Consider the following 72,089-nt stretch of genomic DNA (forward strand, 5'->3'; position numbering starts at 1 on the left):
AAAAGAGAAGAAGACACTTTCTAAAGAAAAATAAAATTAAAATTCACCTTAGCAAATTAGCTTTCCTCAGCCCCTGCAATGTCATTCACTGCATGCTCCCTCTTGACAAACAGGCTGCAGGGCTTGTCACCAAAGTGGGCATTGATGGGAAAAAAGCAAGTTAGAATTATAAAATTCTATAAATTCCATGCTGGTTAGACCTTTCCATTCCCCATTATTCCTCTCTGGCTCTTCTTTGTTGCAGAGAGACAAGAGGCTCAGGAAGGGCACATGGCATGTGGAGCTGCAGAATGAGCAGGGAGTGGGAGGCCTCCCCTCCTGCATTGCATGGAGTTCAGAGACCTCTTTACATACAATTGCAAGAGTACTGTAATCCAAAATCTGTCAAATAATTGATCAAAAATGTCCCATAATTACTCTCCAACTATGGGTAGCCCTGTGTGGAGCAGATTCCCTCAGAGATGGGAGCTAAAAGGGCTCATGCTGGCATCTGTCTTGGAGGTAAATGTGCTCTCTTTATGGGATAAGATTATGGTTGTGTGGCTGCAGTTCTCTGCCCTGCCATCAGCCTAGGTCTGTATCACACATATCATCACTAAACAGATACAAAAGAATGTTAGGAAATGGAGGATTAAATTGCAGGGGATACAATAATACAGATTCAGCACCTGTGTTTCATCTTACTGTAGTTTAAAAGATTTAACAACAGCTCATACTTAAGCCTGAATTCCTAGTTCCATTACTGTTTTAATACAAAAAATACCTGAATAATTTCTTATACAATCTTGAGTTTTCCCATGTCTCTGCCAACATGACATAGCACAGAGTTATTTCAAAGTAAGACATGTTCAGGGCTGAGAGAGAAGCAAACAGCCTCTTGGAAGAAAGAGTACCAGGGACAAAAAACATGCATCCAGCTGAGCACTGGAGGAATGGAAGATATTTGAGGCTAGAAATAAAACAGTTATAAAAAATAGACTATTATAAGAAAAAATTATCTAAATCTAAAGTAACTTTCGATCTCATGATTGTCTTCTCCTACAATAACAAAACAGCACTAAAAATTCCCACCTCTGAATAATTACATGAGCTGATGTGCTGTCAATTAAATCAAAATGTTCTAAATGTCCAGGTAGGTGAGCGTGCTGTCCTCAACCCTTGATAGCAGCTGCCTCTTGCTGCTGCTAACACCAGCCAGGCTGGATCCAGTTGGGCTGAGTGTGGAGAGAAGACATCTGTGGTAAGGATGCCAGACTGCTAGGCTATGGCAGAGCAGAGTTGGTTTCCTGCAGCTCCCTCTTCAATTCCTTCCACACCTGACAGTGTGAGCAGTTTCTCTGTATTTGCTCCACAAAAGCTGAGCAGCAGTGACAGACACATGTCACTTTTCTGCCATTCCAATGCTACCCTGGTGTAGAAGGCTGAAGCAGACACACTGCAACACATTTATATTAGGATGCAGCAAATTAATTTTGCAAAATTCAGGGGACCTGTCATTGTGGCTCTTGTAAAATTATAAATGAAAATGTGATGGATTACAGGCATGGATGTGATGAGGTACAGGCTTTATGCAAGTGAATGTACATTAACTTTATGTGCATTAATATTTACCTAACAGCACTTATCACTGGATATACAGACTGTCTTCAGTTGTTCACAGAAGATTACAGGAGGATATAAAAATCTACCAGCTACTGATTATCATAAAAATAAACTATAATTTCTAGAAATTCTCAAGGTGAACCAAAGAGTGTGTGTCTTTCTCAAGTAAGACACTTAGAGAGTGGTCACAACAAAAATGCAATTTGTGGGCCCATTTAGTATTTGAACTCAGGCTAAGTGCAAAGGAGCAAATAGATTTATATATACAAGGTATAAAATGTGGATGAAATTGAAAGTAAGGGCACAGAAAGCATGCCAGAAAAAGATGGAGAAGAATTATTGGGGTATTACATTTTATTCTCCTGTTTTCTTCAAAATTGTGCTATAAAGGACTGCTTCAAAAATATAGAGTAAAAACAATCAATGTGATAGTATATATAACGGAATGTTTATAGTTAGTTTATCAAGGTATAAGAGAGAAAATAGCCTCCTATCAGCTTTGAAATACCCCCTTTCACTTTCAATATCAATATTCATTATTAAAATCCCTGCTTCCCAAATGAATTCCCAAATTCAGTCTGTTCTGATATCCTTATATTTGTTTGATCTGTCAATTCTCTCTGCATTAATCCATTTTTATGGGCTGACAAAGCATTAAAATTGGTAAGAAAGCTGTTTTCAGGGAGTTTCACAGTGTCAAAACTGACATGAACAGTGAGGGATGCTACAACTTATGGTCACAGTATGCCTGGGGGCTCAAGGTTGTAGCTGATGCTTCCTCCCCCTGAGCAGGTGGCAGATAAACAGACTACAAAGATTTTTAACCCAAAGTTCATCAAGTAGCAGTTCTATACTTGTGGGTCCACCAGCTCCTCCTCTTCCACCACAAAAGTTTCCATAATCATGCCTGTCTGAGACAGGATGTTGTAAAATCACTGCTTCACGAGCAGCATATTCATGTAACTGATGCTCTTTTCTTGCTCTGGCTGGTTGCTCTTTGTCTTCTAAACACTGCCACAAAAATCACCTCTACCCACATATGCTCCAGCATTCACCTCTACAGAAGTGCTCATGCTGGCTGTCCAGTGCCCCAGAGATGACTGCCAGCTGGCTGATAAAAACCAGGGCTTTAACAGCTGCCCCTGCTTCTTTCCCTTTTTTTCCCAGTAATCTCATTCCCTGTTCAATATGCATTCACCAGCCTGCACAGAAATAGTGAACACATGGTTTGCAAACTTACTCAAAACAAATAAATAATAATTTCTCCTTCCTTTATTTAGAAACCCAAGCTAACACTGCTAGAAGTTTTTCTTGTTGTTGTTTTGGTTTTTTTTTTTGCTGTCATTGAGCACAATTATTCTGACATTTACTTTTCAGGTCTTTGGCATTAAGACAGCCCAAGTAATACATTCCTTTCTGTTATAGGTAAGTTGGAAAACTCACCTTTACAAGTCTGCCACAAGCCAGAGCATTAGCAAACAGCACTGTGAGTGGTGTTTCAATGGCACAGGCTGGAAACACTGCTGTGCTGCAGCTCCTCAGGTCACATCCTGAAAAGTACTTTCATGGAGAATGACTATTTTAGTGATGCTGGGGACTGTGAAGAGTGCAAAACATCAGTGTGTGATGCACAGAATGAGCTGGAGGAAAATTGAATATGCATTTATGTAAGCAGTTGTAAAAGTAACCATTTTATGCAAATAAATGCAAACTATGCAGCAGGGGCAGAATATGACAGAAATTAAGAAGGAGAGAGGGAGTGTAAAGATCTCAGACTAGAAAAGCTTGAGAACTGTATAACAGAGCACAGAGCTGGTGGCCTTCAGTGTGTGTGTGGCTCAGCCTGGGAGGGCAGCTGGTGCTCTGACACAGCAGCTGCCCTTGCTAAGGACCAGCTGCCTGCAGGTGAAAGAGGAAAAGTAAACAGTGTTAGGAACATTGGTACTTCCACTGACGCTCGTGTGACAGCTAACACTGGGAATGTGTGAAAGGCAATGGGCTCACAAAGCAAACACTTGAGTATGGCCAACTGGAACGCACACCGTGGTACCTGAATATGACTGTACATTTATCTTTTATCCTTGGTAGGGCACGTCTGCCTTCATACTCAGTGAATAACCTGGGAAAATGCAGGGGTGATGCAAATAATTTTTACTTGCCTCTCCTGAAAAAACTGTATAGTCAGCTCAATCTTTGCTCTCCAGCAGACTAGTAATTCAAGATTTAGGAGACAGTCATAGAGTCATGGAATGGCATGGGTTGGAAGGGACCTTCAAGATCATCTAGTTCCAACCTCCTTGCCACGGGCAGGGACACCTAGACCAGGTTGCTCAAAGCCCCATCCAACCTGGCCTTGACTATTTCCAGGGTTGGGACATCAACAACTTTCCTGGGCAACCTATGCCAGTGTCTCACCACTTTCACAGTAAAGAATTTCTTACTAATATATACTGTAAATCTGCCTTACTTCAGCTTATCCTATGCCTTTATGCCCTTGCATAAAGGGCATCATCTTCACCAGGAATAAAACCCAATTATTTGGCATTGTCAAAAGCAAAAATTGTTCATCAGAGTTGAGATCACCTGTACAACCTGAAACCACCTCTAAGTCACTTCAAGAGACAGACTATGCTTAAAAACTGTCCTTGTGTCTATAGCCTATTTCATCTATAGGCTAATAAACCTATAGAAAGTTATCCTTAGAACAGAAAGGTTGCAATAAATAGGTAGAAATGGATCATCCCACAAGCAGTGGGGCCAGACCCTGATGGTACTTCACACTTACTATTTTTAATTCCTTCTCTCACAGATACTGGAATGATCAGTCTTGCTGGTAGGAGGTAGCCAGCATTTGTGTTCCATTGCATGTCCATCTTTTTAGGGGGTTGGTTTTTTTTGTTTGTTTGTTTGCTTACATTTACCATTTATTTAAGAACTAACCAAGACATAGGAGCACAGGTGAAGGTTTTCAAGTTCACCTGGTTTTCAAGTTCACATGGTGCTGCAATCTTGTTTTGCTGCTGTGTGTACAGGAACCCTTTCTGAGTGCAAATCACTTCTCAGTTCTCTTCTTTCACTTCACATATTTGGATTATCTTTTGTGAAAGAGATTCCTAGAAGTTTATACAAATACTGAAAACCTGGGGTGTAAAAACTAAATCATGCTATTACTGTTAGCAGAGTTACCCATCTCTGGTACACCTTCAAACAGTACTATAACCAAAGGTGATATTTCATTCAAGATATGTCTCATAAGAAAGATTAAAACACTGTTACAGAAACAAATATCACAAAAAAAAGAGAGACTCCAGGGAAATCCTTCATCATGGAATCCTTCCTACAGGGAGTTAAGATGTGTCTGGGTATTTACTTCAGTTCATTAAATGTGTTTCCAGTAATTATTACTGGAAAGATCCAAAGACAGTTCTACTAATATAAAAGAGGGGATAAGAATATTTGCATAGACATTTGTTTCCCTTTTACACAATGGCATTAGCCCTTCTCACAGTGCAAAAGAGGGCCCAGAGTGCCTAAAATGGTTCGAAGAATGGGGACCAGCCACTCAGCATAAGAGTGCATAATGTACCAGGCAGGGTTTGTGTGAGAAGTTAAACATTCTCTACCTTTCCAATCAGTCTTGGGCCTGGAAGAAAGTGCAGCAGCCTCTTATTTCAGCTTTTAAAGCAAAATGTGAGAACTCGTGACTTCCTCTTCAGTATAATTACACAGACATCAAAGCTATGAAGAAAAAGTCCTGCATTTATGTGTTATCAGCACTACAGTCTGCACCAATTTCCTTCTAAAGGTTCATCTGCAAAATCAGATCCATCACTGTGGACAAGAGCCAAGCTGTGTGTGAAGTCCAGCTTGGGGAAAACCTGCAGGCTGAACCAGACCAGGATCCCAAATACTGCCTGGCCACAACAGGCACTGATTTTAATCAGGTGTACAGAGGGTGTCACATGATGAGGACTTTCAGACCAGGACATTACCCATGCTCACAGCTGAAGTTAGCACCAGCTGGCATCAGTCTGACTGTGGAGCATGTGAATGAAGAAATTCACTCTTGAGAAAACTCAGGGCAGGCATATGCCTGTGCCAATGAGGCAAAGTGGGATGCAGTGTCCTGAGGACTAGCAGAAAGCAAAGGACAGCTCACCATCACAGTGACAAAATGCTGGATCAACAGATAATCCACAATTTTTTCCATCTAGTGTCTCCTTCTAAAGTGGCCTGAGCAATGGATTGAGTGGATGGGTGGAGATCCAGAGAGGCACAGCAGCTGCTCCCAGTAAGGTAAGTGGGCATGGAAAGGTAAATCCGACATTGGAAAGTAGCTCCAAGGCCTGATTGCCTCTCTTGTCTGAATTATAAAAGGAATGAAGAAGGGTTTGAAACAAACTGAAATACAGATTCTTGCTACACTTATGTATTTGCTTAATCCATTCAAATATCCTGCATAACATAGGTTATGTCATTCTTTAGCAGAAAAAATGTGAACTATTTCATTTGGTCAACAGGAGAGGAAAAGGGATTTATATTGAGCTTTCCTGGGCCTCAAATTGCTGAGGTACTGAAAAAATCTGAATGTATCTTGAGAATAGATTATATTACATCTCTTGATCCATGAATTATTAATATTTCATTGAAGATTTAATGCAGATCAGAAGTGTTTAATGCAGATCAAAAGGATTTAATATAAATCCTGGAGGTGTTCAAGGACAGGTTGGATGTGGCCCTGAGCAACCAGATTTAGTGCCATCCCTGCCCATGACAGGGAGGGTAAAACTAGGTGGTCTTTAAGGTCCCTTCCAACCCAAACCATTCTTTGATTCTGTGATTCTAAAACAAAAATTCACAATGTAGAAATGGGACAATTTAGTGTAAGTATGCGATACAAACTGTATATGACCTTTCCAGAGCTATTAAAAAGAAAAAGTGCACATTGCACTATAGTGCACATTGCACTATAGTGTACAATCAAGTGATAGATAATGCCATGTAACCACAAAGCCTCAGGGAACCACTGATTATGATTGCCAGTGTCCACATCCCCAAAACCAGGAGACTTTTTAATTATACATCTTTGTATTAAGCATGCAATTGTCTTCCCACTGCACTCAAAGGAGAATTTGCCCATAGTCTATGGGGAGCTGGCTGACCTTCATTTTTTCCAGCTGCTAAACTGCATTAATGGATTTAAAAACACACAGAAGAGACAGTTTTAAAAATACTTGTCAGTAAACAACAGCAGCCCTGCCACAAAGACATTATGCAACCAAGAGTGCAAGCCACAATATAGTTTCTGTATTAACAGGAGGCCAATACAGTTAAGTGCCCCAAAAGCACCAAACAAAGTGGAAAGTTTAGTTAGCTAGCCTTGGTTATCCACAATTGCTGTCCATTCTTCCTTTTGTTCACACCCTAGTCAAATTGTCATATTTCCTCTCTGTCCACACTGGTACAGACAAACCTTCTTTGCAGCAGCTCAATTATCTGAACTTTTTGATAATTGCCAACCTGGACTCACACCCTCTGCTCTTACAGGTCAGCTAATTTTTTTCTATGGACAACTGATACAAATATTTATTTTGCACACTGGTTTTCCCTATTTATTTCAGCTTTCTCATGGAAGTAGTCACAATATTTCCTCCCCTGCAGAGCCAGTCTCTGTATTTATGAAACCCCTGGAGTAAGGCTTGCTATCAACATAATTTCTTCCCTAATGTTTCCAGCTTAAACTGAATTAAGCACAAATATACCTCAAACCTCTTTCCCTACAGTTACCCAGGATACATGACTTTGACTGGAGAATCATCCCACCTCTCTCCAAAATAGAGAGCTGCTTTAGACTCCATTAGGGTCCGTCATCATTAATTGCTCTGCTGTCTCCTCTTCTGCGGGTGAAGGTCAAGAGATTGACAAAAATTTGAGGCTCCACCAAAACTACTCCAAAGTCCCATTTGTGCATTCTCATGCAAAATGCTCCAATGTCATCCCTTGCATATTTAGCTACCAAAGCTGAAATGCCTGGAAATTATGCTAAAGGAAGCTCCTTCAGGGTTCTGAGTCACAGAAACCCTCTAGGAATTATTACTAGTTTATGACTGTGGCCAGTCCACCGAGGTAATTTACCCTAGCTGCAACATCAAAGCAACAATAGTACCTCAAGAAACATATGATTTTAGCACTAGAGATCTTTGTTCAAGCTCCTGAGCAATCTCTCAGTTCAAAATCACCCACCAGAAGCATGGAGACCAGCAAATAAGAGAACAGGGAATGAATATGAGCATTTAAGTAAGAATCCTTCATGACAAGACTGACCACAACTGGAGTTGATGACCCAGAAAGGTTGTGGCAATTCCACCCTGAAGAGTATAAAAATTTGGCTCAACAAGGTCCTGGAGTACCTGATCCTGCTTTGAGGAGAAGTCTGAACCAGACAACATCCAGAGATCCATTCCAGCCCTCATTTTGCTGTGATTCTCTATTCTCATGTGTGCTATTGTGCCTGGAATGGAGCCTACCTGGATAGCAGCAGATGTGCCACAGTAAGATCCAACAGGACTCTCACTCTTGGAAAACCACTTCTAGTTAGATACGAGGAGAGAATACCATGAGCAGCACAGGAAGACACTTGAATTCCTAAAAGACTTTTGTTTCCAGTCCCAAATACAATGTAGCATTGAAGCTGTTGAATATAACAACTTCTGCAATTTGTTGTAAGTCTGAGAGAAGAGCTTTGAAGCAAACTATTTCTGTCTCAAGAGAGAGGCAGTAATAACCAGCTTGTTTTATTTGATGTTCAGGAGGGATACAGAAGGTATTAATGGTCTGTGAGACTCAAGTGAGAGACATCTACTTCATATCTATGGAGGGTTTTTTTACATTCAATCATAGGACAGTGTTAAGTCTACAGCTATAACATGACAGCATGTCAGGTGTGATGCTCTCTTCTTGCAAGCACTGACAACCTTTAATTAAACAAGTATTTAAAGTACTTTTGGTGTTTCATTTCATTAGGTTCATGTATGTGTTCTCCTGGAGGCTTCCTTTCCTGCCTCTTTTATATAATCATCCCGTAAACTATGACACAATGTTGAATAATAATGTGCAATGTTGAGTTCACACAAATCAGCAGAGGAATGTATAATTTTTGTGGGTCATTATAATTTAGTAATTGTCAGGAGCCATTTTTTGTGCTGAAAGTAAGCATTGTAACAACTTTCAAGATTAAAAATCTTTGAAGTGAAAACACTGAAAAAGTTTCTAAAGACAATCAATTTGATAAAGAGCAGAGCTAATGAAACTTAAATTTGGGGGTTCTCTGTCTTTTCTTTGTGGATTCTGATGTCTGATAAATGGTGAACCTCTCAGCATTTCTATATACAAGGGGACCTGTTCTCCTAAGTCTCGGAGGAATTTAAGAGCTAAGAGGTTTTCCTAAATTTTGTTAAGGATGTTGAAATTGAGGAAGTTCAAAGCTTGCTATGCATAGTCTGAACCAAACACATGCACACAAAATAGGACTACACAGATCTAATTTCCTTCAGAAATCTAGGTATAAAAAACCAGGTTATGAAAATAAAACACACCTTTGGAAGGAAGATGGAAAATTACACTTTGTCTAAGAGCCTGATAAGCAAACTGGGAAGAAGGGAATGGGGAATTTACAGCATCCCTTGGGGTTTCCATTACCTGGAATGACTTTGTTGCATCCCAATTTGTTTTTGCTTAGTTTTGAAACAATTAAGGCTCTTGAAGACCTACTAAGAAATGCAGTCATCAGAGAATTTATTGTATGCCATAAGTGCTATTGAGTATGTATCAAGATAACAATAGAAAAAGTATCTCTTACCATGACAGGCATTCATGGAATGCAGAAATAAATAAGACAGCACATTATCAGCAATTACAAATACACAAATGTGCCATGTCTCACTGTGATACAAAGGGTCGGGGATCAATAGAGGTCATAAAAATTCTTGTCGATTTTGTCAATTTAGCGGTGGATGATAAAGAAAATAAAAAGAATAATTTGGAGTGGGGTAATAGATACATTTATATAACTGCATATCTAGCATGTCACACCAAAATGTAACATTACATCTCTATTTTACTCTCCACAATAAATTAGAATTTCACTTTCTGAAAAGTTATGTTTTTTACAGAAATAAGTGTGAGTAGCACACACACACAAAAAAAAAAAAAAGTGGAAAAATAAGTTTATGTGATGAAATACAGTTTTAAGGAATGTGAATCAGGGCAATAGCTCATTTTTCTTGCCATTACTTTTACACATTAGTCACTGCCACAAGATTTCCATCCCCACAAATTACATCCCCCCAAATCAGTACACTGAATCACTAATCTTTCTGATTAGTTGCTTTTATTTAGCTGCCCCATAATCATTTGATTTTCTCCATTCAAGTAAAAACCGGGTCTGTGATCCATCTGTTAAGTTATAGTCTATAAGTTCCCATCTGTCATCCATGGACCAGTGATAGTCCCCGGAGCACTCTCTGTCTGTAGAGAGTTGGCTGCTCTTCTGGTGCTGCCATCCCCTCATCTCCAGCTGTTAAATCACATTAAAAGATGGGTTTAAAAATGAAGAAGTAAAAAAAGTGAGTAACATTACTTTTCCCTGTAAACAGTTGTTTTAACTGCCAAAGGGTTGCTATTGAGTTGTGAATAACATAGGGGAAAACCTCAGAGAGAATCTCTGCCTTTCTCAGGGAGAGCCTCGTGCTCCCAGATCCCTGCAGCAAGGGCTGTGAGGTGCTTCTCCAGAAACTCAGGGCCCACATTCAAGGGTCACTCCATTAACTGGTCACTGCTGATTGCTTCCACAGAAATATCTAGCCCTTTAGGGAAGAAAGAGCTGGTTTCCCTTGAATAGGCTGGATCATTTGCTTCCCCCTCAGCTGTTCATGTGGTCCTGCACCCAAAGCACCAGCCCAGACCACAGCTGAGCAGTCTTGTGACAACTCTCCCATTTCCACAGTTTACAGCCTGGGGTACAAAACATCATTTTTGTTTACGTCAATCTGTTAAACTGATGTTGTTCAGTAATTGCTACAGATTACACTCCTGGAAATGAGGAACTAGTGGTGCATTTCAGTCATTCCAGCTCACTCTGACCCCACATACAAGGTGACTTTGCCAAGTACTACTCCTCATTCTGTCTGACAGGCCACGGTGTGGCCACAGCAGTAGTGGTTTCTGTCCCCTCATCCCCCTAACCCCACCTGCCCAAGGCTCCAATCCCACCCACACCACAGCTGAACGTGCTCTCCAGCCCCCTCGCTCACAGCCCAGTGTGTGAGTCACTGTGCCATCAGTTATGGTTTATTTTAAAATAGCTCAGGCTTTTGCATGCCCAATCCCCAACAGATGATCTGACAGGGAAACTTCTTCAGCTATCACACTGTAATCTGACTGAGATCCTGAAAGCAATAATACAGTCCCATACTGTCTCACAGATATTTAAATCCATCCTGTTCTTCAGCCACCACCCTCCAGGCTCTGCACAAAATATTGCCACTACAGATCAGACTGGGAACTGAGGATGCAAGAATATCTTAACCAGTCAATATTTAATTTCACCTAAGAGTACCTGAAGGAAAGATGGGTGTGGCAGTGGATCTGTTGTCAGTGATATTTCTCATTCCAATATGTGCCAAAATACCTTAAATAGTTCCTGTGCACCATGCCAAAGAAATATAGGCAAGAGCTGCTGGCAAAGGCAAGATTTAGGTTTGTGGAGTTGGTACATGATGTTTGTTCTCCTCTGCACAAGAGAGACTGACACACATGGGTAACCACCTGCAGCCTGCTGCCTGCCTGAATCCATTTGGTACAGCAAATGCATTTCTGTGGCCAACAGCACACCACAGAGTAGTGCTGCTGACATCCATCATGACTTCTAACAGCCCAGCACCAACTTACTGCGGGGTCTGGTGGGAGCATCCTTACACAAACAGCTGGGACAGGCTTCAGTCCATGCATGTGGGTTAACACAGAGCTCTGCTGCCAGTCCTCACAGCAGCAACATGTCTAGAAACAGGCTATGGGAATACTCTGAGACAAAGTAAAATATCCCTTACTTAACTACTCCCAAAAGTGCTATTTCAAACCTGACCTTCTCATTCTTGGAGTACACAGGCATCCATTTACTACCTAGTAAAACCAGGCCTACTGACTATATTTGAATTACAATATAAGTGAATATGAATATGGTTGCAGGCATACACAGCAGTATCTTCCTGGGGTCCATTCTGCCAGGCTCAAGGTCACTTCAAATTCAGCATGTGTTTTAGCACTTTATACAGATTAATTCTGTATTTATAGGAGCCCAGAATATTCCACAAACTAAATATGTTGAGGAATTGACAGCCTCAGTGTGTCTCAGTTATTCACTTGGAACAAAAGGCTGTGCTTTTCCTGGGGTTTATGCTTTGGTAGCCTGGAATTAGTTTTTTGCCAGCCCCTAAATCCCAAATCTGATCTCATCCAAACTTTGGAAAAGATGGATCTGGCTCCAAGCCCTGTATTTCAAGGCCATCTTTAATCTAGAGTTAGAAAAGGGTTGGGGGATTTTATGCTAATTCCTTGCTTTATCATCAGCTCTCTGGGTCCTACGAATATCATCGTCTCTTCCTTTTGGAAATAGAGGATGAACCAATCAGGCTGTGAATGATAAACAAGTGTTTTAAATAGATAAGAAGCAAATAGACAAAGAGGTTATTAAGATTATTAAGGGATAATACTGGGAAACTGAGTGACAGATGATTATCTGAACTTCATTTAATTTCAAATTTAGCATTTCTTTTATGTTTATTCCTATAATTTTTCTTTTCCCTTTTGTTCATATGCCCTTTCTGGGGAAAAAAAAAAAAAAAAAGATACAGTCAAAATACATAATTTGTCATCATCTAAAGCAAAAATTTAATGAGTCACCAAAATATTAGTACCTTGCCACAGGTTTACAGGATTACATGTAGGGGCTCTCATGGAGAAGCCAGCACTGGCTGATACAGGAACATTCAATGTAGTTGTAAGTCCTGCCCCGTGTGCCTACTTTCGAGACTTGCTCTGGCTTTGTTCTCTGCTGCCCTAGAGCATGGGCAGAGCTAACATGTGGTTTTCTATCCCAACAATGCAGGCATCACTTCAGAAACTTTTGCCTGAAAACACAAATGTAAAGATAAAAACGCTCACTTTGTTGTTGTTTTGGGTTTTTTTTAATTAATAAGATGAAACTCATTCGTGAGACACATTGGTTCATGTTGCTGTTCATTTCCCTGAGAATAAAGAGTAAATTTGATTAACTGAGATTGTCTTAGTTTCATGGGCCTGCTTAGTGAGATCCTCTGTTATCCACATACATGGGAAGGGCTAAATGCTCTTATGGATAGTCCTGCTAGTTTCTGGACACAGGGAGAAGGAGGAAAGGACTGATTGTGCACCAAAATCCATGGAAGGAGCAGCAATGTGCCTCTCATGTAGAAGCTGTCTATTTTAAAACTGCTGACCTGCAGCTCCACAACTCTGTCATACACTGCTCCTAAAAGAGCTGACACCAAACCTTCACTCAGTTCTCTCCTCTACATTTGGTGATCCCAAAACTATCAGGTAGCTTCCATTCAGAAGTACAGAGCATCCTTTACTCTAAATTTTGTCACCTTGAGCAAAAAGAAATCATCATTCTCTCATCCTCCCCACTACCCTCCCTTTCCTCCATAGTGTTTGTCTGTTCAGGGATGAGTAGCTTACAACCTCTTTCAATAAAGTATTCAGCAGTTTTCCTATGCATGGTTTCATTCACTCGGCAGTTTTACAGCTTCTAATGCTACTGTGGATACCATCCTTTTAAATAATGCTTGAAACTATTGTCATTTTACCCTCAAAAGTAGCAAGGTTATGTAGTTCTATTGGTTTGAACATGAACATGCCATTCTTTAACCAAAAAGGGTCATTATATTGTCTTAAATAGCTTTTAGTCCCAGCAACAAGAAAAGTATAAGAAAGTCCTGCTTTAATACTAAATTAAGGCAAAAGACTCCTGCAATAGTATCTATCATTTTATGTGCATAGGGCAAAGTGATAAAATATGCATCCCTTTAGTGCTGATACTTTTCATCAAAAGAATAATTCAATATGGAATGACATCAGCATTCTAACTAAGAATTCTTCATTGGTTTTTGGCAAAACATCAAAGAAATGCTGTGAACTGATTCTCCATTCTGTTTAGTTGAGGTACCCAAGAAGCATCTTATGATTTTTCAAATAAGACATTAGTTAGCAGGAAATGTAGGACGGACATAGATAAACTTAACAATCATTGACCAGCACCATGGAAAACAACTTTTTCTTTGTGGAAAATTTAGACTACTAATAATCCTTAAAAGGATTCAGTCAATCAGGTTGTAAAGAACATTCAGCAGGATTTTATTGAAATTAACCTAAAAACTCAGTACTTTTTAGTTTTTTGATGGGGCTACTGCATTTTACTTATTCAGAAGAGATATTTTGCTAAATGTTAATTGATATTTTTAACTGTGTAACTGTTCTCAAATTCATCTGAATTCTACATGACTGTAGGCAAATAGTCCCTGCTGTAATGCAGAAGAAAACAGATAAAAGCAGGAGAGGAGGCCTTTGGGGAGCACTGCTGCATATTAGGGGAAATACATGTACCTTGCCATGAGTTAAACTCTGTGAATTTATGTACTAAATGTATTCCGACATAACCACAACTCTGCAGATAAGAATGCAATATAGACCCTTCTTAGTTAAAAATTGCTTCATCCTAGCATCTCTTGGGAGTAACACAAGCAAGTCCCCTAGCATTATTTCACTGGAAAAGCTTTACTGAGTTAGCTCATGGAAATACAAAGCAGGCTAAATATAGCCTCATTTGCCTTCTGGAAATTGTAGCAGTTGTGTTCTTTGGGGGACCTTTTATATTTCCACCAAATTCCTTGGAATTTAAAGCAAGAGAAAGAGAGATCCCATGTTCCCAGAGTGGAAGTATAGAATTGAATTGAACCTGGATTTGAGCTTGTATCTTTCTATATTTCTATAGTGAGAGAAATAAATGGGCCCTTACCATGTCTTTTGAGGCCATCAAGTGGAATGGAGCACCAATGTAAAGCAGAACAGCTGCTGCTGACAAACAGCAGCCCAGAAATTCTGTTGTGAGGATAAAGTAAATCTAAAAAAAAAATAAAAAAATAAATAAAAAAGGCAAGCAAGCTGATGTGAACAGCCTGCTGTTCATTATTCTCTTGAGAAATATGTTCAGAGTATCATACCGCCAGAGATATTGAAGAATCAGTAATGCTTTGACATGTCTCTACATTATCCTGCTTACAAAACAAGCACTGTCCTTACTGCCATTGAGGCTTAGAATTTCATTTCCAATGACTCATTTTGCCTACCAGAGAACAATAAGGTAAAAAGCTTATTACTATAAGAACACTAGTTCTGCACAAGCTAGTGCCTAGTGTAAAACTAAATAATGTAACTACACTATTATCTGTGTTATGATGCTGTCAAGAACAGCTATAGTAATGTAAAGAAAACCAATCCATCTACTCTCTAAAATTAATACAGAAAAACATCTAATCTGCACATTTTAGTATGAATTTTACTTTTACCATAAAATGTCCTTGTAAAGCAAGTGTACATCTGAGCTGATATGAAAAACAAGTTCACATTAATTTGCAGACTCATTAACAATATTAATTTGGGCTAATGTATGAAGCAGGAGCATGGCTCATACACCTCTCAACGTGGCTAGAAGCAATGGGGGTGATGGTGACAGTAGCATAGAGCAGAGGGAATGTTACTGAGCCTGAGTGATCCTTTCTTGTACACATAAAATGTGCTCAGCAGTCTTTAAAAATATCTCAACCTAAAAGAAGGAAAAGATATCTTCAGCTTCTAAGCATATAAGCAAGTACTTCAGAAAGTGGATAAGCAGTTGCATGAGTATATGCTGTTAGACACATGCACAGCTTTCCCCCTGGGCTCCTGAAGCAGCTATTTTATATCCTCCAGTGTTCACACCCATGATTTCTTAAGGCAAATAGGAAAGCCAAAATGAATGAAGACTTCCCTATAAATGCTGTGGGAGGAAAGCTTTATATAAATCCATGGTCCATCCACATCATAAACAAAACACATCATCTTTAAGAAATATACATAACTAGAAAACTTTCAGAGCAGGGCAGGAAAGGGAATCAGGTTTATGACAAGTACTCTGTGAGGAACTTCTTAGTAAACCCATGTGTTTCCATTTGGGATGAAGATACAAGAGAAAGCTGCAAAATCATCAGTGATCTTTAAAGAGCAGATAGGATTCAACTGTTCTCTGCCTCTTTTCATATCAGAACTGAAAATGAAGCAACTAGGAATCATCTTAAGAAAGGATATGGAATAGGGGAAGCTGGTGGTCCCTCATGGATGGAATAGCAGATCTGCAGAGCTCCTGAGAGATGACCCTATGAACACTAAAAAATTATGAAGTTGACAGGGAAGCTGCTCATGTGAGATGAGTCGTTTGCTATGGGACACACAGGCACCAGGAGGTGCCCATGCTGAAATAATTAAATGCTGAGAAAATGTAAGAGGGGAGTATTACAAATGCTTGGCCTGCTTTTGCACTTTTCTAGGCAGTGATTCAACTGAGTACTTACGGACAGAGTGGGATACAGGATTTTGAACTAAATGGGTTCTTGGTGTAAGCCAGGGTGGCTCATATTATTAGGATGCGAAAAGGAAAAGTTTTTTTCAACAGGAAAAAAAAATCAAAAAAATAGCTTGATTTATGATCGTGAATTCTTTTGCTTTGCTTTAAGGAAGAGAAAATGCATCAGTATCTATCCAGACTCCTGCTCTTTTTTAATTTTTTTTTTCCATCAAAATGTGACCATTATTCAGGTTAAACACACTTCTAGTTCAGAAAACCAACATTTCACAACCATCTCTTATTGATATTCCTATCCTCCTATTGATTTCAAGGGCTCAGCAGTTTTGAAATTCTGACTACAGGATTGCAGAGGTAGGGAAGAAATCAAGTAATTTTCTACAAATATGCTAGAAAAATAATAATTGTAAAGATTGTCACAAATTAGGAGTTATTTCATCATGAATCTCTACAAACTTCATGTGTTTTCTGGCTACCCTTAAAGAGTATGTTGTGATCTTGCACTTTGAGAGGCCTTTCTCAAACCATTTTCCAGGATTGTTTCCTCTCTGTCAAAGGGGTGGCTAGGGAGCACACAGAACTCTGCATGGCCCAAGCTATGAGACAGATAGAATGCTCAGATCAGTGAAGTTCATTTCCTGAGAGGGTTTTGTTCAATATAAAGAAGCATTGATAAGCTTTCTGCCTTTTTCAGCTCTCTATAAATGCTACAAAGATTGTTTTTTGTAGTATTTAAGTAGCAAAAACTGTGCTTAGGATCTTTCAGTCTGCCAGTTGTGTAAAATTATTGTGTAGAATACTAACTACTTGGAATAAAATCATTAATTGTACAAGTTAGCCATCAGCTACCTGGACATGGTGCCAGTGGACTGGCATAAAAGAGAGCTTTCAATGGGCTGGGGAGAAAGAAACAAGAGAAATAGTCAGGCTCTGTTCTAATTGCTTCAGTATTAAAATAACTGCAAAGGGAGATGAGCATGAGTCATTTTCTTTGGGGGCCAAATTTTTCTAATTTTGAGTCACGTTGAGCAATAACATTCTGCATGTGTGGTTCTGCAGAAATAAATGCAATTCTCATCAAATATTATTCAGTGTTAATCAGAATACTTGCAACTGGCCTGTAGAGTTTGAGAGTGAATTTTGAAATGAGCTTGGAATGCAGAAATAGATCATGACATTAATATAACATTTTTTCCTTTCAGTGGCATCTCCTGGCATCTTGGAGGGTTCATATCTCATTCCTGTCTTTGTGCTTGCTTTCTAAACTTGCAGATTATCTCCCAGGTTTTCACATTTGGATCATCTTTCACAATGAGCAATCACTCCTCTTGCACTAAGAATGAGACTTTGACACCCTTAATTTTAAGACATTTTGGGAGAGGTGAAGTGTTGAAGGAGGAAGCTAACCACTTTTTAAGAGAAGCTTGGAATCTGTAAGCTGTCAAGCATTTGTAATTCCCAAGGATGTCAGAGGGGAAGAAAAAGAAACATTGATTATTTGATTTATCGTAAATATTTGTTGATGCTTTGGTTTTTGCTATAGACATGGAGACTATTTCTTCAGGTATGAGCTTAAATAATTGCATATTCAATAGAAAACTAAGCATTTACCAATAAAAAAAGTACTAACATTTGTCAATGTGACAAAAGAATTATGTCAAATAGGTCTGATTTCCTTCTATATGATAACATTGATAAAGATCAGTGCTGGAAAGATGTGCCCACTTCTGGGATCAATGTTCTCTAAAGGCATTAGAAAAACAGAGAGACTACAAAACTATTTGAGACTTGGACAAAATCCTTTACTGTGATAGACCAGACAAGACAAACTTTAATAAATCATTTGGAAAAGTACATTTAGGAAAGATCTGATTATAGTGCATAAATACTATCCTGGAAAGAAAACATCAGACAGGAAAGCTGCATAATATGCAGAAGGAAAGATTACAAGGATCAAGAACCTAACTCTAATCAAAATTAATCTAAATTAAAAACTAGGCATCACTACTTAATTATGGGGAAAGAGATTAATTACTGGGAAAAAAATTGAAATCAATCTGAGCACTCTACCCCACTGGATACCATTACAACAACATGTCTCTTCTAAAGCCAAGGCATTGCCTTGTAACAGGGTAACTGGATGGACTCGACTGACCTATGATGACAAGAAGGTAAGATTAGCTTTGCTGGTCAATTTTTGTCTTAAAATAGCAGTAAATAACAAGAATAAAAATTTAGAAAGCTGAAAAATGTGCTTAATTATTACTCTGCAGACTACATGGAATCCCCACTCACCTGCACAAGTACTGCTACTGAAATACCATAGTACGTAGGTGCAGAGTCATAGCCTAAAGGGCAGTCTGCTGTAGTAATGCAAGGCAGAAAAAACAAACAGAAATGTTTCAAGCATAAAGCTGCCTTTTTGCTTGAAAAAATGTAAACAAGTTGCCAGATATTTTGCAGTGCTCACCTTCAGAATAAGAGAATAACAAATTTAAAAAATAAGTAACTTGCATCTTAAAGTTCTTTCACTGAATTGATGCATCCAACTGATGGTTCTTGAGGGATGTACACAGGAAAGGAAAGTAGTTCAAATAGAATCTGAGTCTTTCTAAAACTCTAAGAATTGAAAGAGGAAATTTAAATAGACAATTTTGACCCCATGTGACAAGATGCAAAAGGAAATGGCGTGGAAAGTCATTTCAAAAACCCCAGATTTAACACTTGAGGTTTTTAATGAAGTTGTGTCAAATTTCATTTTACCAAGACAAATAATATGTACTATTTTCATGGAATTTATTGGAAGGAAGTGATTCAAGAAGATACTTATTAGACATATTGATTTATATGAAGATTATCTGAAAATAATAACTTCTATGCTTGTGATAGCTTTAAATGTAATAAATGAGACCTTTTTATTATTGGCAAAATCTATAATATACATTATATATTATATATTTTACCAATAATAAAAATTATTTTTATTCCTTATTCCTTCCTGATATCCATGATAAGAGGACATTGGCTGTTTTACTTCTTTTATTACTATCATACTTCATTTAAAAAAAATATCACTCTTCATCTGGCAACAAAAAATAGGATGCCTCTGCTTTTCAGGGCAGAAGAAGAGTTCAGCTTAAAAGATAAGCTAATACTTGTATTTGGAATTTCACAATGAAAAGAACTTATTGAGAACGGTTTTAGCCCCATTTATTTTTGCAGCTGCAAAGGCTTTTTCTCTTTAAAAGCCAGCTAGTATGAACTTGTTCTTGGGTACATGGGATTCAAATGAAAATGTAAGAACTAAGTCCTTAGTTTAATACCTCTTTCATTAAAAAGTAATGTTAAATATCTTTATGTATATTGAACAAAGATAATGAGGGCAAAAAGCATTAGCAGAACATAGGGACATGTGCACTGCATCTTCAGGGAGCAGTACACAACAGACAGACACAAATTGCTCACACACAAAAGCACCACTTCACCCACAAACTGAATCTCAGAGGGAGGAAGTAATTGCAATGTCTGCAACACTACACAGCACAGAACTGGATTGAAATTTCTGGCATATTTGTCCTAAACTGCTAAAATAATGAAAACTAAACAAAAGTTGGATGAAATCTAAATCCTTCATGAATTAGAGACTATAAAGATGCTCCTCAGCCACAGAACTCCTCAAAAGCGTAATAATGACGATTCAAAATGCTTTAATCCCTGGGTGTTTCTGCACTTTTGTGCCTGCAAGCTGCTGTGCATAGATCAACATTGTTTGACTACCATTTCCTTCTGAGCTTCCTACTAAGTCATGGAGAGTATCAGCATCATGAGTTACAAGAAGGTTCTTTGGTGTTGGCTCAATAGTGGCTTGTTGACTATTGTTGTTTCACAATATTGTTGTTTTGGTAAACAGTTCTGAACAAGTTGTGGCTCTTGTAACTTTGTCAGTGGCCCATTTATTCCAGCACTTTTCTATGCCAGCAGGACTGAAGAGCTGCTCTTTCCTACATCTTTAGATGAGAGACAGTGCTATGTTGCAGACTTCCAGGACTGCATTTTGTCTGAAGACCCACACCAGATGAATAAACATAGATTTTTATACCTTGAAAGTCAACTTTAAAATAAGAATAATCAACATATTTCTGTGACTGAGATTTTTATTGTTAGGCAAGACTTAGCAAGGTAATGTTCTGCCTAGATCTAGGTTACCTCCCAAAGTTTTTTTCTATATTGACCAATTTACTATACAAAATTTTCTTTTCAGTTCAAGGAGTACATCAACAGGCTATTCAGTCTGAAATGGAGGAAAGCTATCCTTTGTGCAAGTAATACTACCGTATCAAATCTGTCTTGCAATAAACCAAGATGCAGAGAGTGATGGATGAGAAATAATTTACTGCCCAGATAACCTTAGCCCAGCTGAGCCTTGCAAACTGCAGTTTCAAATTATTTATCAGACTTTTCAGAGTTTGTCTTGGATTTGACAAATGTAGACACATTAGGCAAAGGTCTAAGTACTGTAACTGAAATCTGTAATCACATATATTTATTTTTTGCTTAATCTGTTTTGCATCCTGCTGCCTCTCTGCTGCTTCTGCTAAAATGGAAAAGTTTAAAATTTGTGTTATGAAAAGTTTATATTCTCTATCTCCTGTGCCTGAGTAGTAAAAGACATAATTGTCTAATCAATGGAAATAAAATTTCATACCCATGATGCTACCAACATATTCTTAAACATAGGTCTCTTCTATTCATAAACAATTCCAGTGACAGTTAACATTTTATGATCATTATCTGCCATTACCTACATTTTTGAAACTTGTTTACAGAATTGCTTTTGAAACATCAAGAAATTTAAATAAGATTTTTCCCTATCAACACAAAGCATAAGGAGTCATCTGTAAGAGAAGCAGTAAAGCTGGAGTGTGACAGAGTAAAACTCAAGCAGTTGAGGACTATAGATAGTTTTAAAATAAATGTAAGTACCTATTTGAATATGAAGAATTGCTTTGTTTGTTTATATATATATTTATAATAAATATGCATCTGCAATTTAGCTGAATTAAAATTCAGCAGAGTTTGTAGCATATGTATTTTGTGTACAAGATAATACAAGTCCTTGAAATCTATGCACATCAACACTTAGAAAGGTGGCCACATAAACTGTGTTCTGTCAGCAAAGGAAATCATTGTCTATTCTGTTATGCTGTCTGAGATGCATTAATGTGAATGTTAAATGGGAAATGTCATTCAAGATGACACAGAAATAGGACTCACAAAGTTCTGATCTTCTCACTACTCATGGAGGCACAAACCTGAGATAACAAATAAATGTCAAGTTTTTGCAAATGTCACCCTTGAAAGGTTTAGTAATCTGTAGTCACTCTTCAGGTAAAGGCGTCACCTCCCCCATATTTTTAAGGACATTAGAGAAAATTGACAAAGTTATATCAGAAAAGTTCAAAGCATATAGGAACACACAGAAGAAATTAATGCTATATGAAGACAATTCTAAATAGTTGATTCGGAAGGAAGCATCTCAAGTATATAGCATCAGTAGGAATTACATTCATCCCTAAATCACATAGACAGTAATGCTGTTGCAAGAATGAGATTGAATATGAGGTTCTTGGATGGGAAGGGTATAGACTTTTAAAAATTATCAAAATTGCACTGAATTTTAAAAGAAATAGGGTTTTTTTTTAGTTCTGTTAAGTCTGCCTTTGCCAAAGATTTAAGAACTAATAAATTTTCCAAGGCCTCTCTCCAATGTATAAATATTCATGGGTTTATAGGTATTCTTGTTGAAATAAACTGTGCATCAAAGCATCAAAATAAGAATCAAAGTGACCTTTCCTAAACATCCATAATGCACTGATATACTGTTCCCCAATTAATAATTAAATCAACCTGCTGAAAATAAATCAAGTGATAGAGGTGCCACAACTTAACTCACATGCAGTTTAATTTGGAGAAACAGTCATTATCTTAAAAGGTTTTTCTGAAAAGTACATCAGATGTTAGCTCAGTTTCATGTCAGTGCTGACCATCCCACATCTTTCTTCTTCTTTTCCGGTGTTTTATTTCTTTATAATAACACAGTTATAAATCATTGTCTACAACGGAATTAAATCAAATGATGCATAACAAGTAAAAAGATCAGTGCCATAAAAACTGGCAGACTGGAAAAATATTAACATGAGTACATGACACATAGACAAGAAAAAGTAGTTTTGAACTTCATCAAGAATACAAAATATGGCATCACTGTAGCTACATGAATTTGGACCAGCCAAGATTTTGGCAGTAATTTCTGAAGGGTGACATTTTGTACTCCTCAGCCATGAAAGATTCTTCATGGGACTGAGACAATGGATCTTAATTGTCAGGTAGAGATTAAGTAAAATTAGCCAAAGAGATTGCTCTGAACAGGCAGAGAAGGGTGGAGTACTAAAAATCTCTCATTGTTTCATGGATTATTTTATTAAAGAGTGAGTTAAATGCTGATATTTGGGATCCACTCAAGATAGCCAATAGATTACCTGTAACCTTTTCCTAACACTCAAAAAAAAAGAGCAGAACAAAAAGAGCAACCTGAAGAGTAAATATTAACAGGAGTACTATTTCCATGAGTTTCTTTTCTGTACTGTAATTTCTATCTATTTTAATACAATGTTTGAGAAGCAATGATCCATAAAAGTAGCAATTATTTAATACTTAGATCACTGTGCTTCAGATACTATTCCCCCACAGCTTCCTCACTTTCTTGTTTGTAACTCAGGTAACTGCACAAAAGACATTAATCACAACTCAAAGTGAAGAGTTCCTTTGCATGAGATCAGGGAAGGACTACATGATTAAAACCAAACCTCTGTTTTTAATTGGCCTCCTGGAACTAAATATCACAGAGTCACACAGAAAATTGCCATAAACCTCTGCAAAAGTTAAATGAAGAGTTTTACAGAATGACGTTAATTCTGTCTTTACAAAATTCATAGCAAAATACCAGATTCTGTTTGATTAGTTTTCCTCAGATTAAAAAGTTTACAAGAATATTCTCATCCTGTAAATATATATGTGTTACTCACTTATGTGTGTGCATCATGGACATTACTGGATTCTGCACATTCATAGTGTCAACCTTGTGAGGAAACTCCAAGTTATAATCTAATTAAACTCTTCACTGAAAACATTACTGAGAGGTAAAGTCACCACCTTTCTTTGAACTTCATATCACTCCCTATTACTTACACTTAATTTAGCATTTTATTGTCATAAACAAAAACTAATTAATCCATATGTGATTAATTTTAAATGCACTTACCCTTTAAAGAATTAAAACTTACATGCATCTTTAGTATTCTCAACCTGTTTTGTATTTTGAATGCCTCAGATTACAGTTTCCTTTTTTTGAAGATACGCAACAAGATAATTGTACTATGAAATATTCTCATAAATCAACCTAAGACATAGATGTCAAATAAATTAACACTGAATTGCCCTGCCTTTTTCTTTAATTTCTTTCCTTATGAGCTTACTGGCCATAATAGCCTATAAAGGGTCCCTAAATCATAAGTTTTCAATTAGAATTCTGTTGCCTAACTTTTTGATGAAAAGCTTTGCAGGTTTAAAATAGAAAGTGCACACTCCTGTGAATCCTAGCACAGCAGGCAGGTAGCTAGTGGGAGAAAGGAAGGTGTGACTGAGCTCAAAACACTGACACTCAGAAACAAGTGCAGTTCATCACAGTTAAACAGTCAAGCCAGGCTCAAAGCACCAATCTTGGATTTCAAACTTTGGTTATGTCCACACAGAACACATTTCTATTAAAAGGCATGGGTAATTATTTTCCTGGCCTCAAGTGCACATTTAGACTATGGAATCACTTCTTTCCTCCAAAGTACCTTTCAACAGCCCATGAAAAGGATAGCACAAATATGGATATCAGACTAAACCTCATAATTTGTGGAAGATTTTCACCATAAGACTAAATAATTGGCAAAATTTAAAAATATGATGAGCCTTAGACTTTCTCCCATCTCTGTTTTCTATTGCTACAGCTATATTTTTAATGAGAAGTATTCAGAGGAGATTTTCATTTGGTCGTGGCACACCACACCACACTCCCTGGAGACAGGGAGCTCCACCCAGGACACAGAGAACCTGAAGGTCACCAGACATCCAGAAGACTAAAGGAACAGCAGACAAGATAAAGCAGAAATCACTGGAACTGTATGTGTCTAGCAGACCTGCACAAAAACTACATTTTGAAAGACTTGGAAATTACATAAATGAAGCATTTTCTCTGACATTCTTCCTCATGAGCTCTACTTTTGTTACATTTCACTGATTCATAATTGTGGTTTGCTGATTTATGGTTATTTTACTTCACAAGTCCTTTCACTACGCTTACATGCATGCAAGTCATGTTGGGCATCCCATCTGCAACTCTGTTCTGAGTTAATTTCTGGCCTTAACAGAAGAACCAGAAGCTCATCTTCTGAGTGCTGTCAGAGGCTCCATCATTCTCCTAACAAAAACAGAAATGTACCATAGACAAAAAATTTGACATCTCACACATGTTCAGAAGGCAACTGGCCTGCACATTCTGTCAGTGATAAAACCTGTTCCCTTGTCAGGAACCACTCCACTTTTAGGTAATTCTATATGTTTCTGCTCTGCCTAAACAAGTAAAATCATTGGGCTCAAAACAACAGTCAGCTCTTCCATGTACAATATACATCCCATCTCCAAAAGGAAGCAAAGCAACTGTCAGATAATACACAGCTCTATCCCCAAAGGTTGAATCCAGGAGCTGCACAACCAGATCTGTGGCAGTGGTCAGCCTTGCCTAGAAGCTCCCTGTCAGTGTTTTTAGAGAACAGTCCTCATTTCAGTAAATGCTTTAGTTACAGTGTGCCATGCTAAAATCCCACCTCATCCTGATATGGGTGAGGTGAAAAGGCAGTTACCAGGATGCTTTCAGAACCAGGCACAGTGTCTGCTTCAGGCACTGCTACCTGCAGAGAAGTGGCAAATGTGCAGCAGAAAACAGCAGAAAAGACAGAGAAATATAATCAGCTTGAGGAATGCTTAATACATAAACTAGTCTAATCCGAAAAAAGTTTCAAAACTGTGACTCGCAGTAGTCATTATCTATATTTAAGGTGCTGATGTGCTTGAGCAAGCTGAAGTACAATTTATACAATTTATTACTGCTTAAAACACATTAGTATTTTAACACTGTGAGAGCTTTATTATTTTATATTCTACCTCTTTTTTTTTTTTTTTTTTTGAGATCTTAGCACACACCAGTCTCTTAACCTTGCATGTGTCTGTACACAATGGCTGATTAAATCCTAGGGTACCACTATAGACAAGGGATACTCCAGAAGAAGCTCAAATCCCTAAGTTAGAAGTCTGAAACACCTGATTTTTTTAGTCCTGTCTAAGAGGTATAAATACTATACCTCATATTTGAATTAATGCAATCAAAGACTATGAAAAGGCATCAGTTGCTTTGTCTAGCAAAATGCTGCCAAGCTAGTCATTATCATGTCCTAATTAGTAGCAGCTACTTTACATTTGAAGGAAGAGGTGAATTCATCACTTTGGAATGGCACGGAAAGCTTTTGCCAAGACAGACAGTGCTGGTTAGCTGTGTGGAAATGTAATTGTGAGCATTTTTATATTAAAAATATCCTTGTATTTTATCACCACTTTAGCAGTGGTGGCCACCCTAATTTTTCAAGCTTTGAAACTGACAAAGGAAAAGGTAGATATCATAATAACACAGACACATAACAATCAAAATGCAAGATGCCCCTTTGCAAGTTGGGACAGGAGTCAACCACAAGGCAATCTTCTCCAATATATTTATGTCATCTCAAAATAGTCAAAACATCACATCTGTCATTTTCCTTTCTTGTGCACTGTCACTGCACCTCCATTTGCACTCCACATGGTAACTTTTGCTTCCAAAGCCATTCGGGATCTTCCCAACTTCTCCTTAAATTCAATCTTCAATCTTCAGATGAAACCTAGACCCCAGTCAAATTCAATGCTTCAACCTTCATGAAATATTTTCACCTGTTTGCTACAGCAAAAGCAATAAGGACTCAGCTGGCTGAGGTGGCTTTTTAATTTTTGAAGTGTCCAATTATGCAGCAGGAGAAATTAAATTACTTTCAAGTATAAAGCAAGCAGCTTGGAAGGAAATGAAGATAACCTGAGGAGGGAAAGGTCGGAGTTCAATTTCCAGGTTTTTTAATAGAAATGCAAAGCACAAAGAAGTACAAACAATGGCCAGCAGAACAGGTCAAATATGTATAAAATGAGGGAATGTGATGATAATGTTTCTTATTTAATTTTTTAATGCTCTTAGGGTTCTTTATATGTCAACGTCTTCAACCACTTTCTAGCTAGATAACTTGATAAATTGAACCTTTCCTTCCCTATGGAAAACAGTTTCTGGAACATAACTGGGGACCCAGTTTGAGTAAAATAGCTGAAAATCATCTATCCTGAAAGAAAAATTATGGACCTTTGATATGGGGTGCTTGTGAGAACCCTTTGTTTGTTTACCTTTCCCACTCCATTTTTTGCATGAACATCTTCCACTTGGTATTTGCATTTCCATGGGGATTACTACTGTGACAGTAGCTAATTTAGAGTGGACTCTACCTTCAATGAGAAAAAAGTTGCTTTTGCAGCTGAGGAATTTAGCCCAGTGTTAGACTGAGGTATGTTGCAAGAGCACAAGAGGCTCGATGCTGCTTGTGCAGCCACAGCAAGCTGTGAGACAGACAGCCCCTCAGCAAGGGAATTTCTGGAAAATTCCTTTTTTCCAGAAAACAGCCCTCTGCTGCTCCCGTCATGGCCCAGAGACAGCAGGAGAGAGTTGGTGCTCAGGCCCTGGTGGGCGTGGGAAGGAGGGAGCTCAGTGATCACCTGAAAAACGCTGTGTGTTGTTCTGCTGGAAATCACAACCACCAACACTGTTTTAAGCTACATTTCTGAAGTGCCCAAAATACGGGAGCTTCAAGTCACCTCTGCCTGCCCTGCAGCACCATGCTGTGCCCCATGGGGGGGAGCCCAGCCAGCCTTTACCCTGCCTGCATGCAGCACACCAGGCTCTCCTCACAGCTCCAGCCTCCAAAACCAACGTGCTTTGCATATTGTGCTAAAGTGTGAACACAGCACTCCCCAACTGGGCAATAAAATACTAGCAGTGAAAGCATACGCCTGGAACTGGAGAAAAAGCTTCAAAATTCTGCTGCCTCAAGGTGAATAATGAGAAAATAATTGAAACTCACACTCCAAATATATTATTTAGATTCTGATTGTTTGCTTTTCTTAGTATGAGTGAAGTGATCAAATCTCTCATTTACAATTTTCAGCTAATCCTTCCACATATGCATTAGACACTGTAATCCTTTTCATAGATGGAGTCTAATACTTCCTTTGTAATTCATGGGTGAGTTTTCTTAATTGAAAAAATTAGGATAAATAGCTCCACTTATGTGGAGTAGTTATTGTCTTAAATAATAATCACTGTGTCTGTATTCCTTCACAGTTTATTCTGCTACCAAGCACCTTGTTTTCTTATTATTTTATTGGAAATACCTCTCCCCGGGCCTCTGGAAATGAGAAAAACAATGCTTTTATAACAAATATGTTTAGGGAGTGTTTTTTACAGTCTGTTCTATTCACTCTGCAGCACATTCTTTTTACTGCAGTTCAGGCCTGATCCCAGAAATCATATAGTGCACATATTAATCTGTCTCTGAGAAACAGAGAAGAATGTAATAAAGTGAATCTCTGTGTATTTCTATAGAACAGTATAAAATTCTTTTCTCCATTTTTACTTTGTCTGATACAATTCCAGGTAAATAAATGCACTAATAATTGCATTTTCTGCATGCTTATACTGAATGTCATGTCACACTCTTTATGTGACTCAGATAAAGTAGCATGAAGCCTCCTCTCCCCTTACAAAGCTACATGGCATCAACCACTAGGCAGGGACAGTAGCTGTCAGGGCTCTTTCCGTGAAAATATTACCTTACTGCCACCAGATCTGTTCACAGTTTTGCCTTCTAAAAGAGGCATAAATTGTTCAAAAATAATATTAATAAGAGCCAGCTTCATCTGAGACACAAAGTTTATCATTCCAGTTCTTCATACAAGATTCCTGTACAAGCAGCTCTGAGCAGGAATGTCTGCATCATTGAGATCTTTCTTATTTTTTTCCTATCTTAAATGATACACCTAGGCATTTATTAAGGAATATACAGATATCTGGGAAGCACTGGAACATCTCTGCCCTGTAAAGGTACATTTTGGGCAACGTATACCAACTGTAATTGACTACCTCTCTGCATTACAGCTCCTCTCTGGTTACATTAGACATAATTTAATAACGATATTTAAAAAGTAACAATGCATGTCTTGCATATACAGATTAATAACTCATGTCTTTTAATGATTTAGATTATATTTGGTATACATACCAACTGTAATTGACTACCTCTCTGCATTACAGCTCCTCTCTGCTTACATTAGACATAATTTAATAACAATATTTAAAAAGTAACAATGCATGTCTTGTATATACAGATTAATAACTCATGTCTTTTAATGATTTAGATTATATTTGGTATAAGAGAGTTGGTCTGCAATGTCTTTCTTGGCTCTGATAACAGTTATGTATTCTCCCATTGAAAATTAAGACCATTTAGGCTGAGCTAAATGGAACCCGACTGTTTGATCTTAAGAAATACTGTGACCTTTTACACTGAGCTGAAGAAAACAATCATCATTCCTCACTCTTCAATTCTATCAAAAAGGCTCTGTGTTGTGAGGAGGATTGCTTGAGGTGCTAAAGGCATGTTTATTTCTTATTTATATTAATTCATCTTCATTTAATGACTTTATAGGAGTTTGATAAGCATGATGAGTATAGTTTGGAAAGGAAAGCTGGTCCTGCAGAAAAGATACTGATGTGAATTGCAAGAGAGAATTTCATCTCTAACTCAGCTGTTCATTTTTTGTTAGTTCAGAAATTCATTCAGATTGTGTTCTCAATCAGTAAAAATAAGACAAAGTCATTTTGCCTTCACCTCATTCTGCCTTAAGTTTGGGAGTTAGACAAACCATAGGGCAACGGGGCCCTTGGCACTGCAAGCACTACAGTTGTAAAGACTGTTTTCTTTTGGCTGGTATATTTTGATGGCAGATAAAAAGCAGTTAGTGTCTGTGGTAATTCTGAATTATACAAATGCTTAAGTTTTTGTCAGTACCAGGACATTTTTATTATAACATTAGTAGAAAACAACAAGCTATTGTCTTTACTGCTGTGAAAAGTGTTCTCTTTCTCTTTCTGCCTCCCTATTTCTTTGTTTCTCAGTTCACCATTGCAGAGGAAATATTACCCTCCATGACTACAGTGAGTAATCTTCCTTACGTAGTTTTTGCTCTGTAGTATTTTGGCAAAATTTGCTAAATTCTCTTTTTGTTTCATCTGTCTTTGTGCAAGGAATAATTTCCCTGTGCAAAATTGAACTCAGACAGGGAATTACAGAGCTTTCATCTGCTGAGATTGGGAAAAGTGAGCTCTTCAAGAAACATCTTCTACATCACTTTTTTTTGTATCACATCCTCTGTGAATATTAGCATCTTTCAGGAGGAAGGAAAAGACTCTGTAGCAGCACTGTAGGAAAGGGTAAAACAAGAGTCTAGCTGCGACCTTCTTCCCACCCTCAACTCTGCCTGGCCTTGGGGACACCTTTGCAACCTCCATAAGGATGTAGGATAAGGACCAGTGGTAGAGAGGAATCAGCTGAAGTTGCAAATGACAGATAGGAAGAAGCAGATGAACCAAAGATTCAGGGATATCTGTAGTACTTGCAACAGCTACAGCTGGATTTCTTCTGCCCAGTGCAGGCTGGGCAGATACCTCTGCTCTCTCTCTCACGTACTGAAAATGTCCTTGCAGATGTGCATTTCACACTAGATCTCTTCCCACCTTTTCTCTGTTTCCCACCATTAGCCAAAAGGTTTACATACAGTAAAAAACCCTCTTCACTAGTTCACATCTATACAGAACTTACAAGTATTTTATTTAATCCTTTTATATGCTTTACTCTAACTTCATCCTTTATCTTTTCCTGTTATAATCTGTATTTTACCCACAGGGATTATCTGCACCTCTGCACACAGTGAGATTCTAACACTGACTGGTTTTCATCATGAACAGATTAAGCACAATGAGTGACATTAAACAGAGCAGTGAGGGCTATGGCAGGTTGAGGAGCTGAGTGAGCTGGCTGAGCACAGATGCTCTTGTGCAGAATGATGAAAGCAGCAGCCTCTCAGCCCAGGGACACGGCATGCACGCTGCTGGAGGAACAGTCATGACACTACTGGGCTGTCTGTCCTGTCACACCGTGCTGACTGTTAGAGAGCAAGCCAATAAATGATGGCAGAGCTGAGAGTCAGTAAGTGACCCAGAGGACTACTCTGATGATGTCCATCACAAAAAGTTCTGCTTGTACTGAGCAACTTTACGGCAAAGGAGACATCAAATGTGTCACTTCTGGAGTTAGTCAGTGCTTCCCTAACTAACTCAGGAGCAAACTTGAAAGCAATCCTGCTGATTCAGTGGCATAGCAATTTGCTCATTGTTCCAAATGTAGATCCCTCACATGCTAACATAAATATACCCACAGGGATGACTTTTAAAATGTCTACCTCTTCTACTGAGGGTTCACTTACAAAGTTGGCTGATATTACTGCATAAAAAGAGAGCCTGATTCTCTTCTCACATACACTGATTATAGGCAAGAGCAATGCCTTTGGCTTTGTATTTCTAAAAATCCATTTCACATTCATTTCTGCATCTTTAGCCTGAGTCTGATAGCTGATATAAAGACAAAGCAGCAAAAAAAAAAAAAAAAAAAATCATGGTTTCCATACAGTAATAGTACTGTATTTCCTCTTACTTCTAAAGGATAAAGATCTGGCTGTATCTCAGTGAGTGTGTGACATCAATGTACTGCAGCATCAGGAAAAGCAAATGAGACCTGGGGAGGTATAAATTGAGGTGTCTTCTTCCTCCAGGGAACATAATTATGCATTATTGTCCTAACGAAATTTCAACTGACATACTGTGTTCTGTTCCTATCACTCATGCACAGAAATTATGAACTCCAACCAAAGCAAATGCAGAGCAGAACATTCACATGACATCTTAGGACAGCAGAATGAAGAGCACAGCTTGTTCACTTCGGCAAAATGAGGACTATAGAGAATAATCCCACTCCAGAAACACACCAGGATAAGGGAAAATGCTCTTTTAACTGAAGAACAATGCTGGGAGAAAAACGAGTTATTATAGACCAGCTAGAAATAATTTGGGGCTGGATGTAGAAGTTGACATCTGACAGTCAAAGAAATGCAGCTGGGGCAGAGCCCTCTACAAACAAGAGGTGTCAGGGGTCAGTGTCATTGCTTTATGCCTACTCCCCAAGATGTCAGTCGGGGCACAACAGTGAGCAGCCCTAGCTGCTGTGTTTGAGAACCTGGTAGAATTGCTTGGAGGTTTGCTTCTCTCTGGTTCATTACTATTTGTTTTTTCCTGGGCACCAAAATTGTGACAACAATGCAAATCTACCCATACTTGTGAATTCCAATCGTTTCAAACTAAAACCCTTGTCTTCTTCCTTGGTCTAATAAAATCTGCTTCTCCCAAGGTGTTCTACACCTGAGGCTCAGGGAGAGGGGCAGAAGACATGCAACAAGAACTCTCAGCACCAGCAGCTTTGGGGTTTGGCAGAGTAGCAGAGAGGGAGGAAACAGAGAAGGAAAAAGAATTCAAAACAAACAAACAAAAAACCCCAACCCAACAGGGGAAAAAAAAAGCAACAAAAAACAACCCCATGCCAAAAATTCTCAAACCCAGCCCCACTCTCCGCGTTTTGCGAGGTTCTTTCGGGAACCTGCGTCCGCTGCCCCGGGGAGTGGGGTTACCTCCGAGGGACTGCCGCCCCGTCCCGCACGCCCACCCCCGCATGACTCACGCGCTGCCTCATTCCCCGCCCGCCCCCGGTGAAAACTTCCCCCGGTAACTTTCCTGGGGCCGGTTCCCCGCTCCCCCCTCCCCGATGGCAGGGGCACACACACCCCCTCATCCCAAGCCCCGCCGGAGTCACGGACGGCGGGCGGTGGCGCCTGGGGGGATGTCGTAGTCGCCGCGTCAGCGGGAGCCCGACGGCGATTGGGGGAGGCCGCCTTCTCCCCGCGGTCACGAATTATAAAGTGCCGCCGCCGCCGCCCGCACACGCTCCGCAGCGGCGCGCCCGGCCCCGGCAGCGGGCTCGGCTCGGCGCCCCCGAGCCGCCCTCGCTGGAGCTGCCCGCAGGCCCGGCTGTGCCTGCCTCCCCCGGGGCTTCTCCGGAGGCTGCTCGGTCCCGCTATAAATAATAGCGGCTCCGACGCCGAGGCTTCAGCAAGGCGCAGCTTCTTTCTCGGCAACTCCCGGGAGCCCCGAGGGCAGCTCCTGTGTGAGTGAGGGAGCTGCTCTGCCCGCGGTCGGGACCGAGGGAGGGCCAGGGCGGCTCTGCCGGGGCTGGTGCCAGGCGTCGGGGAGGCTGTTCGGGGTGTCCCGGTGGGAAACCTTCCCGGGAGGGGACGGGATCCCGCCCGTGCCGCTCCGCGGCGCGTCTCTTCTTCCCCTGCGGTGCCGGCTCCTGCAGGCAGGGAGGCATAAAGTGTTCGGGGACGAGCACTTTCACCAGACGGGATCTTCTGGGAGCTTCATCCTCCGGGTCCGCTCCCGTTCCGAACGCAGGTCAGTTGCCTTGCAGCTGCCAAGCGCCTGCTTAGTTAAAGTTCCCGCTTACCTGGCAAGCGCAATCACCCCGGCTCTAGAAAGCGTGTGTTTAGCGGAGTTGGTTTGAACCCTCTCACGCCGCCTTTTCCTGCTCCGAGGCTGGGGGAGGCCGTGCCGGGGATGGGAGCGGGAGGAGGCGGCTGCCGGCTGACCTCTCCTTCTTACAGCCCCATGGCGTTGCTCCTGAGACTCGGCTGCTCGCTGCTGGCCCTCAGCGCCTGCCTGCTCCCGAGGGCGCGGGCCGACTGCGGCCGCGACTGCGCCGCCTGCGCCTACCGCCTGGGACCCCGCGCCGGCATCCACCCCCTGGTAAGCGGCTCGGGCCGGGAGCGCCCCGAGTCCCCGCGGCCCGGCCGCTTCCACGCTGACTTTGAAGGGGGGAAAGGGGGAGAGGGGAAAATACATGGGAATAAAAAAAATTAAACGTGCGGGAAGTGACCGGGGCGACAGAAGGAGAAGCGGGTTTTGGGGGCGCTGGCAGAGGGCGAGGAGCGAGCGGAGAGCGCTGATACAAAGGGGCCCCCCAGCCCGTCCGTCCCTCTCGCTGCCCGACGGCGAGCGGCGGCCTTCGGGGACGGGGATGGAGACAAACCACAAAGCCGAGCAGTCCCGCGGGAAGCCAGGAAAAGAGCGAATGAAAAGGAGGAAGGGAAATCCGACCGGAGAGGGCATCTCTGCAAGGGAAGGACGGGTCGCTGCCAGGCATTCCAGCACCGACAGGACGTAGGGGAAGCCGAGCAGAACGGGAGGGAGGGTCCCGACCCTTGTCCCCTGGCTCCATGGTAAGATGAGCTCTCTCCGGGCGGGATGGCTGTCGAGCTGAAAGATCTGCTTGAAATCTCATCCAGCTCTTTCCAACTAAAAAAAGTGGGTTTAAAGCCTATTTGAGTAGCAGTATCTTCACTGTTTCTCCTCTCTGCACGGTGCTGCACGGCGTTAGGAATATGGCTGTGGAAGACGTTGGCCTCTAAGACAAATCGTGCTAAGACCAGAATGAGAGGGACTGGGAGGTGGGGTGTGGAGTTGCGTTATTGGGGGTTATCTGTAATCTTTAAGATTTGAAATAATTTAAAATAACAGTCACAGAGGCAATTTGATTTGAAATTAAAAGTCGGGGGTCAGTGAAAGTCTGGGGTCCCTCAAATCTTTCTGAAGAAGGTGGGAATGCTGGCTGCCAAGTATTTTGCCAGTGGCATCAGTTGTTCCCAACCTCAAATACACACATTGAGGCATCATGCTCTCGGCACATCTAAATTATCTTAAACGTTTCTTCCTATTGTGTCACTGATTATTTGGGATCATGCAAAAGGAAGGACTTGGTTCTCTAGCCTTTCACAGAATTAGGAACCACTGAGTACTTCTACTTACTCCAAAAGCTCAAGAGCTCTTAATCATAACAGGCTCAGAAGGGCAATATTATTTGGACAGGTGGCCAAACAGTTCCCTCTACTTTTTTTTTTCCTCCTCTGCTTACATTAGCTTTAAATCAAACTTTAGCTTTAGTGTCAACTAGGGTTAAAAAGGGGGTAGTTTGCCCTTATGGAGGGAGGGCTTTTCAAAGTATATGTTCTGCATGTCTATTTTGACAGTCTCTCTTGCACACCTTCAGTAGCCATTAAAGAAAGAATCAAAGTCCTATTCTGTAAGAATGTTTATAAGCTAAATAGGTCAAGAAGCAATGTAGCATACCTTGTACATGTGAAACATGTATGAACAATTCTTGGAAATGATTGTTTCTAGGTATGAGTATCTAGCAACATAATAACTGAATTTACTACATTGTATTTGTAAGATATGCGACATTTCACACTGTACCTGGTCACTCACACTTATGGAGTATGTTCATCTGACAATAGGAAATTATTAAAACTAACTGAGAAAGGGAGAGACCTATTCTTGCTTTGATTTAGAGCAATTCCAAAGTCAGACTGAAGCTGAAATCTTACTCTCTTTACAGCATGACTATAATATATAGTAATAAGTGCCGGTTAAATTATTGTATTACAAAATATATAAATTCCTTTAATTTTCTTGTGATCATAGAAAAAAAATCATATTTAAATTTCTCAGAATAAGGTTAGGCTGAAGAGACAGATTGTGCAGTGGACAATGAGACAACTGTACTGGAGTTTAATTTCACATTTTAAAGAATGCTAGGTTCCTTAGAACACATCATCTATAGTCAGAATGTGTTTCTCTTATTGAAAATATTGATGATTTTTCTTTACCTATTGTGGTAGGAAAACTATGAGCAAGAAGAAAAAACACTTATTTTACAACTGAAGGGTATGGCTGCACAAGAAGTAAGTTCCCCTACACAAGAGAGATAATAGTAGCTAATATCCATATTATTATCATCACAAGACAGGTTATGAGACATGCATAAGGTACTGAAAGCTTTTTTCATGTTGTAGCCTGGAAATTTTTCAATATAGTCAGAAACAACACAGCTTAGGATTTTTTCCCTCTCTTTGATGGTCACTGCTTTCCAGCGAGCAAAAAAGGAACTTTGATCCTGCCCTAAGAGAGCCTGTATCTCTACATTTCTATTGGTACATGTTGGAATGATCTGTTACACAAAGAGAAACTAATGGCAACACACAGCCTTTATAGCTATGCAATGCATTGAAGATACTGAACAGTGCAGTACAGCTGGCTTCTTTGCAATGATGTGAGATTTCTCTAAAATTTCTGAATGATACTTTTAATTATGAAGATTGAATATGCTTCTACACTTGCATTACACAGTAAACCACAATTGATTTTTAGCTTCTCAGTAGTAAATTTTAAAAATAAATCATAACTCACACAAGTGTAAGGGATATACAGGAACTGTACTTGTGCCTTCCTTTGAAACAGAAACATAGTGGCAACCTTGACAGAGAGGATCCACAATTCCTATTATCTGGTAGTCTGTCTCTTAGACTGGAAACTACCTTGTCCTTCAGAGAGGGATATGAAGAACATCAAAACAGACAGGTACTCAACCAGCTGAGCAAAGAGCATTTCTTCCAAGCCACTCACAAAGAGAGGCTTGCTCATGTTCTTTGGTAAACAAGTAAATCTAAGATAAGGTCGTAGCGAGGTGATAGTTACTATCAAATCATTCTCAGTAAACCACATCCATTTTTCAGGCATGTACACTAGAATGTGAAGGAAAACTGCCTTCTGCCAAAGCCTGGGAGACCTGCAAGGAGCTCTTGCAATTGGCAAAGCTGGATCTTTCTGAGGATGGCAACATTGCTCCAGGAGACAAGAAAGAGGTGGATGAGAACCATTTGCTTGCAAAGAAGTACGGAGGCTTCATGAAAAGATATGGGGGTTTCATGAAGAAAATGGACGAGCTCTATCGGGCAGAACCAGAGGATGAAGCTAATGGAGGAGAAATCCTGGCTAAGAGGTATGGAGGGTTTATGAAGAAAGACTCAGATGACGATGCCCTTGCCAACTCCTCTGATCTGCTGAAGGAGCTTCTAGGAACAGGGGATAGCCCTGAAGCGGCGCACTATCGAGAGATAAATGAAAATGACGGCGATGTCAGCAAAAGATATGGAGGCTTCATGAGAAGCATAAAGCGCAGCCCTGAATTGGAAGATGAGGCCAAAGAGCTGCAAAAGAGATACGGTGGCTTCATGAGAAGAGTGGGCAGGCCAGAGTGGTGGCTGGATTACCAGAAACGATATGGTGGGTTCCTTAAGCGCTTTGCCGACTCCATTCTCCCTTCAGAAGAAGATGGGGAAACTTATTCCAAAGAAGTCCCAGAGATGGAAAAAAGATATGGTGGTTTTATGAGATTTTAGTACCTTTCCCTTTATCCCTTTTGTCCTAAATGAGAAAGACTGCCTTATTTGTCATAACTTATTGTAACGTGTTGCTTGTACTGTACAGTTTTTTACTGTCCTTGGTTAATGATGCAAACTGTGATTTGTTGTTTTGGATTCTGTGTTCTTTCAAGTCAAATAACTAATTTCTGGTTTAGACAAGTTTCAGTCTGTATTGTAATTTCTATGCTAGAACTATTTTGATTACTGTATTCGTTTTCTTTAAAGAGGAACTACATCCACAGTAGAGTTGCTTAACTGTACATACAATAAATTCTTCATCCTAACTGCAAAAATTCTGAAGTGCTATTTTTTCTCTGTTTAATCAAATATCATCTCAATTTTTCTTTAAGCCATCTGAGCATGCCAACTTTTTTTCCGTAATTACAAAATTTGTAGTGCACACACAACAGTTGAAACATACTTTTGTCTTTAGTTTTCTTTCTTAGAACACTAAAACAATAAATAATTTTAATCAGTTAACAGAATAAATACTTAAAGCCTAAATTTATAATTCACAGTGTTCAACAATTGACATTAAAAAAAGAAAAAATCACAAGTGTGTTTGACTTTAAGTACTAAAATAATTTCTCCAGTGTACAACACAGTTATATATTTAATTAGTTACATCTTTGATATACATCCAATATAGGATTGTATACTTGGCCTTAAAATAATAACACTAATTTAAAAAGTGCTAAGGTAGTCTGTGCAAAATAAACATGATCCAAAACTGCATAAAAATACCTGATTTTTCAGGGCACCTGGCAAATGTTTCTCCATTGGAATAGTTTTGTGTTTGATATCAGAGCTGCTATAAATCACTTTGGCACAACTGAAATATAGGAAAGTCCTGGTCCAATCTCTGTGTTTCAAACAAAGGCAGTATAAGTAAATCTGAGAACAAACAGAAAAGCCAACACTAACACTGTAGGTCCTTTGCAATTTACACAAGTGGCACTTACACCAAAGGCCAGATTCCATCCCAGTGTACAGCTCCTTCCATAATTCTGACTGTCCTCCTCTGTCCCTAGTCTGTTGGCAGTTTTCCCCCATCTACTACTACTAGTTACTGGTGACTTCCCACCTAAACTAACATGATGAAAATTGCCTTGACCATGGCAATGCCTAAAATCCTCTGTGACTCTGTTTTCAATATCTGTGTCTCAGTTTTGCACAGTACTACCTATTTACAAAAAGGGTAAAATAATGATCTGATTTTTCTTTAATTTCAAGGCAATGAGATTGTCTAGGTGCTCATGACTTGTAAAAATTAAGATATGTTTCAAAATCCTGCTGAAGTCTTGCTAAAGTGTAAGGCATTCCTTTTCCTTCAATAAAAATCAGGGCACATATTTTCCTCTTCCTGCTTTACAGAATTGATAATATGAAATTTTTAAATCCAGAAAATACAGGTGCCTGGAGAAGTTCCACAACATCTTCAGTATTCAGTTGTGTTCCCTATCACTTTTCTATAGAGTTCTTCAAGATGCCACCAGCCGCATGAAAAGTCTTCCCATTCTTTTCTCCACTGCACCTGCCCATAGTGGCTGGAGAACAATACATCACCTGAGGGGTTTCATCCACAAGAACCTTGGGTTGTGGGCACTCAGGCTGTTCTGGGGCACAAACCCACACAGGGAATGCAGACATCATCAACAGGTTTGCTTTAAATGTACACTCCAGGAAGAACTAAAATGACATCCTTAATATTTCACTTCAACATTTAGTCACTTCTTTTCCCTAAAAGGTTACTCACCTGTAATTTAGCCAAAGGACCCTTGCTGGCCTTCAAACTAAAACAAGCATTGCTGTACCTGTTGATGCAAACAGTTGACCAGTTGTTTTTCCCCATCCTTCACAGTTAACAAAAACTTGGCAATTTATAAAGGAATAAAACTCCCAGACCTCAAGAGATCTAGAAAGTATATTGAAGAATTAAGTGTTTTGATCAACTAAACCTTTAAATGTATATCAATATGACACCTTTGCCACAATCTCTGTTGCCTTTTGAGCGCTACAGTTAAGAGCCAAACAAGGTTAGATGATAAATTGTGGTTATGATTTTAATGAAGATCCCTCCAGGTACACAACATGCTGAAATACACACCAAAGATGCACACATGATATAGGGCATGTAGAGTTTTATAAGTTTAGCAAATAATTGATATGGTGGTGTTGGGTCACAGGTTGGACTCAATGATCTCAGAGGTCTTTTCCAACCTAATTGATTCTGTGAATTTATATAGAAAAACTAAAGCACTTTGTACAAATATCTAACTGGGATATATGCATGCAACCCAAAACTGGAGTAAGGCCATCCAAAGAGGAGTAAGTCACTTCCAAGGCTGAACAGGCAACGTACGTGGAAGGGAAATGTGACTTGGATTCTCAGAATGAAATAGTAAAACTGAATAGTCCCCATTCCTTCCATTATAATTGAAAATATCTCCAGTCACACTCTTTCTTGCTTCAATAATTACAATTTAACAGATGTGAAATTAGAATAAGATCTACTTTCTTCTGTTGATGTGGAATTTCTTATTTTATGACTTTAAGTTAGGCCATCATTCATGCCCTTTTTAACTCTAAAGTGTTCTAACATTTCCAGTAATTAACATTTCAAATTAAATCAATTCAAAATGTGCCAGTGAATCAATCAAGGTTTCCTGAATCACAAATCAAAAATAAGGTTGAAGATAGGATCTATTCAGCTGGGAGACGAAAAAAGGCATCTCCCTCTCATTCATTCCAAGTTCTGAAAGGCTCCACTAATTTTCCTCTTACAATACATTCCTAGAACTATTACTTCATCAGATGATTATTGAAATAGCTGTATTGCTTTATATAAATAAAAGCAGAAAGGAGGAAAACCTGATGTCTAGAAAGAAAATTAATTGCAAGAGTATTTTGAAGAAAGAAATGTCATTCTGAGACCAAAACTAAGATTCTACTTTTTTTTTTTTTTCTGGCTTTTATAATTGTTCCAAAATAGAATCATTGGTCTGAATACTGAGTAAGTATATATTAAAAAAAATTAATATGTACAATGTATGCTGGAAGGGTCCAGACCAGTCAAATTGATTAATGCCTCTGCATAAGGAACAAAAGGGAAAAAAAGATAGTCTTATTTGGGTTAGAAAAGGATGAGTTGGGCTTTTTAATAGGAACTAATTACAGGAAGAAACAACAACAAAAAAAGTATTTCCTGAATTAAATGAAGTTCACATACAGGAGAGAGACAGAAGCTGATGAATACAGTGATTTCTGAATACCAAACTGCTTGCAGCTGAAACTCTGCCTGAAAACCTAATCTTAAATCTTGGGATAATGGGCAAAGGCCATAAATACATTTCCACATTTCAGCTGAACTTTGCATATTCTGTGAGATGAAATATGCAGAGCATAACTTTGAATTTCCTGTTTATTTCTGGTAAATTAAAATATAATATGATATATAATAAATATAAATAACTACAGGGTTATTATTACAATCATTATTTTGTAATTATTTCTAAATAGTTACAATCATTTACTTTATAATTGTTTATAACTATATCATAAATACAAGTAATTATAACATCTAACATTGTTAGCTGTTTCAGATAATGTTTCCCAAGATAGAATCTTTAGAACAGAAACATGTTCTAATTTAATATTAGTATTAAAATAAGTATTATTATACTGTGTTCAACAGAAACTCTAATATGCACTGACTCATTTTAATTCTGAAGGGAACTTAAGAAGAACTTAAATTTTCAGTTTGTGGTGATAAGGGTCTCTCTGACATTAAGAGTGGTTTTGGAGGCCTACATGTAAGGCAAAATGAAGAATTCAAATCACAGCTCTGTAATTTATGTATACATCTCAGTGCTTCAGAAAGTTTTCCTTATGGCTTTCTTGCTCAAGCACTACACTGATCAGCTGGACACAAAAAACAAAATTCTTTTATAAACCAACAAGACCATGCTAGAATTTTCAACTTAAAAGGCAAACGAATGGTAAAGTTTTCTGACTCTGGGTTGCTGTGAGAATAAAGAAATTACTGGAACAGGTTAGCTGGCCCTGAAAGTTGTGACACCCCAAGGAGTGCACTGCATTTCTGGTCTTTTAAAGCAGCAAAGAGAGATCTTAAAAATCACACAGAGAACACTGTAACCACTTCCCTATCAGAGTCATAATGCTTCCATTCTTCTCAGCGGTTCCCAACAAGATGAGAGATTTAAGCATCGCCAATGAGACTCCTCTACATCACTAAACTTTGCAGTCAGGTCTCTTTCTCCAACAGCAGATGCTTTGGGAGTACACAGACTTCATCTCTTCCACTCCCTTTGAAATCCTACTACCTCTTACAGAAATCCCTTTGTCAGCCTCCACTCACTGACTTGGATTTTATTTCACAATGAGGTTTGCTTTCTGACTCAAACCATAAATGACTACTTTAATTGGAGAGTGAGTGAGACTTTCAGTTCCAACTGTAGTTAGGCAGTTGCTATTAGACTTCTTGCTTTTAGCTTTTGATCACAATTCTTTGCTCCCTGCAGTATTAAAAATTGTTCTATGTGTCAACAGGAATACACTGTCTATATCCGACATGTATCATACCTGTATTTCATTCTATCACAACTATATTGCAGTTACACTATTCCATCCATCTAAGAAGTATAGGGAGTTATCATGAGCATAGCTGTAAGCAAGGAACAGGGCAGCCAAGCCAGCAGTAAATCATTAATCCGAGCATTCAATTACTAATCCCATCAGCCTCATTTAAAGCATTTAAACTGACAGTTGCATATCCAATTAACTGTTGCTATAGAAAACGAAAATGCTTAGAAGTATTTGACAGACAAATCTTTACTTTAAATCCAGCAGGGATTTAGACTGAATTTGTTTATTTAGATTGTGACTTTACCTAAATTGATAATTTACTGTAATCCTTGCTGAAACCATAGAATGAAATCTCTTAAGGTAAAATAGTTGTCACAAAAGAATATCACTCTGCTAAAAGATTAGTTAAAAGCCCTGTGCTGTGCTGTACTTCTTCCTCAAGGAGAAGCATGGCATTTCCTTATACACAGATCATGAGTGCTAAACCTTTTCATAGCTGTCCATGTCTGCCAGGACATACATGACCATTGCCTCTTGCCCCTCTCGCTTTTCTCTGTTTCTCAATGCAGTCTTCCCCAGACCATGTGGCTGCTTATAAGAGGCCCTGTATTTTCCTACTTTTAAAATGTTTGCACTGTTAAATGCATGCACTGACTTGCACTCCAATTGCAGTGAGATCTGTGTGTGTTCGTCTGGTCTGAGCTCATCACAATTCTAATCCATATAAAACTACAGGATACCAGATTACGAAAAACCACTCCTACAGCCCTATGAGAATCTGCATCTTAACTTTTAGACTTAATGCCCTGCAAAATACTCTAAAGCCCTTCTTCAGGCTATGTTTTTTTCTTGAGCAGGAGAAAATGGCAGCAACAGCACAAATGATAGGCAATTTTCTCTCATAAGAGCAATTGAAGCAGATAAGCCACATAAGCCTCTTTTAAGACATATAAACCAGAGTTTTTCAATCATGACCTGCAGTATAAATGGGTTTTACAGTGGAACTTTCACATTTCTATACATTTTCATCTCTGCAAATAACTAGCTGACAAGGGCTGAAATTTCAACTGAACCACATTTTTCTATCTAGAAAAATATTATGTGGAATTATACCTTTTTTATTTTAATTTTTGTTAATACAGCATAGCTGTCATGCTATGACAGCAATTGACACAGTTAATGTGACAAAGTCATTCTCAGAACATGATTAACTGATTCTTTGCCCATCAACCAGAAGAAAAGCTGTCAGCTTCTATCTGAACAGATGCAGTGGAAATTAATCAAAGCATAGGACTTCTATGGGAATCGTTGCATGCTTAAACTTTGCTAACCAAGCTGTTGATCAGCAGATGGAAGACAGGATGTATTTCACTCCCAGGTAACCATCATACTGAATTCTCTGTAGTAACTAAGACAAAAAGTCTGAAACAAGAGTCTCAGGCTATATGAATTCAGAAGTAATATCTTTTCCCTGTGGATTCTTCAGAGATCCCTTAGACTCCAGTGGTTTCCACATCACTGCATAAAATGAACCTGTTCCCAGCATCATGACCATTCAGAACATGTGGTGACTACAAATGCATTTTAAACTCACCAAGCTCACTGTCCAGCACCAAACCATGCAGGACCTCAAAAGGCTGAGATCACTAGTGAAGCATGACCAAAATAGTGACAACATGACAACAAATCTTCCCTACACCCTTTGTGGAAATGTGAATACCATTGTCACTCAGTTTCGCAGGTTCTTAATGAGAAGAGCAATTAAATTACTAAATGACCTTAACCTGAGGCAAAATAACTAGGCATAGCAGTGATAAAGATACATTTTTAGAGGAAATCCTTTTCTGAATAATATCCATCACTACTGAAGGCATCCTCTCAAGTTCTTGCTCTGCTTAGAGGTCTTTTGTGGTTTGCTGGCAGTGTTAGTGTACTGCAGCTCTTCTTGTCTCTTGGTTGCACTTCTTCCTGGGATAATTATTCTTTGGTTAGTGATTTTCAGATTATTTGAATTTTCAAGTTCAGCAGGCGCATTGAGTCACACCTTGAGGAAGCTATTATAAAACAGCATTTTGTCAGCCTAAATGCCCAGGCACTCATCAGCAAATCCCCTTTGTCTTCTGTTCTATATTGTTGGAGTTCCAAGTCCCTAAGCCAACCCAGCCCCTGATCTCAGAAAGTGGTTTCAGAAAAGGGATACTTCCTGAGCAGGAATACCATCTTTCCTTCCCCTTGCTATCAGTCTACCCAGAACTACTATTACTGCCTCGTCACTATTAGGCTCTACAGCTGCAGTAGAGTGACAGTGAATATTGTTTAGTAAGGCTAAAAGAGATCAGGTTACCCATTTTTGTAGTCCTCAATACTACCATCACTTAAATAAGAACTCTTTTTCAGAATACAAGAAAATATGTAAATTATTTATGGCTACATTCAAGTGCTATTGTACCTACATGTAAATAAGCAACGCATCCTAGTAAAATAGTATAAATACTTGTCATTCAAGTTGAAAAGAGTTAAAGAGGGTTATTTCAGCCTTTTAACTAATTGGAAGGGAACACCACTTGACAGGAAGAACTGGTCAGACTACACACAAAATTACTTTGTATGTCTGACTAACTGACTAAAGAAATTTTCCTCCCTGGCATATTTGAGGAATATTATATTTCACTTTGGGAAGCAAAGCCAGTTTTCCACCTATGACAGAATTTTTTACCATTTTGTCCTCTCCTCATTCACCTAAAATGGTCCCCAAGACACCTGTATTCTCCCTTGTGAAGAGCACAGCAGCTTTTTCCCAAATGTTTTACATTTCCAGCGATGTGAGTCTCCGCAGATTAAATTCTTAAATGTCTTTAAACACAATGACAGGCTTTGTGCCCTGTGCCCTCTTCCCAGGGAATGTAGCATCAGCTGTGTGTTTTCACTGGAATGAAGCAGAAGAAAAGCACTGGTGCCCTGCAACTGGTGCCCTTACACCAGATATAAGTGTAATATCACACTTAGCACACCTGGATACTGCCAGGCCATAAGCCTGGAGCTGGTGAGACACATACTCCAAGCACATTCTCAGTCACAGGGTGGAGCTGCCCTTTGCCTGACATGGTAGTTACCAACTGGCAGAACATTAAGCAGCTGCAGGGTTAGATGTGGATCCAGATAAGCAACATCTTAGAAGATGGATGAGGCATGCACAGGCCTGCAGAGGGATCCCTGCACATCTCCATAGCTTTAGAGCTGCAGTGTCTCTGTAGGCTCACTGTAGGATGGCTTAAATTCATTAACTAAGGGTTTTCTTTACAGTATTGAATGTTTTTCTTACATGCTTGTAAGTACAAACCCTTCCATAGCTGCAGTAGCCTATATCTAAGCTGGATAGATATCCATGCTGGATCCAGGCATTATCCCCTGGATCATGCCTCAGCAGTGTTCCAACAGCTATCTCATACAGCAGCTACAAATTTTTAGTTCAGTGGAGATTAAATTAGTTTGGCTGACAGTGTGATGAAGTATATTGAACCAATTAAAAGAAAAAAAAGAAAACAGACATAGGAAAGGAGGTCTTCTGTGCTCCCTACTATTCCTTGGAAAGCAAGCAACTCATGCTTTGATTCAGGATACAAGATCCAAGTTTTGTGACCTGGAACTCTTTTTCTTCTTCATTTATAGAGTGTACAGCCACTTCCTGTATATCTCTGATCAACCCCATCTTGAGGTAGAATGAGAGTTTCACTGTAGAGCACATTGCCTAGTGGGTGCTCCATTGTAGTCCTGAGTTTTGGCCAAAGCTGACAGAAAGAATATGCACAGGTCCAAGGGATTCATTGAATTTGTGCTGAGGATTTCCTTCTGATGAATTAACAAAACTATTACTTAGATTTAAGATATAGCTATCTGGTGAGATTTCAGGCTGATGCCTTTGACCTCTATGGATCAGAAGCATGTTTTGACATAGGAAACAACTGGAGATTTTCCTGCCGTTCTGAAAGTTAAGATTATTAAAACTGGAGAGTTAAGGTTCTCACATACACTGTGTAGTAAGAGATTCACACTTGTATTCAATATTGGATTACTCTAAAAAGCCAATCACATTACTTAATTCACTATCAGACAGATACTGTGTGCTTCTTTCTGGGTCCTTATAAACATGGACATGTTTTTATTATATCAATTTGTTAACTTCAACAAATACTAGTGACCTACAGAAAGGTTCTTTTCCTCACCAGTCTTTACCACTGCTAAAAAGTTCACCTTTTGAGGAATTATGTATATTTGGGAGATTTTTTTTGTCAGAAAATGTTAAAATATCCCTTGTCTGTATTTATCAAGGAATTTGTCACATCTGTTTGCAGTATGTGAATGGTTTGTATTAAGTTCTAAAAAGACAAACCCAAGTCATTCAGCTGTCCAGTAAGGTAATTATTTATCAAGCACTTTAAAAAAGTAATCCTATTCTACTAAATCCATATTTTTCTTTTTGGCAGTAGAGTTTTAAGTTTTACATGCTGATAATACATGAATGAATTATTAATATATTGAAAAATAATTAATAGCCATTTATTAAAAGCTGTGGGATATAATAATTGCCAGTAATTAATAACATATATCTAAAGCACCTATTTCAGCTCAGCAGAGAAATATTTTTCAATATCATTTGTCTCAGTACCTTGCCAGTAAGCATCTTTACATTTTTAGTGACAAAAAGTATTGATCAATGTATAATTCACCAGAAATATTCAAAAGGCCCAGCTGGCTTGAGGACAAGAATAATTATCTAACCCTAATCTTTGCTATCAATCAAAAGGCCAGCCAATAAAATGAATCATACTTACAATTACTATGCATGGCCATTAGCAGCCACGACAATTTCACACACTGAACAAGCATATACTCACTGAAATACCTTGACAATTGCAAGCATGCCAGAGGATTTACACCATGAGAACACCTCAGCCAAATCACTCACTACATTTCTGTGGTGATTTTTGTGCCGAACATGGGGTTGATAATGTAAAGATGCTTTTGCTGTTGTTGAGCAGGACTTACAGAGCCAAGGCCTTTTCTGTTTCTCCTGCTGCCATGAGTGTATGGGAGTGCAGGGGAGGCTGGGAGAAGACACAGCTGGGACAGGTGACCCCAAGTGATCAAGGAGATATTCCAGACCTTATGGCATCACGTCCAGTGCACAGTGTGGGGGGAAGAAGGAGGAAGGGGGCCTTTGGTGTGATTGCATTTGTTTTCCCAAGTAACCATTACACATGATGACATCTCCTGGAGATGGCCAAACACCTGCTTGCCCATGGGAAACAGTGAATTAATTCCTTCTTTTGCTTTGCTTGTGTGCCCAGCCTTTGCCTTCCATATTAAACTGTCTTTAACTCACTATTTTTCTAGTTTTTTCATTCCAAGTTCTCTCCCTGATCACATGTGAGTTGAGCAAAGGGCTGCATGGGGCTTGGTTGATGTCTGGGGTTAAACCACAACAGTCTCTTATGACATCTTTTAATTTCTCATAACATGGAGTCAACATATATAAGGTGTACAGAGGTGAATAAACATGCTGGTAAGCTGTCATTTTAAAGTATGGTTGTGTGGTTATCTCTGCTCTTGATATTGTTAGTGATGTACTTCTAACTTTTAGATTGATCTATTTGTGCATTTGCCCTGTTTCCTATGTTTACTAGATTGTTATGATTAAAAGAAAGGAGAGACGTGAAGGTTTGCTACTGAAAGGTCAATAATTAAAATATCCCTCACAGAACTATTTCTGTGGCTTCTCTAGCTGCAGCAGATTTTTTGTTGGGTTTTTTCTTTTCAGTGCAGTCAAATATGGACAATTTCATTCCTGTGTTCTTACTATTGCTTAAGAAATGGAGCTTCTGGTACAAATTCAAAGTTAATTGCAGAGAAAGGTAAGTTTGGGGCTAGAGACCAGTTACAGTGTATACGTTAGTCAGGAGAATAAATTACTCTTTGACAACACAATTCAGTGTTTTGAAACACTGGGACAAAACTGAGACAAAAAATGCCACACAAATATACTTAATTTCAAAATGTCAAACAATTCTCTAAAGGAATCATCAAATCTAGCTGGCAGTGAGCAGAAGGCAAGTTATCCTAAATCACTATGTGTTCCCCAAGACCCCTTACCACATCCACTCTTTACCTCTAGATAGCAATGAGCTGTAACACTCCATTACCACACTAAAGCATCCAATTTAGGTATATAAATTATTAATCATCATTGTCATTTTCATTGCTTATAGAATGATAGCTGTCTGCTTCTTAGTTCAGATCAGCATAAGAGCAAGAAAGTTATATGTTTTCATACTTGCACAAACACGTGCTTTGGAAACAGGCTCCTCCTGAAAACTTACAGCTTACAAAGTTCTGGTTGCAACACCATTCCTCATCGATGTTGTTCACCTTGAAATGTCATCATAGTAAACAAGCATCTTCCCTGGTTTGTTTCATAACCAGGAATTCATTGCTGAATCATTTGAGTTTCCCCTCACTGTAATCTGCTTCTTTTGCCATGTAATTACTGATTATAGCATGTGACACTTGGAGTTAGGTTACCCATCTATTTTGCATTTCTTGACACCTTGTTTGGAACCACAGAGTGCTGAGGCTTTGAGATCTGCCTTCATCTTCAGTGGAGGTATTTCAGCTTCCCCTTTTGCTGGCACCTAAATAGAATATTCAACAGTTAACTGTGCATGGAAAGATATCCCTTCCATACAACTGTTTACACTGACAGCATATAGTTTTCCATATATCTTGGTGTAAATGACATCAAATTTTGTGAGCTATCGTTTTATCTCAGCTTAACAGAAAAAATCTTATGAATTCCCATATACTGTAATCTGAATGGTGCATACAACACAGATGTGTACATCAGAGCACACTGTGAATTTATTCAATTTTTTCCTTTTATGACCTGCCAATAAACAAGACCTCTAATGTAACTCATTTGAAATGCAAAGTACACCAAATCGGTAGTGTTCTCTTTATTGCCTTTTTACATAAAAAGTATGTGGAAGACTCCTGGTGATTGATACAAGCTGATGCCACAGGAGAAGTACATTCTTACAGACCTAAGTATGTGTGTTGTTTTCTATCAAAAAATATTGATGATACAGTGGTGTGGGACTGTAGTTTTAGAGTTCGATAACTCATGTATGGGAAACTGAGAACCCACAAAAGTAATTGTAGAGGTGTGAGCTGGTAATCAGGGAATTCACTGTTTTAGGGGCTACACTTAGACAATCATCATCTGCCTTTTTGATATAAATTAAGAAGTGTTTAATGTTGTACCTCCAGCGAAGCAGCAGCAGAGGGAGGAGAGCACTTGCTCTCCGGGTGGGATGGAGCGGCCAGGCGGGATGGAGCCAACGGTGCCTCCCCGCTGGCCGGGCCGGCCAGGTGCGGGAGGGCCACCGACGTGGCGGCAGCAGCAGCAGCAGCAGCAGGGGGATGTCCCGAGTGGGATAGGGCGCTGCTGCCCAGCCCTAGGGAAGGCACCCAGGTACCTGTGCCGCAGAGCCGCATCCTGCACCCGCCCAGCCGGGAAGCGCCGCCTGCCCCGGCCCGCACCCCGCACCTCCCCCGCACGGAGCCAAGCCCTGGGCGGGCTGGGCAGGGCCAGGCCAGCCCTGGTCCCGGCGGGAGGGCAGGTGCGGGACAGTCGGGAGCCGGCGGTGAGCGCGGGGAGCGGGGGAAGATGTCACTGCTGGGGCAGGGCCGGGAGGGGACCAAGGGGGCACAGCCGCGGCGGGACGGACGGGACGGGGACGGGACAGGGACGGGACGGGACGGGACGGGACGGGACGGGTCCGATCCGCCGGGACCGTGCGGACTCTTCTCCTCAGCCTCTCCTGCCCCTTCCCAAACACTGTAAAGGGAGCGGTGCTGCCTAAAGCGGGATGAAAAGCAAGGCTCGTAAGTGCCAGGGCCAGGCTTTTCCCTGTGCCTGGCCAATCGCTGGCAAATGGGAACGCGTGGTGTGATTTCGGCCGCACAGCACTGGGAAATACACAAGGCGTGGGAACGTCCCAATTGCCTGGATTCTGAAAGAGGTCACGTCTCCTGCTAAGGAGGACACCTTCCTTCCTAAGGCTGATACCGCACCAGCGTGTTCAGTACTTTTTTGTTCAGCTAGAATCACCTTGCTGCGAAAACAAAGTGTTCTACGGCTATCGCCGCAACATACCTGTCTAAAAATGTGTTACTAAACGTTTTTAAAAACAGAGTTGGAAGGTGAGGAACTCGGGATGAAACAGGTCTGTAGGATCTAGAGGAAGATAGCTGCTTTAATCCTACTAGTAAGGTAGTAAGGTAGCTTTCACAATACAAGTCTTTAATAATATATTTTGTATCTGCACAGAAGAACACTGCAAAAGAACTTGCTGTTTGAAGGTCAACCACGTCCTTGTTTTTGTTTTTTTTTTTTTTTTTTGTCAATATCCCACTATTGTAATGTATTGTGTTTCTGGGTTTGCACAATAGAAGAGTGGTGCTTGTGCCTGAGAAATCATGTTCAACTTCAGATGCATCCAGAAGTTACTACAGTACCTGAAATTTTTTATTTTTTTAATTATCGAGAACACCTTCTCTATATTTTCTCTACGCAAAAAATATTTTGCTGGTGAAATAGTACTTATTACTGGCTCTGCAAATGGAATTGGAAGGCAGGTTGCCTTAAAATTGGCTCCTTTGGGAGTAACCTTGGTTCTGTGGGACATCGATGATGAAGGTAACAAAGAAACAAGCAGATTAGCCCAACAAAATGGAGCCAACCAGGTGTTTGTCTACCACTGTGACTGTAGCAGGAGGGAGGATGTCTATGAACAGGCAGACAAGGTAAGATCTGTATTTTTGCTTCTTTTTAATAGAATATCCTGTTGAATTTATTGTTTTTTTGAAACCGTTCCTAGAGGGAAGTGATCATGTAGGGCAATATCTTTCTCCTTTTGAATAGTTTCTAGATGGAACTTCAACTATGGTTGCAACAAAGTAACTGGGTTTAATCAGTTCTGTTGAGATCTATCCATTTCTATTCTTCACTGTGAGATGGTAATGTTTAGATTAAGAGTGTGGTAAAACATGCAGCAGAGATTATCTCCATATATTAGCCTACTTAGGCTTTATAGTTTCTTTAAGATATCAATAAATAATTTGAAAATAAAAGATCAGTGGATGTTGTGAAAGAGGGATTATTTCCTTTGCCTATTTGTTTAGGAAGCAAAATGTAGTCCTTTGAGGGTGATGTTGGATGTCATGTTTTCAGACATGTCATTAGGATGTGGCTGGACTCCAGTCAAATTGAGGGCTTCAGTTCCTTTTTTGATCAATACAGGTGGAAAATAAAGTAAAGAGCTCAATTTTCAATGAAACTCCTCTCCTGTGCTGACCAGTGCTTTGTAAACTATTACATTATTATTATTATTATTATTATTATTATTATTATTATTATTGTCAGAGTTCAGGAATTGGACATTGAATTAACATGGATAATTTTTACTTTTCTTTAAACTGCCTGAAAATGCTTCTTGGTGTAACTTCACTTATAATCCTGCAAACTTCATCCAGGTGTAAACTTCTGTTAAATTCTCAATGTGTGTGCTTATACACATGACTCTCAAGTCACATCTTTGACATTCTGTGTCTGAATGCATACATCAGAGAAATTAGCTAAATTATTTTATTATGTGAATGTTGATAGATTGTTTCAGAATAGACTTGAAATGTAACACTAATTTTCTACAAGTTGTGGGTGGAAAGATGGGGACATGGAGGGGCTCAGCTCTTTGTTTTTTGGCTGTTTTTAATTTTAACCAAATTAGATTAAGTCTTTCTGAGAAAGGTAATGAAAGTTTGAAACACTTTTTTTACTCAATAAATGTTCTTAAGGAAAGTACTTTTAAAAGGTAGGTTGTATTCAGAATCTGTAAATAACTGGAAGGGCAATTCTCATGCTTTCAAATCACAAGGACTTCTTTTACTTCTAAGTAGCATGTGGGCCACAGCTCACTCACACTGTAGACAAAAAAAATATAACATTTTGAAATTATTTGTTTGCTCTTACTTTAGCAGAGTTTCAAAATGTTTGTTTTGTGTCCCCAGTAATTTTCTATCTCCAAACACATTACCAAATCAGCCACAGAACTCCAGCCTGTGGAATTTGCTGCGCCCAAATCAGCAAACACTATTCTGAAGTGCACAGATTGACCTGCCAACAGAAACTTAAAGAGCAGTTCAAAATTTAAAAATTGCTGTTAAGGTGTCAAATTATTGTTAACACCAACATATCCACAGATATTTGCATGTATTGTTCAGTCGTGGTGGAGACAGAAATTTTCTTAAATGAAGAGCTTTTCAAATATCAACCTCCCCTACTCTTGGAAATACCTGCAAATTTTTGATTGGTAATATGAAAAGTCTTGAGCTTGGACACAAAAGTGAAAGCAATAGCAAGAAAGTTAAATTAATTGGTTTTATTTGGTATACTCACTTATTCTTTATTTATACAAAGCATAAGTATTTTCCCATAATGTAAGTTTTGTTTCTAGGAAATAAAAGAGACCATTGAAGTCTCTAAAGAGGTTTTAGAACAAACTGGTCAAGTGAACAACAACTAATTTTCAGAAACAAGAAGTGTCCACCTGGGAATTCTAAAGGAAGTCACACATGGATCTGGTGGACTAGAAATACAGAATATGTGTTTGCTATAACAGATGATCAAGGAAAAATCATAGTAAATATGCCAGTCTTAAAAGGCATGTGAGAGGACACAAACACACTATGAACCTGTCTTACAGAAAACTAGTAGAAATTATGTTAACAGAAGAATAAACAGACATCTAAAAATATACATCATGTAGAATAATCATCTTGGCTTTTTCTAAATGGAAGCCAAGCTTCACATATATTTTGTAGTAGTGAGTAAACAGGACAACCAATGACATGGTAATTAAAATGCTGCCATTGTTGAAGATACGCTGTCATGATAAGAAAAGGAGGATCATCATATGTACTGACATCATCGTATACTGACACAGCAGTTAAAAGAGTGGGGAGAAAGTAGAGATGTGTTCCTCAAAGGAAAAATTGAGTAAACCTGCCATACTGAAGTGTGGGGTTGAACAGTTAATGATTTGCATTCATTTATGTAGATGGAAAGGTGCAAGTATCTCAGCCCTATTTGTCAATGAGGAGGCCTAAACAGCGGAAGAAATGTCAAACAAATCTTCATTGGATGCTGAGGTTACCTGAGAGAGCCAAAGGAAGGTCAAAAGTTAGGGCACCAGACCCAATCGCCTTTTTCCAAATTGCCAGATATCAGCACATGCAGGATTTTAATATTTTTGTAGTCATAACATAATTTTTGAGACCAGAGATAATCATCTACCTTTAGTAGAGAAATCCGTGAGACTTATTCTTCATACTATAAGTGAATCATGGCCATCTGTTCTGATACAAATCCAAATCATGGCACAAAATCTTTTGAAAACAAACCCAAATGGAGCTAAAGATGATTTTACCTATTTCTTAGTAGATGCTATTATGCTCAGAGAATGGTATCCCCCAGTTATCTGAGCTGAATTCTTTCCAATTCAGTAGAAATTCTATGGAAAAGGGGTTGAGCAGGCTTAGCAGAGGAATGCAGGTTCTCACAACACCAAAAATAGGGGACTGGAAGTGTTCTGATTGCAGTTAAAGCATGCTCATGGTGTGTACCAAAGCTGCATAACATTTTACCTTTGGTTTCTGTGGAAGCCAAAAGTATTCTGGAGTTCAGGGAGCAATTAGACAAATTTGGGGTGGGAGGCAGGGTGGTAAATCACTGGGATATATTAAAGACAATGATATAGATATCTTATACCTCTCACAAGATCCTAATTTGCAGCATGTGAAAAGTTGAGCACACAAGAGACTTTAGAGCCCGGGTCCTATTTGCATTGCTTTCCACCATGAGACAAGGGCTTGTGGGCTTAGATGGACCTTTGATCTAATGCAATACAACAGTTCTTGCCTGCTTATGTTTTCATACATATCAATTATTGCAAATGTTACTAAACATTCTCATAATTGAAGCACAAGAGGCAAGGATACCTTCTAAAGTTTTCTGTTTATCCGTTTTCGTTTGTTTTTTTTTTTTTAATTCAGGTTAGAAAAGAAGTTGGAGATGTTACTATTCTAATCAATAACGCTGGCATATTGATTGGGAAAAAGTTCTGTGACCTTACAGATGAAGACTTTGAAAAGACCTTCAGAGTCAACTTCTTTTCTCAAGTCTGGGTAAAGTTTTTGTGGGTTTTTTACTTCTGAGTGACCAAAAGGTAAAGACAAGTATTTTGGTGTGAAAACCACAATGGTGGCAATCTAACTTAAAAATTCAGCTAGAAATAGGGATGTGAAAGATCTTGACTGGGGGAATATATGTTTTCATGATCATCCTGTAATTGCAGACAGTCTCCCCAGTATGTCTCAGTAATGTTCACACAAACCCACCTGGGCATTCTGGTAAATCAATGTTTGTGCAGCTGTACCATGAAACACACCCTACCTGTAAAAGCTGTGGTGGAAAGGAGAGTGCTGACATGATGTCATGTGGCTTCCCTGCTCCTGATGTTTCCAAAGCATCTGAAGGCTTTGCCTAAGAGACTTGCAGCATTCAGGGAGACACAAGCATAGTTAGCAGTGTATACTTAGCAGTGGTATACTTCGAGTTGGACTCAATGATTTGAAAGGTCTCTTCCAGCCTAAATGAATCCATGATTTTATGTTGCACATGTTGCCCTTCAGGCTGTGCTTTCTTTCCTAGTCACAATCTGATTGAAATACATAGAAAACAAATCCAGCTGGTAAGAATTTGTTTTGGTTTTTTAACCTCTGGAGGAATTTGCAGTTATTTTGGATCTCAGCAGATTTAGCAGAGGTTTTGTGGGGTTTTTTTGTGAGTGTTACTATTGCCCCCTCTTGCAGCTTTTGTTTATATGCCTGAGTGAACAGTCTGCATCAGGGAACAATCTAGCACTGCAACTCCTTCACTAAAAGGCATTCCTCAATGGAAAATCATTGGAGATAGAAGTCCTCTAAGAATTCCCCAGCCACACTGCATCATTCTTCCAAATGCTTGAGAAAAATGGACTGGGAGAGGTGTTCCCCCTGAAAGGTCTGAAGAAACGCAGGGCAGGAGGGCAACAAATACTAACCACTTACACCTGGAGTCTAATGCGATTCCTCAGCTAGTGAAAAAAAATTGTTACTGCTCTTGTCTCTTTTTTATATCTCCCCCTTTGTAAAACATTAGCATTCTTCCCAATTAGTATCAACCACAGTGGTGTCCTGGAGTGCTGGAATTGTCAGGCAGTTCGGCTTGTAACAAAAAGGACCCACAGACAGCTGAAACTCTCCTTAATGTGTTGGCTTCTAGCTCCCTCTTGTGTACCAAACCTTTAGCAACAGACAAACTGTGAGGAAACGGGAAAGTAGACAAAATACAAACTTTGCTGCTTTTAATAAGATGCTTTTAATGCTGTTATATCTTCAGACAGAGGGCAGTCATTCAAGGAGACGTTGTCTCTCATTTAAAAATTGTTACCGAGGTAAAATGTCATTTGGGCTTCTTATATATTGAAGATCCAGAAAGCAGGTCAGGTTGTCCCACCTAATTTTGGAATGAAACATTTTTGTTATGCCTATTTATAAAGGGAATTTTAAACTAAATGTATTTATATTCTTTTAGACTTGCAAGGCCTTTCTTCCAGCCATGGTGGCCCGTAACCGTGGGCACCTGGTTAGCACAGCCAGTGGAGCTGGATTGCTGGGACTCTACATGCAGTCAGGTAATTATTGTCAGCTGCCATTGCAAAATAGATCTACATACTAATCACTTTTCTTGCACGCCTCATAAATGCTTGGCTCAAGCAGTCTGTACTGACAAGAATCTGTGAGTGCCAGAGGTGATGGTGAAATGGAGCAGGATGGTGTCACGTGCCTGAGTGACACAGGGAGCTCTCTGCAGGTTTTACTGTCCAGTTATAGACTCTTTTCTCCACATAAGGACAATTCAGCTCATACACGTGCAGTGGGACAGAGCCCTGCAAACAGGTTGTCTAAACTTTCTCATGACAGCTTTTCTGCAGGTGAATGTTCAGAGACTTGAGACACACAAGGGTTGTACCTGAAACTACACATTCAGTTGGTTTTTCAAGTGCAGAAGGCATTCTGGCATAATTTTCAACAAAACTAATTTGAATGAAGCATGGTTTAAGATATTTAAAGCTCAGTATTCTCAGTTGTTTCCCTCAGGAGAGCAGTCTGCTAGTCTAGCCTATTTCATCAGTCTGGGTCTGCTTCCCAGTCTCTCCTCAAGCCTCTCTTACGTGTTGCTTATATCTCTGAGGTCACCCTATGAGAGCCTGAACTTCAGTGTAACAAGGATCTCTTGTTTCTTCTGCTGATTGATGGTGTTACTCTAGTGTTTGCCACCTGTTACCCAGGGCTTACCTTGGTATATTATCCGTATTTGGTATTGATAATACAAGTCACATTGAGCTTTCATCATATAACTGTAAGGCTTATGGGAGTGGGCCTTCCCGTCCATGCATTATAACCTTTTACACCTTATATATATATATATATTTAGGCTGTATGGTCCCATCATTCACTGCCTGTGAACCCCTGAAGAATAGCAAACTACTTCTGATGCCAGTCCTTGGAGTCATTCTTTTAGCAAAATTGGATTTCATTGTATCTAGCAACTATTTTCACACACATTTGAAAAGATTCTAGGAAATTACATGTAAGGCACTGTATTAAATTAATTTCTAACAATTGGAAAACTGTAGAATAATTTGTGTCAGAAGCAATCTGTGAAAGTCACTTGTTCCATATCCCCAGATAAAAACAGGCCCAGCTTAGGTTAGGTTGCACAGGGCTGTGTGAGGGCAAGTTTTGATTATCTCTGAGGATGGGGTTCCATACACTCATCAAACAATAAAAATCAGATGAAGCTCAGTCTTACTGGGAAAACAAAATAGTCTTGTAGTTACAGGGCAAATCAGAAGTAATAGGCTGAAGCAGCATTTATAGGTAAGGTATTTTTATTTTACCACTATAAATAGTTCTTTCTGAAATGTAGCATGTGATATTAAAAGTTGAAGATATTCTGAACTGAAAGAATGCCTGGTTGGTATATGAGTATCTGGAAATTTTGAGAAAATGCTGAATAAGCTCATTTGCCTATATCTGTCTACAGTGCACTGAAAAAAAAAAGTCTCCTCTGAAAAGGATTCATTTTATCCTTAGGCAACTGTGCATAATTCATGGGAAGACCCATAAATCTCCAGAGTTGGATCACCAATATGTTTTAAATGCTAATTACAAGACTGCCCATGATAGAACTAAATAATATCATGGCTTAAATGGTATTACAAAGAATTCAGATGCGTATATAGCTTTTATTGTGGTGCTATTACAATTTTGGATATTTCTCTTTTCTTCCCTTTCTAGATTATTCGGCAAGTAAGAGTGCAATCATTGGAATGATGGAAGCCATACAATCAGAACTGTATCATGGAGGAAAACGTGGCATTAAAACGACAATCATTTGCCCTTATTTTATTAGTACTAGGTTAAGCAAAGGCTTTAAAAGCGCGTAAGTAAAGCTTAGATTTGTACTATTCCATATATAAAAATCATTTTCACTCACTGGGTAGATCATATTCAGTTTTTTATTGGTTGATTTCATTTTCAATTTAACATTTTTGCCCTATTGGCACAGACATAAAGAAATGCAAATCTTGCAAACAGTGAAAGACAAGAACTGTGCAATGACCTCACAGTCAAGGAACAGTTGGGGATACACAGAAGTATTTAAGGGAACCTTATTTGTCGGGAGAGTGCTAATGTTCTCTGTCCCAAGTAATTTTGGCAGTGTAATTACAGTTATGGCTGCCAAGACACCCATGACCTGTCCTTATTAAGTGTCTGCACTGGCAGGTGCTGTACTTCTGAGTGAGAACAGCTGTGGTGATGCTATCGGGTGGGTGGCTCTGTGGCTGCTCTGATGGGAGAGGCTGCAAGCACTGAATGAGCCATTGCAGGAGTGCAGTACCAGGGATCTTGGTTTCAGTGCTCTGCTCCTGCTTGCACCATTCATCATCATGCAGCAGCACATGTATGCAGAGCAGAGCCCTTCTCCTGGCTGGGGATAGGCCTGGTCCTGATCTATTTAGCTGTCACCTCAGCATTTACAGCAGGAAAGGACTGCTGGAGAGCAATGATGCATAGACCAGCACATAGTATGGCTAAGCTTGGAAGATTCCAAAGCTGCAATCAATGTGGGCATCAAATTCATTGTGGTCAGCTTACAAAAAAGTCACTAAATTCACAACTTCATCAAAGTGTTTTCAATTTATTTTGATGATAGCAGGAACAAAAAGGTTTGGAGATTCCTTTTCATGACTTTGTGAGGGGAAGGAGGGAAATGCATAAATTATTTGATTATGTATGTGTGTATTTATCACAAAAGTAAAGTATTATAATTTCATAACCCTTTTTTCTTGTTTTACAGAAAACCCTGTTTGTTTCCTGTTTATGATCCAGAGTATGCAGCCAGCAGGATTGTGGATGCAATTAAAAAGGAGAAATTTTATCTGATCATGCCCCCAGCTGTATACGGACTTGGTCTCAAAATGTAAGCATGTGACTTGTCTTCTAGCATTACCTTCTTTCCTTTGCCACTGCCTGTAAAATCAGCAGGAACGTTTAGTCAGAACAGTCCTTTAGTTAATATTCCTGTAGTCACTCCAGTTACCCAATTTTAAAGAAACAGTGAATTTGATTTTTTAATAATCTAGGTAAGTAACATTCCTCTGGCCTCTTCTGTCTCTAAGAAATGTTTTAAGCTGCAGTTGGGTATAAAAACTTGAAAAATTTTCCTGAGATGGTATACTGGGAGCATGCCTGGTTTAGCACTGTCTGCTTCCAGTCTCTGCCATCTCTGCAGACTGGGCTTTCACAAAATATCCTGGTCTGTCATTCATTTTCCCAATTTATAACGTTGAAGTGTCAAATGTGTTGCTACCAGATATTAGAAGTATTGAGCACATATAATGTATTTGTCATTTCTTTATTTATGGAGTACCTTTATCTAAAAAAAAAAAAAAAAAAAGTGCTAATTCAATGTTTTTCTCCTCAGTTTCGTTCCTAGAAAAGTAGTGCTATTCCTCGAGTCTTACGTTAAGTTCCCTGAGAGCATGGAAAAAGCCTTCGGTCAGAAGAAAAAGGATTGAAACAAAAAGTATTCTGAAGACCTCAAGTGCTATCTAATTGAACATTTTTAGTTAAAAAATCATTTTAAATCCTATTTATTCCTTGACAAATAATTCACTTCTTTATGCTATTTTACATTGGTCAGCATGCTATTTCATTCTTCACAACCGTCTTTTAAGCCTTTATGTTTGGCAATTTTCTGAGAAACTTTTGAAAAATCACTAAAATTTAAAATTAATTAGGTATTAAGTTGAATGACCAAGCAACAATTTTGCATGGACTGTACTGTTTTCAGTCTGAAACTTCAATGAGGTATCCTGTTAATGTGGAACACAATTCTGTTGTAAATCATGGGAAAATGAAGACAGGAGGAATACTTAGAAAATAACGGGTGAAATCCCTCATTGTATTTGGAGAGAAGTCACACCCATGTTCTTCAACTGTCTTCAAATGAAATTACAATGTAAAGGTCCTAGAGAACAAAAAAAATCCCCAATGACATAAGTTTGGAGATTAGTTACACAAAATATGTGCTGGTACTTAATTGATAAAAATCAATCCTTATGTAAATTTTCAGAAAATGCTAACATAAAATGTTCATAATTGGCTTATTTTAAAAAGAAACAAACTGCAGAGCAGAATAGTGAATCTACAAAGCCTAGTCCATAAAACCCTAAGGAATTACAGAGAACATCTAACAGTCATCTATTGACCACGTTTGCCATCATAATTCAATTGTACTTAACTAAACTCATACTTACAAGCTCCCAGATATAAATAGATATTAGAGTACACACTATTGAAATCCTTATGCTTCCAAAGTATGTATGCATTCAATAAATTCTTTCACGTACCAGTAGATATTACAGGGAAACTTTCCTTTGAGAGAAGGAAAAAGCTATCTGAAGTTTGGTTCTTTGGAAACAAGGCTTATTGATTTCTATTGTTTAAAACTCTCTAGGTGATGAGTAATTAAATATTATTTTCTTATTATTAATGAGACAGCAAAGTCTAAATTGCTTCCTGCAAATACCAATCATTTTCTCAATTGCAGGCAAATATGTTGATTATTGGGATTCCCTTGTTCTGCATGAATGTTACTATTTGGCTCTAGACCTATAATAATTTTTAAGTATGATTACAGGAGTCAATGCAAATTGACATGACATTATGTTTGAGAATACACTGAGAGCCTGGATATCTTAATGTATAATTTCATTGCTGGTGCTGCAGAGCTTAAGAGCAGGGCTCATGAGGTGAGAAAAATGTGTTTAAAATGATTTGTGAAATGAGACTCCCACTTGAATTAATGTCACATTCTAGTGACATTAATATATGGTGGACTATCCATCCAAATGTTAAAGGTTTCAGGATGAAATATTTGCAGGCAAGGAGCTCATTTTAAGGGCCAGCTTATACGGCTCACTTTCTTGTTTTCAATTTTCTTAACTAGAGTTTTTCTACCTCACCATCTACATCTGCAGTTGTAAATTCACAAACCATATAGGCAGGACATGAGTAGGTTAAGAATAGTGCAAAGGAAATAATACCCTATTTTCTAAGCTATATTTCAGCTATTCTGCACAGCCACCCTGCAAAACCTTATTCTATATTGCTGCAGCCTCAGCCAAGGGCACTTTTGGCTCCATATACTTTTCAGGCTAATCTGCTTGTCTCAAGAAGGAATTTGTAAAGCTTATACTTTCTAAGTCTTACAGTGATCTGTTAGATCTTATCAGTCCTAGAAATCAGTATCTCACTCTTTTCCACGAAAACACCAGTAAAATAGTTTCAGGGTTCGGGGTTGGTTGGTGGTGGTGGTGTTTGAGGGGGAGTAGTTTCTTTTTCATACAGAAAAGAAGTGTGGTAGAGCCAGTAATACATTTCTAAAACTATAGGCCAAAACCTTCCTATTAAAGCTCAGAAGATGCATTTGAATGGTGTTCCTGTTTTTCAACAGAAAATTATCTTCATATTTTGAAATACAATGTGCCACTTAAGAAGTATCTCAGAGTTATCAACAAGTCCTGGGAATCATGTCCTGTTTTTCTTTGAGGCTTTCATCTTATTTGTAATTCCTTCATGACAAAAACATTTTTACAGGAGAAATTCTGTTACTACAGAAGCTGCAAATGAGACTGGAACACAGTTTATTTTTTTTTCACTCCATGTTCTCAGCAAAACTGATGAAGAAAGGCCTGTGTTGCTGGACCAATAGTGAAATACTCTGTGATGTCAGTTTCTTGCTCTTCTTTCATGCCCACTGGCACAGCATAGCTCTTCAGAGCATATTTTTCATATAAAGGAAATCCTAGTATTGTGTATCTTATGAAGAACATTAATCATATTCAAATTATAAGCATTTTGAGAAAGAAACATCTGAATTATTCTGGGTCACTTTGTAATCTAAATCTTTGAATAAACCTTAGAGGCAATGATATGCAACTTTGATTTATCATTAATTTCATTCTTCTGCATTACTTACTTCCTCTTTTACTTCAGAGTTTAATGTTTCCACACGAATTCATTAAGGGTGTTCCCTATAAGTCATTATTACAGTGTTCATAGATCCTCAAGTTATTAATTTATATACCTAAGCATATAATAAAAGCCCAGAGACACTGAGATGCAACTTGCAGCAAATCATAGAAATAACTGGACTTTCCCAGAAATTCTGATAGCCTTTATCAGCTGAATTGGCATTTCCCCATTAAATTTGAAAATATTCCCATAAAAACCTCCATCTTTCTAAAGGCCTGATCACTCTCTATTGTCTTAGGAGGATGGCTTTTATGGAAGACATTCTAAGAATACACAAAGCTGATTTGAGGCTAGTTTCATATTCTAAAATGGAAAACGTATTTCCAAATCCTACAATGTTTGAAGTCTTTGAGTAACTTATATTTTCTCAGCCTCTCTCTGGAAAGATGTTTAGTTCACAGTTCTCACAGGTTATGGGACAATTGTGGAGGGATAGATTTGGCACTGGAAGTCAGGAAATTCCCTGTTTCTCTGTCACTTACCTTTGTCTTTGACCTTATTTAAACCCTGAGAAACACAAAAAATTGTGAAAGCTGCATAAACTATGTATAAGTGTACTGTCCCTGTCTTTCATCCCTGTCCTGAGAAAAGGAGGCTTCATGCTTACACAATTTTTCAGGGTAGAATTTTCATCTCTTTACTTCTACACCTAGAGAAATGTTACTACTTTCCATACTGCCTGATGATTTTTCAATATTTCATATAACTTCATGAGGAAGAAAGATCTGTATCAATCCAAAGAGCCCAGTTATTAACAGATAAAAATTCTACATTGATTACTATTATGGATTTTCTAATTTTTTTTTGCAGTCAATACAATGCCTCTGTTCAAGACTTCAGATTCTTCAGGATGCTACAGATTGCTAATAAAGAATGACTATGTAATTTAAAAAAAAATTAATTCAGCTCTAATTTTCTTCTACCATTGCACAGAACTGTTGCTGAAACCAAATAAATAGTCAGGTGGCCTTCCACTTAATTAACTAATCTCAGCTGGCAGCAGTGCCTGAGGTAGCAGTGATTTAAAGAGTCACAAGGCATTGATCAATGCTTTCATGAATTCCAGCTTCTGCAGTGCTCATTGATCAAGTGCACTGTGGTGGCAGAAGGGGCATTCTAGCAGTTGCTTCCTCCATAGCTTCTGTCTCAGAAATGGAGTCAACAAATTAAACATTAACAGTTCCAATATCCATTTTGAGTGCATAACATTTGAAGATACTTTCTTTTCTGCAGCTGAATGGGCTGAGTAGAGCTGACCTCATGAGTCCATCGTGTTACCTGTCTGCCTGGGATGATATGCTAGGAAGTAACAGGAAATAAGGAATTTGATACTCCTACAGAGCAGGAAAAGAAGCTAGTGTGATAGTCCTGAAAGGATCTTTGAAAGCTATTTAGAGTGTGACAGCAAATAAATTAAAAGTAGGAAATCAGGCTAGACCTGATGTCTACTTTGCTGTCTAAAGCCCTTCGTTATCTATAGATTGGATTTCCCTGGAAGCTGAAGGAATATGAGTGCCTCGACTGCTAAACTGGCAAATCATAGGATCCCCACACAAATTAAGAGAGGACCCATGATTCTAACCATGTCTGCTAGAGCAGGAGATGACAGACCACACTGTGGGACCATGCAGGAATGGAAATTAGAGGGAAATTGTTCCTCTTCAATATTTAAGCCATGTTGCATAGGACTCTGTTTGCCTTACATACATCTGTTTACCACCTGGTAAACTAGTGGTGTTTTACGACAGTTGATTTACTGTTTTGCAATGGTTTTAAAATGACTTTCTAATCAATTATTTCCTTCCATTTGAATTTTTACAATCTGCTTTCCAAGCAAGGAATATACTTCATGAAAGTCAGAAGCCAATGCAATAACTAAAGTAAGAATTGGAAAAATAAATACCACTTCTTTTATATATGGAAAAACTTATTTGTATATCAGCAGAGTCAACACACAGAATTCCTACACAAGAAACAACCGCCATAATTTGAGAATCCTGGTAGAGATGTCACAATGGAAAATTTAAATTACTTCAACCACTCATAGTGGCAACTTGATGCATTGCTGGGATAAATTCTCATCACACATGCTTTGCAAATGAAAGGTGTTTCCATCTTGGAGAGAGCATCCTATCTAGTGACGTTGATGATAACAATGTAGTTTGTATTCCACGACATGCACAATACCTTTAAAATAGCTACTTTAATACTATTGCAATATAGATGCATTCATATACTTCTTAACCTGATAAAATATCTAAAAGGGAAGCACAGAAGGCTGCTATTAGAAGAATTTGACAATACTACACTTGCAGCATTGTGTTGCTTTTGTCATATTGGGAAATGGGAAATGTCATCTTTCTGGGAATATATGAAATAAAAGCATTTAACATTAGGTGGTACTGCATGCAAGAGAGAGGTTGTACATGTTTAAAGTGCACAAGCCTTCTTTTTGTCCTAGTATTCATGTGTTTCCAGATTTTTGGTTCTGGTTTCTTTGCTTTCTTGTTAGAAAATTATCCTTAGTATTTTTCATGTGCAACTTTAAAATTTTCTTCAAGACAGTTCAGTCACTGGGAATGTTGTTTGAAGCCTTTGTATCATTCTTATTTCCCCCAAAACAATAAAATCAGACTTCAGATTGTATGAAAAGCAGTTTGCCTTAAACTGGGACACAGATGGACCTACCCTAGTTCTCTAGGTCACTGACAGAGAATGCAAAAAGAACATTAGATTAGCTGGACAAGATTATGTATAAGGAATGCTTGCCTACTAACAGGACTGCAGGAGTAAGGAGGAGGGCCACAGAGGAAGGACAGGATTTCTTGCTTATATGTTGTTATTCATTAGAAGAGTAAATCTTCCAAAATAATATTTATTAAATTGTGACATTTGGGAAAGGGGAATAAACAAACAGGTCTGTGATCTTTTTCTAATTCAACAAGGAAGTTGTAAAAAAACACTTAAACTGTATCTGTAATAAATAGCCTTGGAATGTACTTCAATTTAAGCTTTCCCATAAAACATATTAGCTGCTTTGGTCAAAGATCAGAATTAGCTGTAAAAATTGAAGATATTCCCTTTGTCTGGCTGAGACTCAGATTTTCCAAAGGGTACCAAGAAAGAAAAAGGAGCAGGAAACTTCTGGGTTTGCCCTTTACGTTTAGTCAAATGTGTATGAGCAGCAGTGCCTGGTACACTGTGGATTCAGGGTGTGTCTAGGACCCAGGACAGTGTTAGGTTCTCCCAGAGCCTCAGCCTTGCTGCTGCCTTCACAACAAGAGGGAAGTTCTGCTTGTGTTGTTCACCAGAGCTACAGCACAAACACCCACCATGCTCTGCCTTCACTTGGCTCTTCTACCACACCTCTCATTGGCTTTGCTGTCTGGCACCTAAATGTGGCTAAAATCTAACAGCCAAACAATATTCCACTGACTGCAAAAAATGAAAAAAAAAAATCCATTTTCGAAATCACATGGCTTGTAAATGATGCTCATTTACAAGAGACAAAAACTTCAAAGACTCTTTCTTAAAAGGAATACTTATCTCCAGACACATTTATTTCAGCCTGTCATAGTCAGAAAGAACTAACCACCTTGTCTACAACCATAAGTTACAACAAGACCAATGAAAAACAACAAAGTAGAAAGCTAAATGAAAAATATTTTTAGCATCTTTGCCAAATCAGTGTGCAAACACTCAGGTATGGAAGAGCATTTTTGTTTGCTTCCCTAGAATATGCTTTTAAGCAAAGGACAGCAAGGGATTATTGACATGAGCCACAGTTTTTGCAGAAAGAGCCAACAATTTGACAGAAAGGGAATTTATCCTGAGTAGGTATTGGCAGAACAAATTACATCTGTGATACCAGTGACCTGCTTCCACACATGTAGGGGAAAAAAAACCACAGAAGTTTGCAGTCATTTTGAGAAACATGTATCAGAATGGTACTGGATAACAATGTGTCTTCAAACAATGTAATGCTCTGCAGAAATATTCTGCAGAAAAAAATGGCTATTTCTCTAGTAATACACATTTCCATTTAAGCAGAAACTGTTCCTACAAGTCTGATAAATGCCTAGCTGTTTGCTTGTCCAGAGCTTAAATTTTCTAATCCTGAATAAAGCAACCAAGGAACGAGTAGGTGAGTCAGAAAGAGGAAAAGTGTGTTTAAAGTTGTCTGCCACCATTCTTAGTACAAACAGGATAAACTTGTGCTTGTAAGCAAGGACAATTTCTCTGAAAAATACTGCTTCACAATGCTAAGAAAGGCAGACAAGCTGTCTTCTCTGCCAGTAAAATTCTTTGGCTGAACTAAAAATACAGAGGGAGTTGGTATTTTTTTTTAACCAATCACTGTGAAATATATTTGATTAATACATTTCAAATGTATTTACAGCATTTTTCTAGATGTCCTATTTTTCCTCACATAAAAAACCTCCAGAGCCTAAACAGAAGAATTAATATTCCCGATGGTGCTAGTTTGAATTCAAAGTGCATTACATAGAATTGCAGCACAATTTCAACTGAAGATTGAACTGTGCAGCACTTGCTTATTTTAGCTAAAATGTATTTGCTCACCTGAATGATCCTGCAGCAGTAAGCAAGTGATGTGCCTCATTTAATTTTAGTTATCTGGAGGTGAGGTGGCAGACCCAAACTACTCATTTCACTGCCTGATTGCTCTCTGAGAGCAGCAATTTATTTCCACCAGCAGATGAAGAAATTTGGATGGATTTCCTATCTTGAGATGTACACTTAATTGTTTAAAAATGGGATAAAGGAATTTCAACCTATACTTCTAATGATATCAGCTCAAATAATTGGACATTTAATATGCATCACAAAACAGACAGGAAGGATATAGCTAATTTATATCCAAGTTTAAACATACTAAAAATAACATATCTATTATAACTACATGTAATGCCAAAACATCACCATGCTGTTGATATGTTGTATTATTCCTTCTTTCTTCACTTCATAGATTAGCAATTACTTATAACTAATAAAGTTGTACTGATGGGGCAAGCTGGAAACAATGGATTCTGAGTTGATTGCAGCAGGCAATTGAAATACCAGGTGTCTTCCCTATGGCTATATTGAGTTAGCAACAGGTGTTCAAACTGGTATTTTAGGTAAAAACCTTCTGGTAAAATCTGGCTCACATCACTCATTCTCCATGGAGATCAATGTGGAGTGAAAGGTTTTTACACTTTAGAGGATATTATCCTCAAAAATGCTTCTGAGGTTAGGAATGAAGTTATTTCCCATTTCTAAAGTAGCTTTGGTGAACGTGGCCTTGGCTAAAAGGTTTGCCTGCCCTTTCTTATTCACAGCTTCAGAAAGGAAACCATGTCCTGGAATGCACTGATGTAGACATGAAGTTTGATTTTAAGTTCTGATTTTTTTTTCTCTTTATTATCATGTAAATTTCTAGGGTGTCTTTTAAGATTTTATGTTAATTAGAAATGCTGGTTTTCACTTATGAAAACTAAGTTGCTATAAACCAGAAAATTAAGGCCCTCGTATAGATAAACAAGGTAGGCTTAATATGGAAGGACAACTAGGAAGGTGAAGAGTTGATTTCCAGAGTGGAGGTGGGCTGTTTGGGAAACCCCAGAGAAACCTGTGCTGTGGGCTGTGCTCATTTAATGGTTTTGTTACTGATCTGGAATAGAGGGTGAAGTAGCAAAATCGTGTGACAATATTAAGGACACTTGAATTATTTATTTCATTCCCTTCTTCTTTTGGCACCTTTGAGTCCCAGGCATCCCTAGAGCAGATGTAATAGCTAGCTACTGGCTAGGCAAACCTCAGTTTCATTTTTTCCCCAAATGAATACTGGTCAACATTTTCAGGTTAGTTGACAGAAGGCATGACTCTGTGGGGATGATGAACTGCACAATGGCCAGAATACAGGAGAAAAGAGGAACTAAGTGACAGAGGCAGATGAGCAAGGGGGAAGGAAAGGTGTCATGGTCCCTGTAAGCCTGGCACTTGGACATATATGTAACTCAGCTTTACATACCAATGGGTACACTAAACTTCAGAAAACACCCTGGCACAATGGCATTCCATCACACACACATATATTCCTTTATGTTGGAAAAGACCTATCAGACCACTGAGTCCAACTGTTAAGCCAGCACTGCCAAGTCCACTGCTAAACCATGTCCCCAAGGGCCACATGTCTTTAAATACCTCCAGGGATGGTCATTCCACCACTTCTCTGGGATGCCTGATCCAATACTTGACTACCTGTTCAGAGAAGATTTTTTTTCTTAATCTCCAGTCTAAACCTCTACTGGTACAATCTGTGGCCCTCTTCCAATTTCCTCTTCTCCCTGTTTCTCTCCCATACAGTACAGTTCTCGCTGAATTTTCCTTCAGCTGCTCCCGAAATTACGGAGGGCAGGAGAGACCACAGTCCTGCAGGAAAATAAACCTGCCCTAAACCTGCTCGCTCCCCAGTTCCTAGCGGGGACGGGACGCCCCAGGCCGAGCGCCCGCCGGTGCCCCGCGCCCGCCGGGCTTGCGGCGCTCCCGCCGGGCCGGCACCGGGCGCTGCGGGGCTCCCGGGGCTCCCGGGGCTCCCGGCAGCCCCGGCAGCCCCGGCAGCCCCGGCACCCCCGGCAGCCCCGGCAGCCCCGGCAGCCCCTGCTCCGCCCCTGCTGCTGGGGGAGACCTGCCTCCTCCGAGCCCGGGCTGCCGAGCCAGCCCTCCCTGCTTCCAGCATCGGGGCTCGCTTCGTTTTACCGACCCACGCACTCACGGCTATACTCGTAGTATAGTCGTGGCTACTTAATCCTGTTAAACTGGCATCTTCCACGCCAGGAACCTCACCTATTGATGAAACACCATATAAGCACTTCATATTTTTCTTTTTTCTTTTTCTTTTCTTTTTTTTTTTTTTTTCCCGAACATATTATTTTTAATACGCATCAACCATTCGGGAAGAAGGAGGAAAAACCTTCGAGGACCGCCAAACCACAAGTGCACAGCCCTCGGCGGCAGCACTCATTCTCACGGGAGGAAGCAGAGGGCTCGTCCCGTGAGAGCAGAGGGCGGCAGGCGCGACAAAAGCTCCGGTCGCCCCCGGAACCCACCGGCGAAGGAGGAGCGTCTCTAAGAGGCAATTTCACAGACTTCACTCGCTCCTCAAATCCTGTCGGCAAAACTTGGAAGCCATAAGGGTACTTGCGCTTAATTCTTTACCTTTTTCGAGATGGTGGATATTTATTTCCCGCTCACACTGGGGTGTGTAACTTACAGCAAAGGCATTCACCACTGGAGAACACTGAGGGGTCAGTCCCTCTTTTCACTCCCTTCTTTTACCCCCGGCCTTCACAAGCCCCCAGAATAAGAGGATCGCTTTTCAGTGACACAATAGAACTGTACGAAAGAAACGTGAAGGGAACATGTTTACATAACACTGTTTTAAAAGCGCAAGATCCTAAATCCAGCCGATCTTGCCTGACTGTAATGTGCTGTACAAGCTTTGAGTGCCCTCTAGTGAATAATAATATCTGTATCTTGAAAGCAATATTTTGCCGTGAACATTTCGCAGTTAAGAGAAATTGTCACGTTTTTGAACTGCAAGTAATTTTTTGCCTTTTCTTTAGAAAACTGTCCCATGAATGAAAAAATCCATATACACCTTCTAAAGCATCTTGTAGTCATTCACATGACAGGAGCACTTCTTTATGATTTTTGACAAGAGCATCTATAACACCTTAATCATTGAAAGCTTGGCAACTAGAAAAGATGGGACACAAGAGTGAAATTTGTGCAGCAAATTTTTGTGGAAGTACAGCAAGCTATTTAAAAAAGAGGTGCAGAAGACTGCTGAATCCAAAAGACTAGACATGAGAAAGAGCCAAATTTGGAAACCCTTGGTAATATGAAATAGCAGAGGCCAATGATGTTGCCTAATGTTTATGGGGAAAGAGAAGGATGAACACTGAAAAATGCCAGAGTTGGGGATGGAGGGTCATAGCTCCCTGCACATGGGGTATGCTAAGAATAGTGAAGATACAGTTTTGAGCATGGCATAGCAATAGTGTCCTTCAGGCCCTGATAAAGAGGCAAATAAATCACTGGTCTAATTTCAGTGAAAAGTCATGTATTTTCAGGTTACTGCAGGAGACAGTTGCTCTCATTCACATTCCAAAATTTCATCTGGCATTACACAGGTGAGATTTCCTTAACGGAGGTTTTTCACTTGCTGTAAACATGAGGACATCAGGATTAAGAGAAGCGTCAAAAAAGAGTGCCATACAGGTCTGGCACTTAGGAAGATCTAGTCCTCCCTCTCATGAAACAGATGAAATTCCCCACGTAGAACAGGTACTCAACAAGTATCCTCAGAAACAAACAAAAAATATTTTGTCTTAGTGCAGACTAACAGTGTAAAAACGTTGCAAACTCCACAAGCTCTCTTACTTGCTGTCTCTGCAAAGTCTGCACATATGTGGCTTTACTGGCACATCCAAATCAAAGTGACCATGAAGATAATCTGTAGCTGACACCCACTGCATGACTATACACATTTGTGATAAAACCTTTGTATGCTCCTGATATGCTTCAGTTTTGAAAAATAAATACTTTCTCCCCATCAAGTTTAGATTTGGCTTGAACAATCCATCAAATAACATTGCAATTCTTCATGCTTTTCCTTCAGTTTCCATTGGAAAGCACAAGTATTCCCCTGAAGTGTAACAGGGCAAAAGAAAGAAAAAATTACTTTCCCAGGAACACTGGCATCCTTTTTAGTTGCCTAGACAGATGATATCCCAATAAATTTTGACAAGGTTTGTCCCAGCAGTACAGCTTATCAGCCATGAGCTTCAGCTTTTAATACATTTTTTTAAATAATTTGGTGAGAACTGTAACCAGAATTGCTGGCATGAATTCCCCATGCAGGCAGTGAAAAGACCAAGAAAAGGAGACTGAAGACCAAGGTAAGAAGTCTGAGGTACCACGGAGATTTTGAACCCACTTTGTGCATGTGAGTTTGTGAATTAGGTCTCCTTGCCAGAAAAGGGTCCATATTGCTGCAGGAAACTGCAGTCACCTTCAGCTGGCCCTGGTTAGGCATGCATTTACAGGCACAGAACCCTGAATATTTATACATAGCACAAGTTAGTAAACATTTGAACAAGTCAGTTACTGTGGGAAAAAGTCCTATAAATTTCACCAGGTTCTGGAAGAAGTGTTATTTATTCATTGTTAAAATCTCACAATGTCTGCAGCTGTTCTTACAGATTTTATTGAGGTAACTCTATGAGACTGGAGAATGGATACTGAAATAATTTGCTTTAAAATAAGAAAAGCTGAAAGTGAAACTTTACAGTTTTTTTTAATTCCTATTTCTTATTTTATCAGGTGTACATTTTCATTTTCTATTTAGACATAGTATACACCATCAGAAAGATCAGGCTTGAAGTTCTAGTGGAAAAACTCAAGCACATTCCTACTTAAGCATTTAAGGATGTGTCTTTCCTCCCTATGATGTCTTTCTTCTCCTTGCAAATATCGATTAGCAAATATCTATAACTACAAACATGGTAAAACCATGCAATAAAATAGACTGTCATGTTCATGGTCACTTTCAATCTGAGTCACAAAGAAAATGTGTTTTACAATGTTATGCTTTAGATGAATCAGATTCCTATAGAGACACATGCTTCAGATATATATTTCCAGCATGCATATATTTAGTCCAAGAATTTCCATTAGTCTAAAGCAAAATGCTCTGGCAATATGCCCTCTGCAGGAGGAATCAACAATTTCCAGTTTCTGAAGCCTCTGTTACTGACCTCTCAACTACAGAGGATAATTTAAGTAAGGGTCCTTCTTCATCTGCAGCCTAAGAAGGTCAGCTAGATCATGAAAAACAGTGTTGGAAATGTAAATGCAAGATGCACTTCCATAATAGTTAAACAAAAATTGCAGTAACTGTATATAAACATAAATATTGTGAATTTAATTTGGGGCAAGGTTCTAGATATAATGAGGAGTTTTCAGATATCATTAGTGGGGGCAACATACAATATTTTCAGGCCTAACTAGAAATGTCTCATTGGTTTAGCACCTCCAGAATTGATGCTCACATTGTTCATTTACCTTACAATCTTTCACTGAGTGAAATTACTCAGTTTGTTAAAGGCTTATGTGATAAAAAAGAAATTATAAAAGAAAATGGCTCTGAAGATCTCAAATTTGGCAGCTGGCAGAGAGAGTAAAAGGTGGAGTTCAGGGGTTACGAGTATGGGGCTGAGCACAGAGAATTCAGAGTGTCTTTGCAGGGTCTGGGCCTCAATCACAAAACTTAAATAAGAGAGAAATACCAATTCTGCATGTCACGTCCTGTGACAGTATTGCAAATGTTCAAGAACCAAATGCATTTGAAGAAAAGGGTGTGCTTACTTCCTCAATGCCATTTACATGTTGCCCAAAAAAGCAGATATCAAGGTTGCACAAAAAAAAAAAAAAAAAAAAAAAAAAAAAAAAAAAAAAAAAAAAAGCTTACATCATGGGAATTAAGCTGTGAGCAACCTTCTGCTCAGTTTTGCAAGAGTTCTTTATACCTCACTAGTATGGCATTGGACAGTCATTCCAAAATACATTA

General features: G+C 39.1%; 2 protein-coding genes across 2 annotated transcripts; both read left to right on the forward strand.

Annotated features, from left to right (window-relative positions):
* Positions 1-32,659: 32,659 nt before the first annotated feature.
* On the forward strand, positions 32,660-37,320 carry PENK (proenkephalin). Its single transcript, XM_021555675.2, has 3 exons — positions 32,660-32,874; positions 33,371-33,512; positions 36,338-37,320. Exons 2-3 carry the CDS (start codon positions 33,375-33,377, stop codon positions 37,001-37,003), a joined length of 804 nt encoding a protein of 267 aa, XP_021411350.1. The 5' UTR covers positions 32,660-32,874; positions 33,371-33,374; the 3' UTR covers positions 37,004-37,320.
* A 12,770-nt stretch (positions 37,321-50,090) lies between these two features.
* On the forward strand, positions 50,091-59,035 carry LOC110484803 (epidermal retinol dehydrogenase 2). The gene is made up of 6 exons (XM_031504182.2): positions 50,091-50,494; positions 53,801-53,932; positions 55,383-55,482; positions 57,152-57,296; positions 58,215-58,337; positions 58,842-59,035. Exons 1-6 carry the CDS (start codon positions 50,168-50,170, stop codon positions 58,933-58,935), a joined length of 921 nt encoding a protein of 306 aa, XP_031360042.2. The 5' UTR covers positions 50,091-50,167; the 3' UTR covers positions 58,936-59,035.
* Positions 59,036-72,089: the final 13,054 nt, after the last annotated feature.

The sequence above is a fragment of the Lonchura striata genome, chromosome 1 (genome assembly GCF_046129695.1).
Source record: "Lonchura striata isolate bLonStr1 chromosome 1, bLonStr1.mat, whole genome shotgun sequence".
Taxonomy (NCBI): domain Eukaryota; kingdom Metazoa; phylum Chordata; class Aves; order Passeriformes; family Estrildidae; genus Lonchura; species Lonchura striata.

Excerpts from the sequence above, each read along its gene's own strand:
- PENK (XM_021555675.2), top strand. The coding sequence starts at position 33,375 with ATGGCGTTGCTCCTGAGACTCGGCTGCTCGCTGCTGGCCCTCAGCGCC. Across the intron at positions 33,513-36,337 it reads GCGCCGGCATCCACCCCCTG|GCATGTACACTAGAATGTGA; the intron begins GTAAGCGGCTCG and ends TCCATTTTTCAG.
- LOC110484803 (XM_031504182.2), top strand. The coding sequence starts at position 50,168 with ATGTTCAACTTCAGATGCATCCAGAAGTTACTACAGTACCTGAAATTT. Across the intron at positions 55,483-57,151 it reads GGGACTCTACATGCAGTCAG|ATTATTCGGCAAGTAAGAGT; the intron begins GTAATTATTGTC and ends TTCCCTTTCTAG. Across the intron at positions 57,297-58,214 it reads AGCAAAGGCTTTAAAAGCGC|AAAACCCTGTTTGTTTCCTG; the intron begins GTAAGTAAAGCT and ends CTTGTTTTACAG.